This window comes from Haliotis rufescens, unplaced genomic scaffold (genome assembly GCF_023055435.1).
Source record: "Haliotis rufescens isolate VD_foot unplaced genomic scaffold, xgHalRufe1.0.p SCAF_24, whole genome shotgun sequence".
In the NCBI taxonomy this organism is placed as follows: Eukaryota; Metazoa; Mollusca; class Gastropoda; order Lepetellida; family Haliotidae; genus Haliotis; species Haliotis rufescens.
The window spans coordinates 10055699-10127787 of NW_025963935.1; the positions used below are offsets into that span (position 1 = coordinate 10055699).

General features: G+C 42.3%; 1 protein-coding gene across 2 annotated transcripts; it reads right to left on the minus strand.

Moving 5' to 3' along the window:
• Positions 1 to 9074: 9074 nt before the first annotated feature.
• Positions 9075 to 31217, minus strand: LOC124120449. 2 transcript variants are annotated; one of them, XM_046483271.2, is made up of 6 exons: positions 31127 to 31217; positions 19798 to 19881; positions 18000 to 18278; positions 16022 to 16324; positions 14654 to 14956; positions 9075 to 9779 (listed from the first exon to the last, which is right to left on the minus strand). In XM_046483271.2, exons 2-6 carry the CDS (start codon positions 19862 to 19864, stop codon positions 9460 to 9462), a joined length of 1272 nt encoding a protein of 423 aa, XP_046339227.2. In that variant the 5' UTR covers positions 19865 to 19881; positions 31127 to 31217; the 3' UTR covers positions 9075 to 9459. The 2 variants fall into 2 exon arrangements, with proteins under 2 accessions (XP_046339227.2, XP_048258110.1); XM_048402153.1 differs by lacking the exon at positions 18000 to 18278.
• Positions 31218 to 72089: the final 40872 nt, after the last annotated feature.

Below are 72089 nucleotides of genomic sequence, written 5' to 3' on the forward strand. Positions count from 1 at the left end.
GCCAAGTCAGACTACTGAATTCAAAGGACCTTCAGTGACATATTTATTGAATCTGTGCAAAGCGGTAATTACCTTGTATTGAAATTGCACATTACAAAGATCACTTGGTAAGTTTTCAAAACTGACACTAAATCAAATTGGCTAGATGATTACTTTCATACCGTCATTGCATAGGTACACTACTGCCTAGTAGTTCATTCCCCTAACACGCATGGGCAACGCGTTACGCAACCCGTGTTAACCCCGTTGGTCACTCGCGTGGAACCTGTCCGCCACGCGTATGATACCCGTGTGCAAGGCGTTGAACACGGGTGTGCACCCCGTTCGTCACTCGTGTGCGACGCGGCTCACACTCATTAGAGGGGGAACAAACTTTTGACTAAAGGAGGACCCATGTTTAGCTGAACCTGGAGATGGTAACAAGGAGATATCCTTTTGATTTCCTGACGAAAAATGTTAATACACATCTTATTATATGAACTTGCTGATGTCTAATTTTTAGATGTAATTTTGTTGGAAAATATGATTACTGTTATGGCTTCTACATGATGTTTTGCGATAGTGTTAAGAGAATACATGATCCTGTTTAATGTTATTGCTATTCACATGCTTTTTTTGTGATTTGACATTAAACGTCTGTAGTACGACTCGCAGTGATCATGTTTATGAGGTTTGGTGGAGCATTGTTTTTATTGGACCCTAATTACTTTATGACGGTTGGGTCTCTTTGTCTCAGCTCCATAGCCGTGACGCTGGAAAGGGCAGCATTTCATTAGTGAGAGTAGGTTATATCATGGAGGATACACTTTGGGGAGAGGGTTCTACGAATTACCGTACCACAGGAATAAAACCTGTAGACGAGAGCGCGGGGTTGTTGGTAAGATGGCCGTTGCATAATGGCCGCCAGGGGTGGTAAACATTGAGCTAAAGCAGTGTTGTTTTCACGGGCATGTTGAATAAATTCCCATCGCTGCTGACCATATATCTTCTACTTGATCCTAGATACATCATTCTCGCATTTACAATATATATTTTTCAACGTACATTAATGGTTTACCAGTCATATCTTTTTGAGTATTTGTCAATTGGGTTGAGCTTACAAGCAATAATTGTAATTTGTGGTGACATATAAACATAAAACGTCTCATTTAAAACATGAAGTAAGTACGATAGTAAATAATAATATTCAAAGCGCTTTAAAATACAATGATAAAAAGATTCATATGTAACCCTAAAGCCCGTGTTCCACATCCATAGCCAGGAGGAAAGCTGCTGACTAAACAAAAGGAAGAACCCTACCCTTACATATATGTAGAGACATCATCTGAATATGACTATATATGCAAATGTTACGATACTGTACCTATCTTCAAGAATTATCAAATAATAGGCATAAAGTTCACGGAGACGAAAGCTATAGATACAATACTATATTTGATTTTTAGATGATAAAGTGCATCATTTGATAATAAATTCAGTTATTGATATCTAAAAACCGATTTGACATACTAAAAAACATTTCATGATAAAACAAAATCAAATGCGTGATATAAATTCATTCTTTGGTATCCATAAATGAATTATTTATATCATATAACTAATAAATAGTAAAAATGCGCCCTATATCTTGTTCTTTGTGGATTGTATTGAGTAACGCGATTACATCACGGTTATAGTGTTAATTGCTAGTCTTTTTTTCTGCACCATCATTTCTTTCATCTTATGAAAAACTGTTTAAAAAATGGCAACTTATAAATAACCAAGGTAATAATACTTACCCGACCTGCGTTTATTTATATCTCTGTCATTATTATCGTTAACATGTGTCTACTTATAAGTGTATATACTTATGCCATACATCGTACTGATTAAGGAATGACACATCATCGTGATATATATGTACTCCAAACACATGCAGCACAACGGTACTTTGATTCAAAAGCACAGAAAATCGTTACCCCGAGTAACTGTGTAACGGTTCACCCCTAGTTTTCAGACGTGTCATTCAGACAAATAAGTCAGGTGTGACAGTTATCACAATCTCACCGGTAATAAAGATTTGATACATGCCGACTGACACTCTTGATGGGTTAGTGATTCAGACAACAGATCAATGCACACGCTTCCTATTCAGTATGTACGTATGATTACATGGCTGTGTGTATTTATGGTATTTGCAATGTTTCCGTTGGTGAAACAGTTCACACATATCGATTAAGACTTGTTTAAGCTTGGGGACATGTGCATGTCTCCATAACTTAATTGTCATTATGTATTAGGTGCTAATCCCCGTTGTTAATCCTCACCACCATTTCATTGTATACTGACTGTCAGACAACCTGGACTACTATATCACTTCCCGTTAATTACTGTTATTTATAGTATGACATTTATTGCCTTAATTATTCATCCCCTGAGCAATGTCGGTTCATCACCCCCAGAAGTCCCATGTCCAGAGGAACGTCATTGTCTGTCCATTGTTGTTCATTACTATATATGTGTTACCATTACACTGATAGGAAGCTTGATATTCCGAGTGTTGTTGTAGGGGCGACCTCGAGCAGGATGTGCCGCTCGTAGGAAACGTCCTGAGGTAAGCTGGAGCTCCGCTCACCTCATGTATGCCTGAGCTGGAAGGTCCGCTCATCGCTGTGTTTGTGTTGTCAGAGCAGGTATTCCGCTCATTGTGCAATTGTTGTATATTGTTTACATGTTGTGCATAAAGCGTTCGGGAACAGTGATGTCGATTTTGTCCTTGAGAAATCTGAGTCAGTACTCATAAAACACATTCAACATTTATGAAAACAGCCATTGAAGCAACGCCAGATGTGAGTGCTGTGGCTTAGTCTCTTTCAAGTACATACAATGAGACTTCTGACTCGATAACCCTGTTGCCAAGTTACTGTGCATGGTGTCCAATCTCAAGGGGGTCGGTTTGAAAACCTGCAATATCAAATATTTAAGCTGTTCTAGTCGACCTTGTACATATTGTCAGCTTGCTGAAGTACATGGTTTGCTTTAGTTAGTCCCATCATAATAATTTCTTCCCATTATGACAAACGTTTCAAAACGCGGACAGCCTCCGTTGTCCAGTGGAAGAGCGTCGAAGTCCGTATACTGTGTCTGAGTCGGGACATACACACAAGTGCATGCACATCGCTATACATGTTCAATAATCTTGCACGCGACGTTAAACCACATTTCACCTCATGTTTCACAACACATACACATACTTCTTTTACTGGTTATTCTTACACTACTCTATACTGGTTAGACCTGTGAAGAGCCGGGATAGAATAGGGCTTCTGCAACCCATGCTTGCTGTAAAAAGCGAATCTGTCGTCGTAAGAGGCGACCAAAGGGATCGGGTAGTCAGGCTTGCTGACTTGAAGCATGTCATTGATCCCAATTGCATGGATCCATGCTCATGATGTCAATCTCTGGATTATCTGGTCCAGACTTGATTAATTACAATAATGATAGCCGTCATTGAGCTGGAATATTGCTGAGTGCGGCGTGTTTTGAACAAACAGACAAACATACTTCATGGATAAGTGAATGCTCATTACTACATTAGCCGTGTTTGTAATTTGAGTTGGATGCGGATGTCAAAATTGAAAAAAGGGGAAAAAAGACCTTCCTTCAGTATTCATCTGATACATTAATTTATTCACCAGTGTTACTCAGCAAGTTCTGAAGTGTGGCTTCCGGTGAAGGTACTTTTTCCATTTCATGATAAGGGTTAGTTGTTGTTGTTGCTGTTGTTGTTTTAGAGGTTGCCTGCTGTCCGCAGCAATATCGGCTAACCTGACCCTCTTTGGAACTCGTGTTTGAGTTGGGCGTATATATCTATTGGGAAATTATAATATTGATAATATTTTCTTTTTGTATTGAATATGTTTCTAATTTCATATTGACATGATTTGAGTTTTGCTTTTTAAGAAATATAGTCATAATGGAAGTCATCCTATCCAGAATATACACTCTGCCAATAAAAAAGCGCAAAAGGGATTTTAAATGTATACTTTATATCCGGGGACAAAAAAAGTTTCCATGACATTGAATAAGATTCAATGCAAAGTTAAATTCGGTTTTCAAAGGATAAAAGTCTCTTGTGAGTGTTCAAATGGTTTAATTTGCCATACTGACTTCAGAAAATGCGCGATTTCATAAAAAGAAAACATGAACATGCCAAAATGTCAATTTAAAAATCAATAGCGTGTATGTCCACCTCTGGTTGCGATGCAAGCAACACATCTTGGTCTCAAGGAATGGACCAGGCGTCGAACAAAGTCCTGTGGGATATCTGTCCATATCTGCTGGAGCATGTTTCGACGTTCCTGGAGTGTCTGGAACACGTGGTTGACGTCGAAGGCGAGGTTCCATCTTATCCCACATGTGCTCGATTGGTGAGAGATCAGGGGAGCAAACCGGCCAGGGGGTGAAATTCACGTTGTTTTGATGAAGAGAACCCTGAACAAGTCGAGCAATATGAGACCGGGCGTTGTCATGTTGAAAGGTAATGCCTGGGTGATGACGACGCAAAAAACGGTAGAACAACAGGGCCGATTCTCTCGTCGCGGTAGCGCTGTCCATTGAGTTTTCCTTCTACCAGTATCAAACAGGTCGTCTGTCTTGCTGTAATCCCACCCCATACCATAAAGCTGCCGCCCCCGAACCCATCTTCTTCCATGACACAATGATTGACGTAACGTTCACCTCGACGTCGATACACCCGAATCCGTCCATCGTTGTTGCTGAGGTGAAAGCGAGATTCGTCAGTGAATAGAACTTGTCCCCACTGCACGGCCGTCCAGCGTAGACGCTGTCTGCACAACTGTAGGCGTGCTTGCCGGTGGTTTCCTGTCAAAATGGGACGTCTGGCGGGTCTTCAATCCATGCACATCTAAGGCGACGAGGTACGATTTGTGAAGATATTCGTCGAAGGCCAGTCACTGTTGCTGGCTGGAATCGATTTCGTAGATGTGTTGTTCGAATCCAGTTGTCTTGTCGATTAGTGGTTACGCGTGGCCTGCCACTCCGAGGATGGTCTCTGACTGCATTCGTCTATTGCCAACGTTGTCATTAACACCTAATTGTGTTTCTGTGGACGTTAAATTGTCTTGCAACATCACGTTGACTCGATCCTGATTCAAGCATGTCAATGGCTCGCAGACGCTGATTTTCGGACAGGCGTGGCATTTCGTAATGTTGAATAATTGCGTAAATTTGTTGTTTTTCTGAGTGGTTGTTGTCAGCACGATGCTAAACAATGCATATGGAATCCCATTAACGCACATGTTTTTATACCCATTCTTGGGTAGTGAAATGCATGGGGCTTGCATAAAAGTCAACTATTGCATGGAATGCATGCTTTTCTGTAGCAGTTGCGTTTTTGTGACTTGATTCCATACATGTACTACAATATTGAAAACCCAACTCTACTTGTTTGAAAAATACACTAAAATATTGGTATCACAGCGACTTTTGTTGTTGAGTATATATCCTATAAACAATCAACGGATGGTAATCGATTGTTCAAAATTGGCATCATCATTGTCGTTGATCCCGGTCCCATATTACACACATTGAACACCAGATTTTCAAGATGAAGGTAATCTTTTATCATGGGCATCGTCGTCCCATGGAAGCTATCAGATCCCGAACTGTGGCCTGGGCATTGTTCTTCCCCTCTGCCTGCAGTGCTTGTGATAATTGTCGGAGGTTCTGTGGTTGTTGTTGATGTGCTCGCAGTCCTTGATCCAGTGCATTCTATAAATGTTTGATTGGGATTAAATCTGGAGATCTGGAGGGCCATGGCGGGATTCCTTAAAAGGCTGTTGTCAGTCCTGCCGTGTGAGATTGGGCGTAGTGTTGTTGGAAAATGACGTTCGCTTGTTGCATATTGGGAAGGACGTTTGGCGGAAGAATCTCAAAGGTGTAACGTTGTGCCCACGTCTTCACACAACCACCACCTCTGTCAGTCGTGGCATGGTTTCGCTGTTCACTTGCTGTAAAATTGAGATGGCATGTTTTACGAGTTCAACAACAAAAGTTGCAGCGCAGATTCATACAGTTTGCCCATCGGTTTTTCGATTCATACCTCAATGAACCGAAAAAAATACACAGTCAGTCCTTCAAGAACTGTTTTTGGACACATACACATGCTGTAGAGTGGACGCCTTGTACTGCAGAAACATATGTGACATACACATGCTGTAGAGTGGACGCCTTGTACTGCAGAAACATATGTGACATACACATGCTGTAGAGTGGACGCCTTGTACTGAAGAAACATATGTGACATACACATGCTGTAGAGTGGACGCCTTGTATTGAAGAAACATATGTGACATACACATGCTGTAGAGTGGACGCCTTGCACTGAAGAAACATATGTGACATACACATGCTGTAGAGTGGACGCCTTGCACTGAAGAAACATATGTGACATACACATGCTGTAGAGTGGACGCCTTGTACTGAAGAAACATGTGTGACATACACATGCTGTAGAGTGGACGCCTTGTACTGAAGAAACATATGTGACATACACATGCTGTAGAGTGGACTCCTTGTACTGAAGAAACATATGTGACATACACATGCTGTAGAGTGGACTCCTTGTACTGAAGAAACATATGTGACATACACATGCTGTAGAGAGGACGCCTTGTACTGAAGAAACATATGTGACATACACATGCTGTAGAGTGGACGCCTTGTACTGAAGAAACATATGTGACATACACATGCTGTAGAGTGGACGCCTTGTACTGAAGAAACATATGTGACATACACATGCTGTAGAGTGGACGCCTTGTACTGAAGAAACATATGTGACATACACATGCTGTAGAGAGGACGCCTTGTACTGAAGAAACATATGTGACATACACATGCTGTAGAGTGGACGCCTTGTCCTGAAGAAACATATGTGACATACACATGCTGTAGAGTGGACGCCTTGTACTGAAGAAACATATGTGACATACACATGCTGTAGAGTGGACGCCTTGTACTGAAGAAACATATGTGACATACACATGCTGTAGAGTGGACGCCTTGTACTGAAGAAACATATGTGACATACACATGATGTAGAGAGGACGCCTTGTACTGAAGAAACATATGTGACATACACATGCTGTAGAGTGGACTCCTTGTACTGAAGAAACATATGTGACATACACATGCTGTAGAGTGGACGCCTTGTACTGAAGAAACATATGTGACATACACATGCTGTAGAGTGGACGCCTTGTACTGAAGAAATATATGTGACATACAAATGCTGTAGAGTGGACGCCTTGTACTGAAGAAACATATGTGACATACACATGCTGTAGAGTGGACGCCTTGTACTGAAGAAATATATGTGACATACACATGCTGTAGAGTGGACGCCTTGTACTGAAGAAACATATGTGACATACACATGCTGTAGAGTGGACGCCTTGTACTGAAGAAACATATGTGGCATACACATGCTGTAGAGTGGACGCCTTGTACTGAAGAAACAAATGTGACATACACATGCTGTAGAGTGGATGCCTTGTACTGAAGAAATATACAGTAAACCACGGTTAAAACGAACTCAAAGGGACTATTATTTTTAGTTCGTTATAACCATAGTTCATTGTAAGCATATATACAGCATAATTACAGCAAAAAGTCGGGACTTAAAAGTAAGTTCGTTATATCCGTCAGTTCGTTATAAGCGTATTCGTTATAACTGTAGTTTACAGTGTGTGACATACACATGCTGTAGAGTGGACGCCTAACGTGTATACATATCTAGTGCCTTCTGTTGACGGGGGAGATTGTCAGCTTGCTGACGGGGTTAACCTCTTTGGTCATATGGACAAGGCGTCCGACCTCTGATCAGAAGGTCCGTGGTTCGATCAGAAGGTCCGTGGTTCGAATCCCATCACGCGACTCGGAAATGTTATAGCCGCTACAATGGCGTCAAACGTGGGGCTTAGCACGTTCATATAATATTTGAGCAAAATAAACATCAGTAGTACCCTACTATGCGGCCCGGGACGTGCCTTCTGTTGACGGGGGAGTATGTAGCAGGGCGTGGAGTCATCCAAAACATGACATCCTTACCTTGTCAGCATGCTGACGGGGTTAACCTCTGATCAGAATGTCCGTGGTTCAAAACTCATACATTCATAAACATATAGAAAACTCAGTGACTGACAGTACTTTGATGGGGGCCTGATATGTATTCAAAGGCAAAATCAACTGTGACGTAAATTTATTGATGACTAGAAAGTGATGATAAACGCGTTGACATTGTCATCTCAAATTGTTTTCCTTTATCAATCATAACCACATACAACATATCTTCATCTCCGAGCACAGTAAACAGTCATACACTTAAACTCTTCACAAACAAGAGAGACGTTTTTGTTTATGTATTTTGAAAAGACTAAATTATGATCATGAGAATGTGATGACTATTCCACACAGCGATCTAATCGCTACGATTGTCGTAAGTCTGTGTTCAAGTATGGGAAGTACGATGGACTTGGCTGTGAAAGGGATTGGGGTACATACTTAACACACAACATATAAATAGTATCTACAGTATGAAACAAGTATATCGCTGCATATATATAGTATTCAATTATTCCCCTCAGAAGTTTTCTACATCCACAGATGACCAGAAACTACAGTTCTTGTTTTGAAAACTCAAGATTACGATTTGTCTTTCATATCCACCATCCACACATATGCTACAGACAGCGATGATATTACAAGTGTATCATACACACTTACTTTTCCTACCTTTTCTATTGTATTTACATCATCCCCCTATTCTTCAAACAAATCAATCCACCAATCAATCCAATTTGTTTTATTCCTCCCTCTCTCAAAATGTGCAACCTAAACTAAATGTACCTGAACCCTCATTTATGCTCTCTCTCACTTTCTCTCTCTCTCTTTCTCTCTCTCTCTGTCCCTATCTCTCTTTCTCTCTATCTCTCTCTCTCTATCTCTTTCTCTCTATTTCTCTCTCTATCTCTCTCTCTATCTCTCTATCTCTCTCTCTCTATCTCTCTCTTTCTCTATCTCTATCTATCTCTCTCTCTCTCTCTATCTATCTCTCTCTTTCTTTCTCTCTCTCAAACTAACAAAAATACAAACTGACAATTTCTCCCGTATTATAGGTTAGGTTAGGTTAGTTGTTGTTTAAAGCCGAACTCAGCAATATTCCAGCTATATGACGGCGGTCTGTAAATAATCGAGTCTGGACCAGATAATCCAGTGATTGACATCATGAGCATCGATCCACGCAGTATGGGATCGATATGACATGTATCGACCAAGTCAGCGAGCCTGACCACCCGATCCCGTTAGTCGCCTCTTACGACAAGCATTGTCGTCCTTTAAGGCAAGCATGGGTTGCTGAAGACCCTTGTTATAAGAATATGGGAACGTTATGTGTCATCATTCATGTTCGCTGTCTGCAACCTTTTCAACATTGTCTAGCTTGATTTCATCGAAAGCCACATTATCTTTTATGTCAAGGGTTGGTTCACTTGTGGAGCTCTCCAGTCCGTCCTCAAACTGACTATGTTGTGTCTTTCGGGTGACTATGTACTTTCTGGCAACAGCTGTGATTTTCCGGCGGTTCAGTACAACGACGACCACGATGACGACCAGCACAAGCACACCAGCACAGACACCAGCAATGAGGGCTACAGGAACATCAGGGTCTTGGGCAGGGCTTCCAGCTGTTGTGGTTGTGTCGGTTAGGCTGGATGTATCTGATGACAAATAGTACATTTATTGTTTCATCACAGTTAGTATTCAAAGGTGGGAGAGTTTGTTTTAACCCGCTAATGCATTTTTAAAAGGTGTATTGATTTGTATTTGAAAAGTGAGTAGATTGTTTTTGTTTTTGACCAAAATACAAGTTACCCTTCATGAGCAGCCTAATCTCAAGAGTCCCCGAGTTAATGATATCACGCGTTACTTGGGGTAGCCCAGTGGTTAAAGCGTTCGCTCGTCGCACCGAAGACCCGGGTTCTATTCCCCACAATGGTACAATGTGAAGCCCATTTCTGGTGTCCCCCATCGTGATATTGCTGAAATATTGCTAAAAGCGGCGTAAAACAATACTCACTCATGTTACATGTGAGGCAACCATTGTACAATAATCAGACGAAAACATAATTTTACATAGTCCCTTCAATCAACTCTTTCGGGTGCCCGAGTGGCCCAGGCGCCGCGATTCGCTGTGCAGAGTTGCGTCCCTTGGGCACGCCAGAAACCTATGATTGTAGGTTCGAATCCCGGTTCGCCCCCATGTTTCTAGGTTTGTCAGCACCATACCCGTGCTCGTGGGTTTCACCGAAGTGGTAAACGTCTGAGAACTGCATCACTTCGGGCTTTCCTCCCATATTAAGCTGACACGCCGCGATATAACTGGAATACTGTTAAAAGCGGCGTTAAAACCAACTCACTCACTCAATCAAGTCTTCCAACCTGAAAAACTCTCTCACCAACAGAGTCTTTTTACTGTGCGTCATGAGAGATTTTACGAGCGGACTGTGCTCGTGCAGGACGAGACCGAATGGTGTACAGGAACGCAATTCGACGAATAATATTTGTGTGTGACACGATTCATCTTCTGACCACAATTAGACTCTCAGTATGGTACTCAAAGTGCAAACGGGAACATTTGTGACGTAACATCAACATATTGACGTCGTATTGTGTATGGGTATAACGCGACAAAGGACCAATCAGTTTAGGTTTGTTTATTTGTTTGTTTTTTACGCCGCAGTCAGCAATATTCCAGCTACATGACGGCGGTCTGTAACTAATCGTGTCTGGACTAAACAATCCAGTGACTGATATTATGAGCATCAGTACACTGTATATGTAACAACAATGGTGGATTGCCACTGTGCAACTCGTATAGACCGTAGTTTCTTGCTATGCTGTACAACGTAAACAACAAACAAGAGTAAAGAAAGCGAGTGAATGCTGTTTAACGCCTGTAATTGTTCGAGTATGTAAGATTATAAGATATATGTGACAAACAGACCTTATGTTAGGAAAATCACATTTTGATTTTTCATTTTATTTTTAAACAATAGTAAATTCGGAACACAAAGATATAATTCACAAGATTCAATTCATGTTTATCATAGAGATACATGACATTTAAAATCATTTGCCGACTGATAACTGTTTATGGTATAATAACATTTATTAGACATAATGTCTGATGAATAAAAAGTAGACATGTATTACGGTTGGGACGAGTCGAAATTTTCTACACGGGTACCCGACCCCCCTTACCCGACCTTACCCGGGGACCCACTTTCGGTCTCAAGTTAGGTAAGTATTTATATATAGTAAAAAACGATCTGATCGTCCATAAACTGAAGTTGACTGAAGCTTTGTCTTTACAAAAACATATAAAAATCAGAAGCTTAAGGAATGTGTGCACAGTCAGAATGAAAATGCGAACATTAGCAACTTGTCCTTATAAAGTGTAACCATGACATTTTATTGTACACCTGGGTGTCGTTGTACAAAGCGATCGTAGCGCTAAGGCGAGCGTAGGTCCCACCCTTTAACATAGACGTACGACAGTCGTAGCGCTAAGGCGAGCGTAGGTCCCACCCTTTAACATAGACGTACGACAGTCGTAGCGCTAAGGCGAGCGTAGGTCCCACCCTTTAACATAGACGTACGACAGTCGTAGCGCTAAGGCGAGCGTACGTCCCACCCTTTAACATAGACGTACGACAGTCGTAGCGCTAAGGCGAGCGTAAGTCCAATCCTTTAACATAAACGTACGACAGTCGTAGCGCTAAGGCGAGCGTACGGTACACCCTTTAACATAGACGTACGACAGTCGTAGCGCTAAGGCGAGCGTAAGTCCCATCCTTTAACATAGACTTAGGACAGTCGTAGCGCTAAGGCGAGCGTACGTCCCATCCTTTAACATAGACGTAAGACAGTCGTAGCGCTAAGGCGAGCGTAAGTCCCATCCTTTAACATAGACGTACGACAGTCGTAGCGCTAAGGCGAGCGTACGTCCCATCCTTTAAAATAGACGTACGACAGTCGTAGCGCTAAGGCGAGCGTAGGTCCCACCCTTTAACATAGACGTACGACAGTCGTAGCGCTAAGGCGAGCGTAGGTCCCACCCTTTAACATAGACGTACGACAGTCGTAGCGCTAAGGCGAGCGTACGTCCCACCCTTTAACATAGACGTACGACAGTCGTAGCGCTAAGGCGAGCGTAAGTCCCATCCTTTAACATAAACGTACGACAGTCGTAGCGCTAAGGCGAGCGTACGGTACACCCTTTAACATAGACGTACGACAGTCGTAGCGCTAAGGCGAGCGTAAGTCCCATCCTTTAACATAGACTTACGACAGTCGTAGCGCTAAGGCGAGCGTAAGTCCCATCCTTTAACATAGACGTACGACAGTCGTAGCGCTAAGGCGAGCGTACGTCCCATCCTTTAACATCGACGTACGACAGTCGAAGCGCTAAGGCGAGCGTACGTCCCATCCTTTAACATCGACGTACGACATTCGAAGCGCTAAGGCGAGCGTACGTCCCATCCTTTAACATAGACTTACGACAGTCGTAGCGCTAAGGCGAGCGTACGTCCCATCCTTTAACATAGACGTACGACAGTCGTAGCGCTAAGGCGAGCGTAAGTCCCATCCTTTAACATAGCCGTACGACAGTCGTAGCGCTAAGGCGAGCTTACGTCCCATTCTTTAACATAGACGTACGACAGTCGTAGCGCTAAGGCCATCGTAAGTTCCATCCTTTAACATAGACTTACGACAGTCGTAGCGCTAAGGTTTATTTTGGACAACGGCACCCAGGAACATTGTAATCAAATAGTCTCGCTGGAGCACTCATATTACACAGATCCCAAGCAAAACATTTGCAGCCAGAGTCAGCTGATTTTAGCATCTTGTTCGACTGCTGTATGAAAGGATATGTCGTTTATTGTGAGTCTACAGATTCTGAAGGATCGCATCAATTTTGTCTATGCACCACATAAAAATGAGACTTAGAAGACAATTATTTAGACACTGTAATACATAGAAAGAATTGTTATTAGTTTCTGCATTGTGAAATAGACAAAGAAACATTATTGACAACACGCTGAAGTAAGAAGTCCATAATAATAATATTTACAACATGCGGAAACAAGAAGTAAATGAATTATATTATTGACAACATGCTGAAGTAAGAAGTAAATGAATAATAATACTGACAACATGCTGAAGTTGGAAGTAGATGAATGATATTATTGACGACATGCTGAAGTAAGAACTAAATGAACAATGCTATTTACAACATGCTGAAGTAAGAAATGAATGAACAATGCTATTTACAACATGCTGAAGTAAGAAGTAAATGAATAATACTATTGACAGCATGCTGAAGTAAGAAGTAAATGAATAATACTATTGACAGCATGCTGAAGTAAGAAGTAAATGAATAATACTATTGACAGCATGCTGGAGTAAGAAGTAAATGAATAATACTATTTACAACATGCTGTAGTGAGTCAGTAAGACAGAACTTTTTTCAACACATTGAGCCGATGATGAAACACCTCGTTTATCTCCTAGTTGCTACACCACTGAGTTGACCCGTGAAGATCCGGGGTAGAATAGGTCTTCAGCAACCCATGCTTGCCGTAAAAGGCGACTATGCTTGTCGTAAGAGGCGACTAACGGGATCGGGTGGTCAGGCTCGCTGACTTGGTTGATGCATGTCATCGATCCCAAATGTGTGGATCGATGCTCATGATATTAATCACTGGATTGTCTGGTCCAGACTCGATTATTTACAGACCGCCGTCATATAGCTGGACTATTGCTGAGTGTGGCGTTAAACAAACAAACAAACAAACAAAACACCACTGAGTTACGTCCCTACCCAGTCCGCTACGAAACCGGCTGCGCCCCCTTTGCTATCCTGGTTAGTACTGGTCTTCACAAACCGAGGGTCACCGCAAGAGGCGACGAACGGTCGAGTGGTTGAGCTCACTGATGCGGTTGATGCATGTCATCGTGTCCCAGTTGAGTAGATTGGTGCTCAAGGTGTCACTGGACTAATTACAGCCCGCTGTCATAAAGCGTTGAAAACAACAAATAAGCAAACAAACAAACGAAGCTTGATGTAAAGGTTGTTGACAATTGTTAAAGCCACATATCCCATGGATAGGAGTAGCGGAACATTTACACCTTGAGATTGGGATAGTTTCTATAGTTTCAAGGTGAGGTGAAATAGGGTTTAACGAGGCTTCCAAGAATATCGCACTTACATAGCGACGTGCATGCACGTGTGTGTGGCTACTTGTTCTAGCCCGGATTGATGCCGATTTATAGTGCTAGCCCACTGAGACACCGTGCCGCAGTTTAACATGAATACCCCACTCGGACACAGTATACTGACTCCTAACCGAGCAGTCCTTGTTTTAGCCCCTTAATGCCGTGCGTCAGACAGGGTAACAACAAGTACGGTATTTTGACGCGGCCGGGAATCGAACCCCGCACCTTCAGGCTCTCCGGGCGGACGCTCTACCACTAGACCACAGAGGCGGTCTCTTTAGTTTTAAAGGAAATGAGTGTTAGGCGTACTGACTTTTAACAAGTTCCTTGACGCCGCCACAGATCAGGTCCTCGTTGTAGTTATCACAGGAAAACTTGACAAGAACTTTTCCGAATCTCTCATCTGTGGCGTTGAAAGTTGTGTTTGGGAAGGCGCTTGAAATGTCCTCCACGCCATGCCTAGCTAGCAGCACCTCCTTGGCGCTGCCGGTGGTGAGGTTGAACTCCGCCTGGTTGGAGCAGTAGTAGTTCCTGATATCCACTGAGAGGGTCACCTCTGTACCAAGGTCAAGGTCGTCCGTTTCTACATCGCTGCTGATGTTGCATGATGGCGGGCCTGTTGGTAGATTTTATTAAATTTTCTCTTTTTTACATTTGTTTTACATGTCATTGAAAAACTATGTAATCTTCTGATAAGAACAGAAATCTTCCAAACTGGGGTTTGCATGAATTTAGACATCGATCATATATCAATTACCCCATGAAGATCAGGGTTAGACGCGATCTTCAGTAACCCATGCTTGTCATAAGAGGCGACCAACGTGATCCGGTGGACTGGCTCGCTGACTATTATATATAGCAGTCATTGGATTGTCTGGTCCAGACGCAATTATTTTGTTTGTTTGTTATGTCTGTTTGTTCGTTGTTTAACGCCGGGTAAATAATCGTGTCTGGACCAGACAATCCAGTGATTGACAACATGAGCCTCGATCCACGCAATTGAGATCGATGACATGTTTGAAACAAGTCCGCGAGCCTGACCACCCAATCCCGTTCACTGCAAGCATGGATTGCTAAAGACCTATTCTACCCCGGATCTTCGCGGGTTCCAAATAGATGGAGTATTGCTAAGTGTGGCGTTAATTATAAACAAGTAAATGATATATCATATACCACATGACACACGATAGATGCATTGTCATTATACTTCATGGATGTGAAAACACAGCTTTATGATGGCGTCTGTAAACAATCGAATCTTGACCAGACAATCCAGTGACTTACATCATGATCTACGCAAATGGTTGGTTGGTTGGTTGTTTAACGCCTGATTCAGCAATATTTCAGCTATATGACGGCGGTCTGTAAATAATCGAGTCTGGACCAGACAATCCAGTGATTGACATCATGATTCACGCAAATGGTTGGTTGGTTGTTTAACGCCGCACTGAGCAATATTCCAGCTATATGACGGCGATCTGTAAATACTCCAGTCTGGACCAGACAATCCAGTGATTGACATCATGATCTCTACAAATGGTTGGTTGGTTGGTTGCCTTGTTGTTTAACGCCGCACTGAGCAATATTCCAGCTATATGACGGCGATCTGTAAATACTCCAGTCTGGACCAGACAATCCAGTGGCTGACATCATGATCTCTACATATGCCAGAACTACTCACTCTTTAACAACTGTCTTACTCCACCACAGTCAAGCTCCCAGCTGGTGTCGAGGCAGGTGAAGTTGAGCCGGACGTCCCCGAGCCGTGTCAATGTAACGTTCACGGTGCTGTATAGGACCTCATTTGTGTTGAGTGCAGCTTTATCATTTCGCAGCAACGTCTCGGTGACGTCACCAGTGGTAAGGTCAAACCCGGCTTGGTCCGAACAGGAGTAGTTCTTGATGTTCACTGTTATAGAGAGGTCTGTCCCGAGTTCCAGGGAAAGTGGATCCAGATCACTGCTAATGTTGCAAGTAGGCAGATCTGGAATGTTAACCGCTAAATATAGTAATGCATGTACAGTGCCGGACAAAGTAAAGTATACACTTGAAGATTGGATTTGCCTGAGTGAGTATGGTTATTCGAGCAATATCACGGCCAATAACATATGCAGGCATTACTGCATCAACGAACATACATAGATATACAAGCTTTTGAAATATATGGTTTACACAATATTATATTTTATTCAAAACGGATTGGTCAACAGTTGAAATTCCTATTTGAAAACATCTTCAATACAAGAATATTTACTTAAACTATCACAACACACAGTGGATGATAAAATGTTCAACATTAAATGTATTTAGATGCACAATAAATGTCTAATATGCTTTAAAGATTTGCTAAGTGTTTTATGAGGGTAAAAAAGCCATGAGCAGATTCTATTTAGTCTAACATTTCCTTCAGAATGACAGGGTTATATTTTAAAAATAATACCTTTTTAAGATCATAACCTTTAATATAGGTGAGTGAGTGAGAATGGTTTTAACAATATTCCAGCAATATCACGGCGGGGGACACCAGAAATTGGCTTCACACATTGTACACATGTCGGGAATCAAATCCGGGTCTTCGGCGTGACGAGCGAACGCTTTAACCACTAGGCTTCCCGACCGCCCCAGACTGAATTTAACCAAAAATTACAGCCATTATCAGAAGGTTACTTAGTGAAAACAGTCGCCGAAACACTGCAAAACTTAAGGTCCAAATTATAACTAGGATACCCATATCAGTGAGTGAGTGAGTGAGTTGGGTTCAACGCCGCTTTGATCAGTATTCCAGCTTTATGTGGGAGGAAAACCCCAAGTGATGCTGGTCTCAGTGAAACCCACGAGCACGGGTATGGAGCTCACAAACCTAGGAACAATTGCGGCGAACCCGGATTCGAACCCATAATAATAGGTTGCCACTCAGAACAGCGAACTGCGGCACCGTAAACGACTAGGGCCACCGTTTCCCCGATACCCCTATTAAATACATCCTCATTGAATAACCATTTCTTGTTTGTTTCTGTTTAAGTCACAATCAAACATAAGGGTTATAGGCTTAACGGGCGGTCGGGTAGCCTAGTGGTTAAAGCGTTGGCTCATCACGCCGAAGATCCGGGTTCGATTCCGACACGGGTACAGTGTGTGAAGCCCATTTCTGGTGTCCCCCACCGTGATATTGCTGGAATGTTGCTAAAAGCGGCGTAAAATCAAACTCACTCACTCAAGACTTTAGTTTCATTTGCCATGCAGTTTAGAATGATCCTACTTATAGTCATGTGTTGTACGTATTTTCACACCCTGAAGTAAATGCAAGGAGTATATCTATCACAAACACGTACTATGTAACACATAATTAGGGTTTTAATTGATAAATGGAGGTGGAAAAACAGAGTAGACAAAATATTGATGGAAAGGACATTGAAATACCGTTAAAACCAAACGGTACAACTTATATCATTGTTATGCGTGGTATTTAAACACATGTATGTCTACGATCTTCAGTGAGTCTATTATGATTATGCATCTGGTCTAAATAAAACAACATTCTAAACCCAAGCGAGAGAAAACCCACAATAGATAAAAATACCCATTTTTGTAACCAATAAAATAGAAGAACTTGAGATAAAAAGTAACATTTCCCAAATAATGATTAACTTCAAACTCACTTGCTGTCGTCAGATTACATATATCAGTATATATGTTTACATTTGCGTCTTTGATCCGCCAAAACCCGGAATCATACACTGAGATTCTGTCAATAGTCAGGGTAGACTGTGTTTCATTGTAAGTAGCGCTGTAGGTTGAAGTTCCACTACAGACGGGGTTGCATGTCACGACAAATTGGTTGTCTCTGGGATGAACCCATACAAATCCAGATAGATTCTTATGGTATCCAACCATAGAATAATGTGACTCCCAGATAGCCACTTGGGGACATGGAATTGCTGAAAAGTCAAAAGATGCTTCTGATTATTGGTATCATTGTGTTGTTTATAGTGTTCACCTATCCACCATCCATATAATTCGAGTTATCATCTTCATCATCACTATATATCAGAGAGACAGACAGACAGACAGACAGTTTATTCAGTAATTTAGGCATCAAGTTCCATAGTACAATGAAAACAAGCGAAACTTACATGTGGCATGTAGCTCTAGAAGGAATCAAGCTGGACAATCTTGAATAGTGAAAAGGTTGATAATGGTAAACAAGTCTGACGACACAATGTTAATTGTAATTTGAGCGAGAGAGAAAGAGAGAGAGGGGGGGGGGGGGGGGGGGGGAGAAAGAGAGATAGCGGACAAGAGAGAGACAAAGAGAGAGACAAAGAGAGAAATGGGCGAGAGACAGACAAAGAGAGAGGGGCGGGAGAGAGAGACAAAGAGAGAGGGGCGAGGGATAGACAAAGAGAGAGAGGGGCGAGAGAGAGAGAGACAAAGAGAGAGAGGGGCGTGATAGAGACAAAGAGAGAGGGGCGAGAGAGAGACAAAGAGAGATAGAGAGACAGACAAAGAGAGGGGAGAGAGACAGACAAAGAGAGAGGGGCGAGAGAGAGACAAAGAGAGAGCGAGAGAGAGAGAGACAAAGAGAGAGAGGGGCGAGAGAGAGAGGGGCGAGAGAGAGAGAGAGGGGGCGAGAGAGAGACAAAGAGAGGGCGAGAGAGAGAGAGACAAAGAGAGAGAGGGGCGAGAGAGAGACAAAGAGAGAGAGGGGCGAGAGGGAGACAAAGAGAAAGGGCGAGAGAGAGACAAAGAGAGAGAGAGAGAGACAAAGAGAGAGGCGAGAGAGAGACAAAGAGAGAGAGACAGACAGACAAAGGGAGAGGGTAGAGAGACAGACAGAGAGAGAGGGGGGCGAGAGAGAGACAAAGAAAGAGGGCGAGAGAGAGAGACAAAGAGAGAGAGGGGCGAGAGAGAGAGAGAGGGGGGCGAGAGAGAGACAAAGAGAGGGCGAGAGAGAGAGACAAAGAGAGAGAGGCGAGAGAGAGACAAAGAGAGAGAGGAGAGAGAGAGACAAAGAGAGAGAGAGAGACAGACAAAGAGAGAGGGGAGAGAGACAGACAAAGAGAGGGGCGAGAGAGACAAAGAAAGAGGGCGAGAGAGAGACAAAGAGAGAGAGAGACAAAGAGAGAGAGGGGCGAGAGAGAGACAAAGAGAGAGAGACAGACAAAGAGAGAGGGGAGAGAGACAGACAAAGAGAGAGGGGCGAGAGAGAGACAAAGGGAGAGGGCGAGATAGAGACAAAGAGAGAGGGCGAGAGAGAGACAAAGAGTGAGAGGCGAGAGAGAGACAAAGAGAGAGAGAGACAAAGAGAGAGGGCGAGAGAGACAAAGAGAGAGGGCGAGAGAGAGAGACAAAGAGAGAGAGGGGCGAGAGAGAGAGAGGGGCGAGAGAGAGACAGAGAGAGGGCGAGAGAGAGAGAGAGAGAGAGAAAGAGATGGGGGGGGGGGGGCTATCTCTCACCGGTTATACGCTGAACGAAGTAGATGGCAGCGACACTCAGAAGGATGTTAAGGGTTGGGGTCATCATGTTTCTGAGGACAGCAGCTGGGAGACAGTAAAAGGATATCTTAATTATTCGAGTTCATCTTCACTTCGTTTTCTTATCTTAAGTATCTCGTCAATTTGTTTCGAATCGATCTTCGCAACTGGGATATGATGACCTGCATCGTTCAAGTCCGTGAGTCCGACAACCCGATGCCGTTAATCGCCTCTTACGACCAATTTTTTCGGTCCCTCATCAGGAAAATTAATTGCTGGCATCTTAGTGATGGAGCCTCTTCCTCAGGGTGGAAGAATATGACATGTGTGTTCAGGGGTACCTGACCGACCCACCCGGAAAGCATAGTTTCCTTATCATTCAGGAACTAGTTAATTTGTGATCACAGGGCATTGTCGACAAACGGAAAGGCGTTCACAATGTCACAAGGCATTGTCGACAAACGGAAAGGCGTTTTCTTTCTAATCCATTTATTTAGTACCTTGTACACACAATCAATATACTTGAGATCGCTATGTTGAGAAGGAAAGAAAATACCAGGATAACATGTAACATGTTATCAAATGCGGAATAATAAACTTTTGAATCGATGTTCGACTGTGCCAAAAACGATACAATAGGTTTAATTCAATTGAATAAACGTATTTACCTAACTTTTGCAATACTTTAGACACAACGTCGGACACCAAATGTCCCATACTAGAATAAACTGTGGAACCTTTCAAGATTTCTTCCCTGTTTGTTTGTTTGTTGTTTAACGCCGCACTCAGCAATAGTCCATCTGAAGGGCGGCGGTATGTAAATTATCGAGTCTGGACCAGACAATCCAGTGATTGATATCATGAGCACCGATCTACGCAATTAGGATACGATTAAATGCATGAACCATGTCAACGAGCCTGACTACCCGATCCCGTTAGTCGTCTCTTACGACAAGCATAGTCGCCTTTTAGGGCAAGCAGGAGTTGCTGAAGACCTATTCTGACCCGGATCTTTACGGGTATCCAGAAGTCTGGGTAAAGTCCGCCCCCGTTAACCTATGCGAACAGTTGTAAGCGTGTAAATGGATCGAATGGTCAGGTTCAGTGACGTTGTTCATAATATCAATCACTGGTGTTTCTGGTCCAGAATCGATTACTTAAAACAACCGTAATAATGCTGGATTATCACAGATGTTGACGTGAACCCGAAGGTTGGTTGGTTGGTTGTTTTACGCCGCACTCAGCAATATTCCAGTTATATGACGGCGGTCTGTAAACAATCGTGTCTGGGCCAGGCAATCCAGTGATTAATATCATGAGCATGGATCCATGCAATTGGGATCGATGACATGCTTCAAGTCAGCGAGCCTGATCACCCGATCCCGTTGGCCGCCTCTTACGACGACAGAGTCGCTTTTTACAGCAAGCATGGGTTGCAAAAGCCCTATTCTATCCCGGATTTTCACAGGTCTAACCAGTATAGAGTAGTGTAAGAATAACCAGTAAAAGAAGTATGTGTATGTGTTGTGAAAAATGAGGTGAAATGGGGTTTAACGTCGCAATTGGGATCGATGACATGCATCAACCAAGTCAGCGAGCCTGACCACCCGATCCCGTTAGTCGCCTTTTACGACAAGCATAGTCGTCGAACCCGAAGGTAAGGATTCTGGAATCCTCATGATGTGAATCGATGCTAAGATTGTCAATCATTAGATTGTCTTGTTCAGATTTGATTAGTTATGACACGCCGTTATACAGCTTTAATATTGCTGAGTGCGGCGTTAAGCAATAACCACACAGGCAAAACACCCCAAAAGCCTGGAAATCTAAGTGGAATACCACACGATCCTGTTTGTTTCTTTCTGGTTAACGTCGCACTCAGCAATATTCTTTTACGTGAGTCATTATCAAGTGGCGAGGGATGTACCTCATTATTAGATGAGTTCATCATATGTGAGAAATATCATTACAATCTCATCCAGTAAAGTTAATATTCATGACATTGTTCCGTTACTGCTTCGGTATTGTGCGGACATACCAGCAGCTAGCATGGGTATTGTATGGACATACAAACACGGAGCATGGGTATTGTGGGGACATACCAACATGGAGCATGGGTATTGTGTGGACATACCAACATGGAGCATGGGTATAGTGCGGATATACCAACATAGAGCATGGGTATTGTGTGGACATACCAACACGGAGCATGGGTATTGTGTGGACATACCAACATGGAGCATGGGTTTTGTGTGGACATACCAACATGGAGCATGGGTTTTGTGTGGACATACAGACATGGAGCATGAGTATTGGGTGGACATACCAACATGGAGCATGAGTATTGTGTGGACATACTAACATGGAGCATGGACATACCAACAGCTAGCATGGGTATTGCGTGGACATACCAGCAGCTAGCACGGGTATTGTGTGGACATACCAGCATAGAGCATGGGTTTTGTGTGGACATACCAACATGGAGCATGGGTATTGTGTGGACATACCAGCATGGAGCATGAGTATTGTGTGGACATACCAGCATGGAGCATGAGTATTGTGTGGACATACCAACACGGAGCATGAGTATTGGGTGGACATACCAACATGGAGCATGGGTATAGTGCGGATATACCAACATAGAGCATGGGTATTGTGTGGACATACCAACACGGAGCATGGGTATTGTGTGGACATACCAACATGGAGCATGGGTTTTGTGTGGACATACCAACATGGAGCATGGGTTTTGTGTGGACATACCAACATGGAGCATGAGTATTGGGTGGACATACCAACATGGAGCATGAGTATTGTGTGGACATACTAACATGGAGCATGGACATACCAACAGCTAGCATGGGTATTGCGTGGACATACCAGCAGCTAGCACGGGTATTGTGTGGACATACCAGCATAGAGCATGGGTTTTGTGTGGACATACCAACATGGAGCATGGGTATTGTGTGGACATACCAGCATGGAGCATGAGTATTGTGTGGACATACCAGCATGGAGCATGAGTATTGTGTGGACATACCAACACGGAGCATGAGTATTGGGTGGACATACCAACATGGAGCATGGGTATTGTGTGGACATACCAACACGGAGCATGGGTATTGTGTGGACATACCAACATGGAGCATGAGTATTGGGTGGACATACCAACATGGAGCATGGGTTTTGTGTGGACATACGAACATGGAGCATGGGTATTGTGTGGATATACCAACATGGAGCATGAGTATTGTGTGGACATACCAACATGGAGCGTGGACATACCAACATGGAGCATGGGTATTGTGTGGACATACCAACAGCTAGCATGGGTATTGTGTGGACATACCGACAGCTTGCATGGGTATTGTGTGGACATATCAACATGGGACATGAGTATTGTGTGGACATAACAATAGCTAGCATGAGTATTGTGTGGACATACCAACAGCTAGCATGGATAATACGTGGACATACCAACAGCTTGCATGGGTATTGTGTGGATATACCAACATGGAGCATGAGTATTGTGTGGACATACCAACATGGAGCGTGGACATACCAACATGGAGCATGGGTATTGTGTGGACATACCAAGATGGAGCTTGGGTATTGTGTGGACATACCAACAGCTAGCATGGGTATTGTGTGGACATACCAACAGCTTGCATGGGTATTGTGTGGACATATCAACATGGGACATGAGTATTGTGTGGACATAACAATAGCTAGCATGAGTATTGTGTGGACATACCAACAGCTAGCATGGATAATACGTGGACATACCAACAGCTTGCATGGGTATTGTGTGGATATACCAACATGGAGCATGAGTATTGTGTGGACATACCAACATGGAGCGTGGACATACCAACATTGAGCATGGGTATTGTGTGGATATACCAACAGCTAGCATGGGTATTGTGTGGACATACCAACAGCTTGCATGGGTATTGTGTGGACATATCAACATGGGGCATGAGTATTGTGTGGACATAACAATAGCTAGCATGAGTATTGTGTGGACATACCAACAGCTAGCATGGATAATACGTTGACATACCAACAGCTTGCATGGGTATTGTGTGGATATACCAACATGGAGCATGAGTATTGTGTGGACATACCAACATGGAGCGTGGACATACCAACATGGAGCATGGGTATTGTGTGGACATACCAACATGGAGCATTGGTATTGTGTGGACATACCAACAGCTTGCATGGGTATTGTGTGGACATACCAACATGGGGCATGAGTATTGTGTGAACATACCAACATGGGGCATGAGAATTGTGTGGACATACCAACATGGGGCATGAGTATTGTGTGGACATACCAACATGGAGCATGAGTATTGCGTGGACATACCAGCAGCTAGCATCGTTATTGTTTGGACATACGAACATGGAGCATGGGTATTGCGTGGACATACCAACAAGGAGCATGGGTATTGCGTGGACATACCAACATGGAACATGGGTATTGTGTGGACATACCAACATGGAGCATGAGTATTGTGTGGACATACCAACATGGAGCGTGGACATACCAACATGGAGCATGGGTATTGTGTTGACATACCAACAGCTAGCATGGGTATTGTGTGGACATACCAACAGCTTGCATGGGTATTGTGTGGACATATCAACATGGGACATGAGTATTGTGTGGACATAACAATAGCTAGCATGAGTATTGTGTGGACATACCAACAGCTAGCATGGATAATACGTGGACATACCAACAGCTTGCATGGGTATTGTGTGGACATACCAACATGGAGCATGAGTATTGTGTGGACATACCAACATGGAGCGTGGACATACCAACATGGAGCATGGGTATTGTGTGGACATACCAAGATGGAGCTTGGGTATTGTGTGGACATACCAACAGCTTGCATGGGTATTGTGTGGACATACCAACAGCTTGCATGGGTATTGTGTGGACATATCAACATGGGACATGAGTATTGTGTGGACATAACAATAGCTAGCATGAGTATTGTGTGGACATACCAACAGCTAGCATGGATAATACGTGGACATACCAACAGCTTGCATGGGTATTGTGTGGATATACCAACATGGAGCATGAGTATTGTGTGGACATACCAACATGGAGCGTGGACATACCAAGATGGAGCATGGGTATTGTGTGGATATACCAACAGCTAGCATGGGTATTGTGTGGACATACCAACAGCTTGCATGGGTATTGTGGGGACATATCAACATGGGACATGAGTATTGTGTGGACATAACAATAGCTAGCATGAGTATTGTGTGGACATACCAACAGCTAGCATGGATAATACGTGGACATACCAAAAGCTTGCATGGGTATTGTGTGGATATACCAACATGGAGCATGAGTATTGTGTGGACATACCAACATGGAGCGTGGACATACCAACATGGAGCATGGGTAATGTGTGGACATACCAACATGGAGCATTGGTATTGTGTGGACATACCAACAGCTTGCATGGGTATTGTGTGGACATACCAACATGGGGCATGAGTATTGTGTGGACATACCAACATGGGGCATGAGCATTGTGTGGACATACCAACATGGGGCATGAGTATTGTGTGGACATACCAACATGGAGCATGAGTATTGCGTGGACATACCAGCAGCTAGCATCGTTATTGTTTGGACATACGAACATGGAGCATGGGTATTGCGTGGACATACCAACAAGGAGCATGGGTATTGCGTGGACATACCAACATGGAACATGGGTATTGTGTGGACATACCAACATGGTGCATGGGTATTGTGTGGACATACCTACATGGAGCATGGGTATTGTATGGACATACCAACATGGAGCATGGGTATTGTGTGGACATACCAACATGGAGCATGGGTATTGTGTGGACATACTAACATGGAGCATGGGTTTTGTGTGGACATACCAACATGGAGCATGAGTATTGGGTGGACATACCAACATGGAGCATGGGTATTGTGTGGACATACTAACATGGAGCATGAGTATTATGTGGACTTACCAACATGGAGCATGGGTATTGTGTGGACATACTAACATGGAGCATGGGTTTTGTGTGGACATACCAACATGGAGCATGAGTATTGTGTGGACATACCAACATGGAGCATGAGTATTGCGTGGACATACCAACAGCTTGCATGGGTATTGTGTGGACATACTAACATGGAGCATGGGTATTGTGTGGACATACCAACACGGAGCATGGGTATTGTGTGGACATACCAACATGGAGCATGAGTATTGGGTGGACATACCAACATGGAGCATGGGTTTCGTGTGGACATACGAACATGGAGCATGGGTATTGTGTGGATATACCAACATGGAGCATGAGTATTGTGTGGACATACCAACATGGAGCGTGGACATACCAACATGGAGCATGGGTATTGTGTGGACATACCAACAGCTAGCATGGGTATTGTGTGGACATACCGACAGCTTGCATGGGTATTGTGTGGACATATCAACATGGGACATGAGTATTGTGTGGACATAACAATAGCTAGCATGAGTATTGTGTGGACATACCAACAGCTAGCATGGATAATACGTGGACATACCAACAGCTTGCATGGGTATTGTGTGGATATACCAACATGGAGCATGAGTATTGTGTGGACATACCAACATGGAGCGTGGACATACCAACATGGAGCATGGGTATTGTGTGGACATACCAAGATGGAGCTTGGGTATTGTGTGGACATACCAACAGCTAGCATGGGTATTGTGTGGACATACCAACAGCTTGCATGGGTATTGTGTGGACATATCAACATGGGACATGAGTATTGTGTGGACATAACAATAGCTAGCATGAGTATTGTGTGGACATACCAACAGCTAGCATGGATAATACGTGGACATACCAACAGCTTGCATGGGTATTGTGTGGATATACCAACATGGAGCATGAGTATTGTGTGGACATACCAACATGGAGCGTGGACATACCAACATGGAGCATGGGTATTGTGTGGATATACCAACAGCTAGCATGGGTATTGTGTGGACATACCAACAGCTTGCATGGGTATTGTGTGGACATATCAACATGGGGCATGAGTATTGTGTGGACATAACAATAGCTAGCATGAGTATTGTGTGGACATACCAACAGCTAGCATGGATAATACGTTGACATACCAACAGCTTGCATGGGTATTGTGTGGATATACCAACATGGAGCATGAGTATTGTGTGGACATACCAACATGGAGCGTGGACATACCAACATGGAGCATGGGTATTGTGTGGACATACCAACATGGAGCATTGGTATTGTGTGGACATACCAACAGCTTGCATGGGTATTGTGTGGACATACCAACATGGGGCATGAGTATTGTGTGAACATACCAACATGGGGCATGAGCATTGTGTGGACATACCAACATGGGGCATGAGTATTGTGTGGACATACCAACATGGAGCATGAGTATTGCGTGGACATACCAGCAGCTAGCATCGTTATTGTTTGGACATACGAACATGGAGCATGGGTATTGCGTGGACATACCAACAAGGAGCATGGGTATTGCGTGGACATACCAACATGGAACATGGGTATTGTATGGACATACCAACATGGAGCATGAGTATTGTGTGGACATACCAACATGGAGCGTGGACATACCAACATGGAGCATGGGTATTGTGTTGACATACCAACAGCTAGCATGGGTATTGTGTGGACATACCAACAGCTTGCATGGGTATTGTGTGGACATATCAACATGGGACATGAGTATTGTGTGGACATAACAATAGCTAGCATGAGTATTGTGTGGACATACCAACAGCTAGCATGGATAATACGTGGACATACCAACAGCTTGCATGGGTATTGTGTGGATATACCAACATGGAGCATGAGTATTGTGTGGACATACCAACATGGAGCGTGGACATACCAACATGGAGCATGGGTATTGTGTGGACATACCAAGATGGAGCTTGGGTATTGTGTGGACATACCAACAGCTTGCATGGGTATTGTGTGGACATACCAACAGCTTGCATGGGTATTGTGTGGACATATCAACATGGGACATGAGTATTGTGTGGACATAACAATAGCTAGCATGAGTATTGTGTGGACATACCAACAGCTAGCATGGATAATACGTGGACATACCAACAGCTTGCATGGGTATTGTGTGGATATACCAACATGGAGCATGAGTATTGTGTGGACATACCAACATGGAGCGTGGACATACCAACATGGAGCATGGGTATTGTGTGGATATACCAACAGCTAGCATGGGTATTGTGTGGACATACCAACAGCTTGCATGGGTATTGTGTGGACATATCAACATGGGACATGAGTATTGTGTGGACATAACAATAGCTAGCATGAGTATTGTGTGGACATACCAACAGCTAGCATGGATAATACGTTGACATACCAACAGCTTGCATGGGTATTGTGTGGATATACCAACATGGAGCATGAGTATTGTGTGGACATACCAACATGGAGCGTGGACATACCAACATGGAGCATGGGTAATGTGTGGACATACCAACATGGAGCATTGGTATTGTGTGGACATACCAACAGCTTGCATGGGTATTGTGTGGACATACCAACATGGGGCATGAGTATTGTGTGGACATACCAACATGGGGCATGAGCATTGTGTGGACATACCAACATGGGGCATGAGTATTGTGTGGACATACCAACATGGAGCATGAGTATTGCGTGGACATACCAGCAGCTAGCATCGTTATTGTTTGGACATACGAACATGGAGCATGGGTATTGCGTGGACATACCAACAAGGAGCATGGGTATTGCGTGGACATACCAACATGGAACATGGGTATTGTGTGGACATACCAACATGGTGCATGGGTATTGTGTGGACATACCTACATGGAGCATGGGTATTGTATGGACATACCAACATGGAGCATGGGTATTGTGTGGACATACCAACATGGAGCATGGGTATTGTGTGGACATACTAACATGGAGCATGGGTTTTGTGTGGACATACCAACATGGAGCATGAGTATTGGGTGGACATACCAACATGGAGCATGGGTATTGTGTGGACATACTAACATGGAGCATGAGTATTATGTGGACTTACCAACATGGAGCATGGGTATTGTGTGGACATACTAACATGGAGCATGGGTTTTGTGTGGACATACCAACATGGAGCATGAGTATTGTGTGGACATACCAACATGGAGCATGAGTATTGCGTGGACATACCAACAGCTTGCATGGGTATTGTGTGGACATACTAACATGGAGCATGGGTTTTGTGTGGACATACCAACATGGAGCATGAGTATTGTGTGGACATACCAACATGGAGCATGAGTATTGCGTGGACATACCAACAGCTTGCATGGGTATTGTGTGGATATACTAACATGGAGCATGAGTATTGTGTGGAGATACCAACATGGAGCGTGGACATACCAACATGGAGCATGGGTATTGTGTGGACATACCAACAGCTAGCATGGGTATTGTGTGGACATACCAACAGCTTGCATGGGTATTATGTGGACACATCAACATGGGGCATGAGTATTGTGTGGACAAAACAATAGCTAGCATGAGTATTGTGTGGACATACCAACAGCTAGCATGGATAATGCGTGGACATACCAACAGCTTGCATGGGTATTGTGTGGATATACCAACATGGAGCATGAGTATTGTGTGGACATACCAACATGGAGCGTGGACATACCAACATGGAGCATGGGTATTGTGTGGACATACCAACATGGAGCATTGGTATTGTGTGGACATATCAACAGCTTGCATGGGTATTGTGTGGACATATCAACATGGGGCATGAGTATTGTGTGGACATACCAGCAGCTAGCATCGTTATTGTTTGGACATACGAACATGGAGCATGGGTATTGCGTGGACATACGAACATGGAGCATGGGTATTGCGTGGACATACCAACATGGAACATGGGTATTGTGTGGACATACCAACATGGTGCATGGGTATTGTGTGGACATACCAACATGGAGCATGGGTATTGTGTGGACATACCAACATGGTGCATGGGTATTGTGTGGACATACCAGCAGCTAGCATGGGTATTGTGTGAACAATACCAACATGGAGCATGGGTATTGTGTGGACATACCAACATGGTGCATGGGTATTGTGTGGACATACCAGCAGCTAGCATGGGTATTGTGTGAACAATACCAACATGGAGCATGGGTATTGTGTGGACATACCAACATGGAGCATGGGTATTGTGTGGACATACCAACATGGAGCAGACGAGGAAGAAGTATTTAATTACATATTTAGAACATAGTCACGCCAAATATAATTCAGACATCATCCTGTTACTCGTTTAGTTTTTCTTATTCCTAAATGACCTGAACAGCCTCCCCTTCCAACCTTGCATTGTCCGTCACAAGGTCTCCATATCTTTCTTGTGGTTGTTTCCACGCAAGTTACATAAGCAGTTGAATATTCATGCCAAGGAAATAACCAAAAAGTATTTATCTCATCTCCAAGTCAGAATATTGAGATATAATTGGTTCACGTTATGAGCGGGAAAATAAATCCTTCATACCCCGCCATGAAGATAACAGGCTTCAACGCGGGTGAATATATCCCTCATACCCCGCTACGAAGCAGAACGTCGCACATTGTTGACTATCCAATGAACCTCAGTTAACCTCAGCTCACTCAAACAGTTGTTTTCTATCTATTTTCCAAGGGCCCATAATTATACCCCTCGTTATACTGCTAAAACTTATAATTATTGTAATACTTCTTTCAAACAATCCCAAAGTAATGTAGACGTTTATACACTTTGTGTGTTTCTTGTTTAAGACCGCCCTCAGCATTATCAAAGCTTTTCGACGACGGTATATAAATATTCGCATCTGTACCAGACAATCCAGTGATTGTCATCATGAGCATCGGGCAATCGGGATACGATGACAACAACCAAGTCAGCGAGCCAGGCCACTCCATCCCGGTCTAACCCGGATCTTCACGAGTCGTCTATATAGAACATGATCGGGGACGCATCTGAGATGCGAACAAAGATTTTCACATCGTGTACCGTCTATGGACACAAAACTGAAGAGAGAAGTGCGAAGATTCAATTAATTTCAATTAATTAAATAATTCACTCCGAAAGGTTAATATGACAAAACTTTGTCTGTATCTTTTGCTATTGGTCGATTTTAACCAACACTATGTCTGTGCTTTACAATGGGCTCATCCCATCTCTAACACACCTACTAGTATACTCTCTTACCTGAGTGTGTGATGGCGATGTTTCCTCGAAGATGTCACGTACGTGAACTGTGACCAGTGCGAGAAACACGGAACTAACTTCAGGAGGAAAAGTGTGTCTGTCATGTGAACAAAGTCCTACTAGGTGACAGTATATCTATTTGGGTACATAATCGGGACTAAATATAAACTGGGAAAATTGACCATTAGGATTAGTATGACTAATGATAAAATGCGACTAGTAAATACTATTAGAATTATATTAATGAGAGACGGGCCATTTCATATTCCGGGGTGTGGGGTGGGGTGGGGTGAGGGTGGGGTGTGAGGTGAGGGGGTAGTGTGTGTGTGTGTGTGTGTGTGTGCGTGCGTGCGTGCGTGCGTGCGTGCGTGCGCGCGTGCGTGTTGTATGTGTGTCTGGGTGTGTATCTGAGGGCGTATTTTTGTGTTTGTGTGTGTGTATGTGAGTGGTGTGTATGTGAGTGCATGTGTGTCTGGGTGTTTGTGAGTGTATGTATGTGAGTGGGTGGGTGTGCGTGTGTGTGTATGTGTGAGTGCGTGTGCGTGTGTGTGTGAGTGCGTGTATGTGTGTGTATATGTGAGTGCTTGTGCGTGCGTGTGTGTGTATGAGAGCGCGCGCGTGTGTGTGTGTTCGCGAATCCGAATCTGTTATCTGTATTTGTGTGTAAGAGAGAATGTGAGTGCGTATGTGTGTGAGTGTGTGTGTAAATCTGAATCTGTGCATCTGTGGGTAAGAGAGTGTGAGTGCATGTGGTGTATATATGTGTGTGAGTGTGTGTATGAGTGCGTGTGCTCGTGTGTGTGTTCGCAAACCTGAATATGTGTGTAAGAGAGTGTGAGTGCGTGTGTGAGTGCATGTATGTGTATGTGTGAGAGAGTGTGAGTATTTGTGTGTGAGTGTGTGTATGTGTATGTGTGAGAGAGTGTGAGTGTGTGTGTGTGAGTGTGTGTGTGTGTGTGTGTGTGTGTGTGTGTGTGTGTGTGTGTGTGTGTGTGTGTGTGTGTGTGTGTGTGTGTGTGTATGTGTGTGTGTGTGTGTGTGTGTCTGTGTGTGTGTGTGTGTGTGTGTGTGTGAGTGCGTGTATGTGTCTGTGGGTGTGGGTGTGGGTGTGTTGCTCACTAACCTAACTCTCTGAAAGCAGGAACCACACAATTACTTTCCCATATTATTTCCAGAACACCCAGTACCAGACACAGAGAGAGAGAGAGAGAGAGAGAGAGAGAGAGAGAGAGAGAGAGAGAGAGACAAACAGAGAGAGAGAGAGAGAGAGACAGAGAGAGATCCGGGGTAGAATAGGTCTTCAGCTACCCATGCTTGCCGTAAAAGGCGACTATGCTTGCCGTACGAGGCGACTAACGGGATAAGGTGGTCAGGCTCGCTGACTTGGTTGATGCATGTCATCGATCCCAATGTCAATCACTGGATTGTCTGCTCGACACTCAATTATTTACAGACCGCCGTCATATAGCTGGAATAATTCTAAGTGCGGAGTTAAACAGCAAACAAACAAACAAACAAAGTGATGACATTCTGTATGCGCATTGCCTACTATGATAACATATTGATTTGCTTGTTAGTAAAATTAATAATGGGTTACATGTGGTGTTTGGGACTACTGAGGCAGGCACCCCCACTCCCACCAACTGTAGTAACAGATGGTCCGAGTGGAGCCCGGTTTTTAAAAATGCTGGATCCACCACGTGTTCCCCGTGCATCACACGAGCACGACCTACGCAGTATACATACACGCCACAAGGAGATCGGGGTCACTTTTCAAATATTTTCCAGATGAGAACGCCATTACCCGTAGGCTCATTAATACACTTCCTGACATCTCTACAAGTTTATACAGAGCGGTATAGGGTGATTCCTCATACACGACCATACGTATATGTATATATAGACATCATGGCCAAGTGACAGGGTTGGGTTTAACGCTGCGTATCTCAATTGTATTAGGACACGAAATCTTAGTGTGGGAGGGAAGTCGAAAGTGCGCAGGTGGTCGCTCTCGACGAACGCTCTTGTGAATCTCAAGGGCGTGGCGCTGTTCTTTGTTGTATGTGGCTCTCTACACGCCCCAGTGAGCAATGTCGAGAAAATAAAATATCTAGACCAAAAAGACAAATGATTCACAGCAGAGGAAAGTCAACGACAGATCAGTCATTAATCACGTCATCGAGCCTGACCACCCGATCCAATGATTATCAATCGTGCCTTGCGACAAGAATGTAGTGGGGACTTATTCTAACCCTGACCGGGTGTTGTACGCACAGAATCGGGATCAGAGAAATGGAGTAGGCCAGTGGTTTAAGAGTTCGCAAACAGACTGGATTAACAATAGTAAATTAAAATTATCTACACAGTACAGTAAACGGTTATAACGAACTCAAAGGGACCACTGATTTTAGTTCGATATAACCGTAGTTCGTTATAAGCATATATACAGCATATAAACAGCAAATGACCGGGACAAAAACAATTCGTTATATTCGTCAGTTCTTTATAAGCGTGTTCGTTATAAACGTAGTTTACTGTTTATCAACCGTCATCACAAGCATGCAATTAATGCACATGCACATATATACAGGTCGGGTGGAGACCCGTGATGATCCGCCTTCATATAGGTGGAATATTGATGAGTGCGGCGTTAAACAACAAACCAACCAACCCGTGAAGATCCGGGTTAGAATTGGTCTTCAGCAATCCATGCTTGTCTTAAGAGGCGACTAACGGGATCGTGTGGTCAGGCTCGCTGATTTGGTTGCATGTCACCATATCCCAATTGCGTGGATCGGTGCCCATGATATCAATCACTGGATTGTCTGGTAAGTTAGTGAGTGAGTGAGTTGGGTTTAACACGTCTTTTATTCCAGTTATATCACGGCGTGTCAGCTTACTGTGGGAGGAAAGCCCGAAGTGATGCAGATCTCAGACGTTTACCACTTCGGTGAAACACACGAGCACAGGTATGGTGCTGACAAAGCCAGAAACATAATCGGGGCGAACCGGGATTCGAACCCACGCCATGCAGGATACCCGTGTATATTGAGTGAAGGGTATCTCGATGTACACCATGGCCAAACAGCTGAACTATTACTTATAAAGGCGTAATCCTGAGATTCGAACACGTGACCAGCGGATCCTGACACAGCTACACCTCGAACTGCACCACCAAAACATTTCCACAAATATTTCGAATACGAGAGACGTTTATGCATGACTAAAGTATTATGTGCAGGTTATACAGGTAAGAGGGGGCACGGGTGGCCCAGTCGTCTAAGGCGCCGCGATTCGCTGTGCAGAATTGCGTCCCCTAGGCACTCCAGAAACCTATGATTGTGGGTTCGAATCCCAGTTCGCCACGATTATGTTTCTAGGTTTGTCAGCACCATACCCGTGCTCGTGGGTTTCACCCAAGTGGTAAACGTCTGAGACCTGCATCACTTTTTTCCTCCCACTTTATGCTGACACGCCGTGATATGACTGGGATAATGTTAAAAGTGGCGTTAAACCAAACTCACTCACTCACTATACAGGTAAGAAAGACGGGATTCTCGACGAACATGGCTAGTCACGAAATTAGGCATGTGTAATGTGTGACGGGGCTAAGCCAATAGTGACCTGCAATGACAACTAATCCCTGATGACCACTGGTCAATTCTCCTCTGGCATCGCAGTTCGCAGTTCAGATTATGCATACGTAACGTATTATGTCCAGGTAATCAAACACGTATATCCTGCACATTAGAATCAGAAACAAGGAAAGTATATAAATAATCAAATCGAACTCACGTTTTCCTAGCAGTTTTTCGGGGAATGTATCATTTCCTACTCATTAATCAACAGTTGGTTATAAATACATACTGTTCAACCATAATTGTAAGAAATATCAATCATGAACACGTGGTGAAGTGTTAGCCGGAAAAACGCCTACTTCATGTGAAAGCAATTTACGACTGAAGTGAAACACGTTGGCGGCATGTCAAAGAATATTTATATGAAGGCGTTACGTCTCTACATTCGTTCATACATGTATAGTAGCGGAAGAAAGTTACTAAGCCGAATGCCAAGTTCAATAAAACTAAATTGTTCTGAAATGAAATAATTCATTTTTCAATACTTTTACATGTACAGTAAACTTTGGTTATAACGAACTCAAAGGGACCACTAATTTTAGTTGATTATAACCGTAGTTCGTTATAAGCACATATACAGCATATTTACAACAAATGGTCGGGACTACAAAATAAGTTCGTCATATCGGTCAGTTCGTTATAAGCGTGTTCGTTATAACTGTAGTTTACTATATACATCATTCTCCTCAAGTTTAAGGTCGTGATTCACAATTTGCACTGCACATTTTCCTGCACGCCGCACAAGGTGGATGTTTGTTGGGAACATGATACTATCGGGAGTTTGTTAATGTAACCAGCACACGCTGATTGTTTATCTAAAAGTTGCTCATAAAATATCCTTGTTTAACCGTAAATAACGCTTACGCAATGCCTTGGCTTGCTGACAATGACGTCTAGGTGTCGTGGGTATGCTGCAAACTGGAAAAGCGCAACACGAAGTTACCAGACATTTTAATGCTCATCGAAACACAAAAGCATCACTCTGTAGACGTTATCTAAAGCAGGGCTCCACTCATGACTTGTCCGCGTGTGACGTCACGACAACAAAACCACCATATTCGGTTGGTTCATTTACGGAATCAATACCAAATTATCACATTACTATCTCGAGCAATACGTGGGTTGAGACCGTGTGCACGAGTTAATATAACTGTCACCTGTTTCACCTGTGATATGAGATAAACTTGTCCATACTCAGACAACGAAACAGTGTTGACATAATGGGAAACACGTGTGAAATGAAATACAACCATAACACATAATGAAAGTAACGGATATATAATATTTATAATATAACACAGAAGAAAAATATAACACTAGTTTAGGCAATATTTTACATTCAATCAATTAACCACAGGCAAATCGTAGAAAGGTATTGTCCAAATTAGATAAGGTGGCTAGCGGCGTCTAGGAACTACATGGGTGTCTTTCTTTCCGGAGTCGAAATGGTGCTTCTGTCTCATTAACCTGTTGTCCTGTCCCCGGTACACACGTTGGAATACGAGGACCATTCTCAGGTTAGTGTGAAAGTTATCAAACCAATAGAAACCAATATACTGTAGTCAGTTGATATAAATCCTATACTAAATCTTTACTAGCAGGGATTTCACAAGGTTCGGTGCTGAGGCCACTTCTTTTTATTAATGATATTAATTTATTGATAGAGATGAAGACATACCAAGTTGTATTAAATTATTTGCTGATGATAATTCTTTATACGTGTGTTATTGATGGCCCAGTGTTAGATGTTTAGATGTACATACATTTGCTTCAGGTGAGGGGATGTTCACACATTGTACGCGAATGTAGAATCAAACCCGGGGCTTCGGCGTGACGAGAGAAAGCTATAACCACCATGCTACCACGTCTCTGTGCTTGACAAGCCGCTGAAGTTTCAATAAAATCCCAACAAAATCTTGTTCGTTTTGTGTCTTCAAGACGTGTACTACCATCGGTTTACCGGGAGACTTCCAATGACATCACATCAGGTGACGATATTGTACAACTGGTCATTTATAGGAAGAAGAGCAAATCAATTGTAAGCGTTTCAGAAAGATATGTTTCAGATCAAATTTGTAATGAAACTGTGAAGATAGAGCATTTCAGTGATGGAATTTAAGTTACTAAATCATACATTCAAACATCATTATTTTGCCTTAATCACACTATGGATCTGTTTCATCAGACATTCAAAACTGAACAGCCTTTTCAATTTTGAAGGAACAACGTATCCTGTCCCACATATTTTAACAAGCTGAAGGAAAATAAGTAAAAGGTGTTTCAGTATTTTTTGTTCGTTTGATGCTTAACGCCACACGCAGCAATGTGACGGCAAACACAGGTTCTTGTATTTGATCATTGCAATTTGCATATTTGTATTAGTTCATTAATAGTGATTTACAGACTTTCCATTGCGTTTTGTATATAATTGAGTCTGGACCAGACAAACCAGTGATTGACATCATGAGCATCGAATCACGCAATTGGGATACGATGACATGCATCAACCATCACTGGCACTTATTCTGGCCTTTATCTTTCCTCCACAGATTCCGATGTTCACAGTGATCTTGAATGGTCTGCACATGACGATCTCTGTGGAAGTGATATCTTCCCTACTGCCCTAAAACCTGTAAAACCGGATGATGAACCGCCTTTGTTACAGGACTGCCTCCGTTGTCTAGTTGTAGAGCGTCCGTCTGAAGAGCGATAGGTGCGGGTTCGATCCCCGACCGCGTCATACCAAAAGACGTTAAAAGATGGTACTTGTTGTTACCCTGTCTGGAGCTTGGCATTTAGGTGCGAAAACAAGGACTGGCTGCCTCGGAGTCAGAAAACTGTGTCTGAGTGGGGTATTCATGTTAAACTGCGGCATGGTATCACAGTGAGCTAGCACTATAAATCGGCATCAGTCCGGACTAGTACAAGCACACACACACACACACACACACGTGCATGCACGTCGCTATATAAGAGTCAGTACACTGGGTCTGAGTTGGGTATTCGGTGAGAAAATAATTACTGAGAAATCTGACATTGCAAATAACCTTGGCGAAACTTCAGCACAAAATTATTGATCTTCAAAAAATGTCCAGAGATTCAGAGATATCAGAAAAGAAAAAAAAAGTTTGGTTTGACATAACGCTGAAGATAAAGTATTTTCATTCCATAAGCTACATACAAGCTCAGTTTACTGCAGGAGGCGACGATGATATCTACTATCAGCTACTGAAGTATTTGCCTGAATCATGTCTTGAGACACTATGAGATACATTTGATCAAATATAGACGTCAGGGAATTTTTCTCCTTTGTTTCATAAGGCCATTGCAGTCCCCATACCAAAACCTGGCCGGAAATACCGCCAAATACATATTTTTAACCAGTGACGTTTGCAATGCCATGGAAGGAATTGTAAACCAGTTTGGAATTTGGAAACCAATAATCTTATAACAAATATTCAATGTGGTTTCCGAAATAATAGAAGTGATATTGATCATTATGTACGATTGCAATCCTTTGTTTAAAATACTCAACACAATATCACTTTTCGTACATCTTGAGAAATCATACCATACTTCCTGGGAGTATGGCATTTTAAAGGATTTACATGATTTTGGCTTGAGAGGTTGTTTACCTCATTTTATATCACAGTTTTTTTAACAGACAGGCAATTTCAAGCCCGACTTGCTTCAACCCTTTCTGATAATGAACTCAGATTGTCCCACAAAGAAGTATTTACTCTGTCACATTATTTCGTTTTAACATAAATATTCTTTTAGGGGTTTAAAGTGTGTCAGTGGATGGATTCTGTTTTGTTGAGAACTATAGTGGAGCATATAAGTGTAATTTATTAAAACTAGATACTATCTAGTTTTAAAAACTTACCAGATTCCATTTCATCTGCGAATATTAACCTTCACGATATAATCCTTATTCAGCTTTGTTATCGCCTCCATGGCATCTGGTTAGGCCACATTTCGACCTGACATTAACTATTAACCAACTAATTTTACATCAAGAATACAATTAAATAGGAAATAAATATGACACTTATTAATCAATATTTACAGATGGTTGAGCAGTATAAAACAAGTATGAATTCTCGTTTAAGTGTGTGTCTTTTCAGGGAAATATAATTGTTTGAAATATTGGATTAATGTGTTTTTTAAAAGAATAATGTCGTTAAAATTGATAGATTGAATTAGCAACTGATTTTTTTTGTAGGTGTATCCTTAAGAGGGCCAAAATGCTGTAAAACTGTTGTCCCCTGAGAGGGTACATATGTTCAACATCCTTCAAATTAATTTTTTTATCGTAGTATATTTTCTTAGTTTTAATTGGTGGCTAAATTGACTACAATCGCAAGCGCCTGACTGAATGGTGTAACTCTGCTGGGGACACGTGAAGGTAGCAGAAGTATCGTATGTCCCCACTGCCTATAGTATCATGGCCTAATTAAGCTGCTTGCGATCTATAGCCCGTTTTTATATTGTGTTGTTGAAAGAATAATTATGTATTCTTTTAAATGGCCTCAAACTAGTTTTAAGTAGAATATGTAATTATCTAGGTGACAGTTTGTTTTTATACATGTAAAATCTAAATATATTTATTATCAATGTATACTTTTTTCTCGTCACGATATGCCTGATATCTTGCCGATGAGACGTTACACTCACTCACTCACCCATCCACTGTTTTGGAGATACTTAACTAAGCCAATTATCTTAATTGGCTTCAGATTACTTATTCAAGATGTGACTAAGAACACATTTGCTAAGAATCTCTGGGTCAATATCATATATATACATCTCTCCTCACACAGCTTGCTTTCACTTCGCTGGTTGTGTTAAGCTGCACCTGATTACAACAAACTTTCTGGTTTTGTTTCAGTGTGGGAAAATTGATTTTGCTTTGCTGACATTGTTTCCCCGATTATCAATTCTGTTTGAATTTATACTGAACCCATTCGCTTCGTTTTGACTTCGAATGTGACTCAAACAACACAAAGTCAAAGCAGCCCAATAAATCAAATTAGACTAACGTGCTAGAGAAATGTTGTGGGATGCTACCCACAAAGCTATGGTCAGCAACATTGTGGTTGTTGTTCAACGCCGATCAGTAACATTCAAGCTACATGATTTGATTTGATTATTTGTTTTTTAACGCCGCACTCAGCAATATTGCAGCTATTTGACGAGATGTCTGTAAATAATCGAGTCTGGACCAGACAATCCGGTGATTGACCCGTGTGAGCATCGATCAAAGCAATTGGGATACGATGCCACGTTGCAGCAGGATAATGCCCGTCCACATCTTAAACGTGTTCATATATATTTTTAAGGCAGTTTAGCATTGCTGTCCTACCATGGCCGTCTATTCGGGAGGTCAGGCTCGCTGACTTGGTGGAAGCATGTCATCAATCCCAATTGCGTGGATCGATGCTCATGATATCAGACACTGGGGTGTCTGGTCCAGACTCGATTATTTACAGACCGGCGTCATAAAGGTGGCATATTGCTGAGTGTGACGTAAAACAACCTATCAACCAACCGTCTATTCCTCCAGACTTCTTCCTCACAGAACAGACCCGTGAAGATTCCGGGGTAGAATAGGTCTTCAGCAACCCATGCTTGCCGTAAAAGGCGACTAAGCTTGTCGTAAAAGGCGACTAATGGGAAAGGGTGGTCCGGCTCGCTGACTTGGTTGATTCATGTCATCGATCCCAATTGCGTGGATCGATGCTCATGATGTCAGTCACTGGATTGTCTGGTCCAGACGCGATTACGTACAGACCGCCGTCATATAGCTGGACTATTGCTGAGTGCGGCGTAAAACAACCAACCAACCAACCTCACAGAACATGTCTGGGATGTGATGGGCCAGAACCAGCAGGTAACGCTAGCTCAGTTAGACCAATCCTTGGTTGACATTGAAAACAACACCTTCAGGCTGTTTTCAATCAGTAGGTGTCTTCAGTGTGCCTCCGCTGACTCGCCTGTATCAACGCGGTGACACATCCGACATTGACACTGCTAACAGAGTAGTTACACCACTCCTCCTTTAGGGCGTGGCTCTCTGTCTCAGGTGTCCGGACACTGGTGTTGTACAGGAATCTGTTGTGATAAAATACTGATCAGACGAATGACCAAATATTATATAACATATTTTCAGCAACAGAATATTTACAGCAGTTTATATGAAGCAGTTAATCTTCTTCTATATAGGGGGCGGTCGGGTAGCCTAGTGGTTAAAGCTTCGCTCGACACGCCGAAGACCTGGGTTCGATTCCCGACATGGTAACAATGTGTAAAGCCCATTTGTGGTGTCCCCCGCCGTGATATTGCTGGAATATTGCTAAAAGCGGCGTTATACCATACTTACTCACTACTACTCTTCTATATAGTAGAGATATAGTAATCAGCTTTTCTGTCAGCCCGTTCGTCCGCATGTCCGTGTGTAATAAGTGCATGTCCGGGTCATATCTGTGAAACTAATAAGTATTCTTTCATAACACTTTGCTGTCGACTGGTGCCTTGGGGGATTTCTAGAATTTACATTTTAATCCGTTTCCGTGGCAACAAGATTCACTTTGACTCTGTTCACAGTGGTGTGTTTGTCCGTACCTTATCTCTTGAAACTAATCTGCATTCTTTCATGAAACTTTCCATATACAAAGACCAGTTTGGGAACTTGTACATTAGCTACTTAGGTAATGTTATTCTTTATTTTCCACACACTGCTGTTTAGAATTGCGCCCTTTAGCCGTGTCAGGATCCCCTATATAAGCACCAAAGCCATGCCCGTGCGTTTTATCAAAGTGATGAAAGTCTTTTATCGTGACCTTTGTTAAAACAGAATTACCTGCCAGATTGTAATTAACATACCGTCATACAACTGAACTGCTGTTTGAAAGGACACATTATTCACTCACTCGCCGACGAGAACCAAGACCTCTATCTCCAGAACGTTATCATTGATTGTACTATTATATTATGGTCTGTGTATCACAAGGTAACAAGCTGGTTAATCGTCGGAAGTCAGTTCTGGACCTTGTGTCATGGTCAAAATCCAGTCAACACAGTTTGCATTTCTGTACTGAATTGTCTCAAGGATTGATAATCTTCAGTTTGTGACTGATAATAAGGACACAAAAACCTATTTTCCATGTTTTTCTAAAGCCTTTCTAATGGCGTAATAATTGTACCGTCGATCAGCCATTAAGATCTCATGTTTAATCACACACAAATGTGATGCTGTCATATTGATCAAGTTCAAAATGAATAACTCGGCGATGCTTCCTAATGATACCTTATTGTCACAGAGCGCCAACTGTTAAACTGACAAAGCTGCTGAAGACGTGGCATAAGTCGTGGTCAATGTGCTTGCAATAACGAAAAATGATATGGTCTTGTCTCACACACATACAGCTGAATCACAAGTCGTATTTAAACGTTCATGGACACACACACCTCAGCCTTCACACCCACATACGCATACACATACACACATACGCACATACACCAGCCTTCCCTCAAACACACACACACGTCACTCGCTCTCACACAAGCACACACGGAAACACACACTCACATATACAGAAACACACACAGGGATAGAAAAACACACACAGAGGTAGAAACATTTTGTATATTTATTTCTTGTTTAACGCCTCACTCAGCAATATTCCAGCTATATGACGACAGTCTGTAAATAATCGAGTCTGGACCAACGAATCCAGTGATAGATAACATGAGTATCGATCTCCGCTATGGGATACGATTGCATGCATCAACCAAGTCAGCGAGCCTGACCAGCCGATCCCGTTAGACGCCTTTTACGGCAAGCATGGGTTTGCTGAAGACCTGTTCTACCCTATCACTCACATACACTCATTCACAAACACATTCACGCACACACACGCACACGCACACGCATGCACACGCACACACGCACACACACACACACACACACACACACACACACACACACACACACACACACACGCACGCACACGCACGCACACGCACGCACACGCACATACACACACACACACACCACCTCCATCACTGGATAACCAATATCCAGTCTACATGACAACTGGTCTGAAGCGTCGTTCATTGAGGCGCTGAGTAACGTCAAGCATACTACATACAGGATCACACACGGTGTGTTCCACGATAAGATATTCACTACCGTCATGGCACAAACCAAACCCACTCACGCACGTATTCACAAACACATTCACGGACGCGCACAGACACGCACACACACTCGTCCCACCCCTTTGTGGCCTTATGCGACATGACAATGAACAGTTGTCAATGCATTTGTACAACGACATCAAATGACTATTGACCTCCAAAATGTCATATTTGTATCTATGATATTCAATTAAATATATCGACTTTATTAGGTACAATAAACTTACTAAAAATGTACCTGTGCATTTCCTTTTTTGAAGAGTGTATGTTCCACGATAAGATGTGTGACGGTCATGGCACACCAAACCCAGCTTCCTCCAGGTTCATAAACGAATCTGCGTCACATTGCAGCGTTTTCCGTCACAGGGCTGTCACGCTTTTCAATAATTAAAATGCCAATTAGCGTCCTCTTTGTCCATGTGTTCATTGTCTACCAGAAACTTAATCATGTTGGCATGACTGAGGTGAATCCGTTTCATTTGCTTTGTAAACAATCTTCTTGTTTTTTTAGACGAAATGATTCGAGTCCATCGTTCAGTGTCACATTTGCTGTGTACTTTTGGAATTTGAAATCTGGCCTTGACTGAGTGATTGATCACTGTTGACAGTCATACCATGACAGCTGAAAAGGGATCTCTCCTGCGTTGCTTGCGACCCCGAAATTCACATGACCCCGAATGTGGTCAAAACCCTGTTATAGTTTGGTCGAATCATCGACCCACCCTCGTCATAACCTTAATTGGTGCTAGCACCTATTTCAGCCATATTCCAGCTATATGACGGCTGTACATAAATAGATGGCCCTGGTCTTCGGCGTGACGAGCGATCGCTTTGTACAATAGAAGAAGATTGTTTCTTTGTTTGTTTGCTGTTTAACGCCGCACTCAGCAATATACCAGGTATGCGACCACGGGTTTATATAATCGAGTCTAGACCAGACAATCCAGTGGTTGACGTCATGAGCATCGATCCGCGCAGTTGGGATACGGTGACATGCAATCCACCAGGTAACCCAGCTTGACCAGCCAACCCACTGAGGTTTTTTTTACAACGATTGTATGTTGCCGGGTACCTATATGCTGACCGGTATCCCTACGGGTGTCCTCTTGTATTGAGCTATGACCCTAAAAGCTGAAATATTATTCAAAGCAGAATGAAATCCAACTCTGTGTAATCTAGGTTGGACCAGGCACTTAAAGTTTGAGGTTTCTTGCCGTAAGCTAGGTAACAAAAACTCAAAGAGGGACATTGACTCAATCAGCCTAATTATGCATCCTCTCATTAAGCTTGCAACATTGTGCTCATTGAAGTCCGACGGACGGAGCCAGAAACTATATCCCGTATATCCTGCATGAATTAGTTGAAGGTGATGTTCATGATATATTTCTGAGTCTTGAAGCAGTGATACATAATTTGACCCGTGAAGATCCTGGTTAGAATAGGTCTCAGCAAACCATGCTTGTAAGAGGCGAATAAGTTGTTATCATATCCCAATTCCGTGGATCGATGCTCATGATATCAATCACTGGATTTTTCTGGGCCATGCTCGATTACATGTACTTTCAGACCGCCGTCATTCAGCTGGAATGTTGGTGAGTGAGGCGTTAAACAACAAACAAACAAACAAACAAAGACATATTAATAATCTCACCATGCTGAGGAGGATATTTTTTCATTCAAACAAATGATTTTATTGATTTTTAGTTTATTTTGTCATACTTACTACATTTTTTTTATCTCTAAAGGATCCACTAAATGTCAAATTTCCTCACAAATACGACCAAATCTATTATGAAACTCAATACTTTTTTTGTCACACGTTATCAAACCTCGATAACATAATAACCGGCAATATACGACTTTGTGTTGAACTTCATTATAGATGGGGGCACGAGGGGTCCAGTCGTCTAAGTCGCCGCGATTCGCTGCGCAGGGTTGCGTCTCTTGAGCACGCCAGAAACCTATGACCGTGGGTTTAAATCCCGGTTCGCCCCGATTATGTTTCTAGGTTTGTCAGCACCATACACGTGATCGTGGGTTTCACCGAAATGGTAAACGTCTGAGACCTGCATCACTTCGGGATCTCCTCCCACATTAAGCTGACACGCCGTGATAGAACTAAAATAGTATTAAAAGCGACTTTAAACCCAACTCACTCACTCATAAAAGCTGATATGGAGAGAATTATCATTAAACCATCTACGTGTTATCAGAAATGAGCGGGCCACTAGTACTGTAACTTAATAGTGCCCTCATATTGCTTGACAACGGGACATTATCACGCCTTTGTTAGGTGACATCATAGGGATAGGTAAAGGTGACGTCACGTTTAATAGTGACGTCATCGCGACGTCATCTGATTTGTTCTCTGTCGTTTCCATATTTCTTAAAGTGGGGCCATGAAATTCGTGTTGACTGCAGTAATTGTTTTAAAACCGTTGTTCATTTTATTTGATAACAATTTTTTATCCATTTTTGCTATAATAACGGTAATGCTATTTTTTAAGGCATTAGGATTTGTAGAAGCCCTCGGTCTTTCCAACTGACATCTTTTTCCCGGCAGTTAATGGAAGACCTCGGGCTTCTGCAAATGATAATGCCCCAAAATAATACCGTTACCCTTACAGTAAACAGTTTAACCGAAGTGCAACGAATCGGTATTCCCTTTGTGTCTCTGCAAGCGTGTTTGCTTATATCAAAACACCAGCCGCAGCGAACATTGGCAAATAGCTTATGTTATACAGGTAACACACTCTATTGATTCAGTTTGTTGATACCTTATAAAAGTATAATTCAAAAAGGGACATTATTGGAAATCTATACTGGTTGATTATTTTTATAGGAGTCTCTTCGTGCGTACTTTCTTGGCATTGTGGCAAGCTACAGCCTCAGTTCAGAACATGTACAATGATACGTTCATTTTCAAAGGGCGTTAAAAATCAACAACAGACGACACGACATGATGAGAATTGATTTCTGTGTTGTTCTCGTTGTATCTACATACTGCTGCTTGTTTTTCGACAATATTCCAGCTATTTGACGGAGGCCAGTAAATAATTGAGTCTGAACCTGACTGATTGTTTTTATCGAGCATCGATTTTCATGTGCACGCCGACGGGGAGCTGTGTCGGCATCAGTGAGCAGCTTCTCCTTAGAAACCACAAGAGCAGTGACGCTGAAACTTCACATGCTTTACAAAGAAAGTGCTATCCCAAATATAACACTTGTTACATTTGACCACTTTCTAAATGGTATTGTGGGTTCATAGTCTTCGGCCATTGAAGCCGTGCCAATTTACACTTGTCAGAGGGGTACACAAAGTACGTGATCTAGGCTACCAGTTGTCGGACTTTCATTTTGTGGAAGCTTCGGTGGCTGAGTGGGTTTGATCTCTGACATTGTGTGCTGGCGATTAGGTGCCTCAGACTGGACTCAACGGGACTCAAGTACTAGAATCTGTACTTTACAAAGAAAGTGTTATCCCAAATATAAAACCTGTTACACTTCACATGGTTGTTTCTGCAAATGGTGACACTCGACTTTGTTCAATGTGTTCGAATCCGATTGGTTTTTTTCGACATTAGTCCGCCATTTATTGTGTCATGTAATGATATATTGTGGAGTGAGTAGTTGATCACGACACATCTGTTTCCTTTTTGCCATATATTTAATTCCTACCTTGATACAAATCTTTGCAGTTTGAATAGATTTAGTGTTGGTTGTGTTATTTGAATCTGAATGCAAACGGCAACTTCTGTAGAGTAGCATCTTAATGTTACTACGTTATTAATTATACAGTCAGGTGCGCTACAGTGATGGGGCACTATCTTTAAAGAGATATGTATATAGGATCCAGTGATATATAATACCAAAATGGTAATATTACTGTAGCGGCCATAAAATTTCCGAGTCCCGTGATGGGATTCGAAACACGGACCTTCTGACCAGAAGTCGGACGCCTTGTCCATATGACTAAAGAGGTTAACCCCGTCAGTAAGCTGACAAGGTATAGGATGTCATCTGTGGGATGACTCCACGACCTGCTACATTACTTTGTATTATGTATATAGGATCCAGTGATATATAATACCAAAATGGGAATATTACTTTTGTATTAATGTATCTGGATGTTCTACTGTGGTGTTCATGTTAAATTGTTTCCACAATACCAGATCTAGTCTTTGAAAGGCAGGTAAGAGAATTCATGGATGTCGACTTCTCTATATTGATGACACAACGTTTCGGAGTATATGCTTACTCCTTCGTCAGATGAATGAATTCTATGAGACAGATAGCACATATATGTACATGTAAGGGCAACAAAAGTAATAGGATAACGAAAGGTTGGAAACTTAACAAGGGAAACCAACAGATAACTGGAGATGATAGGTGATCAGCAATAGACAATGGTAGCCAACACGTTACAGTAATGAGCGCTGATGGTTATGGACCACTGGAAGCAAGGACTTACATTATCACTGACTACTAATTGACAAAGGACAATGGGCAACCGGGAAGCTGGGGTTAATTAGCACTGATAGGTAAAAGAATAGAAATAGCAATGGACAAATGGAAGCCAGCTGGATAATTAGCAAGACAAAGATCACAGCAATAAGGGACGCGAGGATGTATAAACCAGATCCCCTGCAATAGTGGCCACCAGTACATTGGTGAAACCCCCAGACCCCCCAACACCCGACTCAAAGAACACCAAACCTCTGTCAAGAAACAAGAACACATATCTCAGGAACCAAGACACCATGTGGGAAGCCACCAACGGCATGTCTACCAACAACAACTGGCGACAAAAAAAACTATAAGAAGCCATTGACATCAGGAGACACCAGCCAGCCATGAACCGTGACCAGGGAACCTATCTGCCTAGTGCTTGGGACTTATTGCTTTGAATCTTGTCGGTGCTACTTTTCTCTGACTTTTGTTGCTCTTACATTTATGCTCTCTGCCTCATAGCATTCATTCATGAAGGAGAAAGCATATACTCCGAAACGTTGTGTTCCTCATAATAAAGATGTCGACATCCCTGAATTCTCTTCCATAATAACAGATCTGTCACACAATTTAACACATATGGAACACATTACCGAACGATTTATACCGTTTTAAAATATGAGGTGATATTTTTTTTATCAAAAGTCACCAGGATTAAAGTTTGGTCTCAGAATGCAGGATTTGTACGGCAATTAATCTTGTGTGGGTAAAACTGGAACTTGATTAGGCATTCAGCGTTATTATTGATATACAAAAAGTACAACGGTAGATCGTTACTGATCACACCACCGTGTCTAATTGATTCCAGGAGTACTGCTAAAATGATACAAAGTTCAAACAACATCCGTCAGGACTTGAGAAAAGCTGATGCTGATTGTAATTCGCATTTAACGACTGTAACACATTTTTGATAAGTGCACAGTTATTTTCCATCTTCTTCATTTAGCGATTTTGTCTGAGATGTTGGCTTTGCGAAATGATACTGCGACGTTGCTGTGTTGGATGTTAATAATAACGTAGCTGTAGCTACGAAGGATAATCCAGTAATTAAACACTAACAGAACAATTCCAACTTTAATGTCAATGACATAGTGTAAGCTATTTCTCATGCCACTTCCAATACATTGTAATTTGTATGTGTATCATGTTTGGGAGAGGCATTGAGATAAGCAAACCTTGTGTTTTTGCCAATCCCTCAACTGTATAGAAATAACTATGTTTATATCAAGCTTTCCGCGCACCTGATGTATAGTTATCTACAGCAGTCAGACAAGAACAATTATTATGCAGAGTGCCCGCTTCTTTATACGGGTATAATCAATAACTAATCATTAACCTGTACATACTCAGATCTCACGCAACTACCCGTTTGTTTGGGTTTCCATAAACTCCGCCCAGTCATGCAACACAAACATCTTTGGTGATTCGTGGCACTCTTTCCCACTCTCACTAGTGTCTTCATCTTGGACGTCAAGACACAGTTGTAATAACAGATATATCACAACGATTGTTGCTTCAGCTTCAACTTCAGAGACACGTTAATAACAGATACATCACATAACTAGTGTCTTCATCTTGGGCGTAAGACGCAGTGGTGATAACAGATATATCACAACGATTGTCGCTTCATTTTGGGCGTAAGAGACACAGTGGTGATAACAGATATATCACAACGATTGTTGCTTCATATTGGACGTCAGAGACACAGTGGTGATAACAGATATATCACAACGATTGTTGCTTTATATTGGACGTCAGAGACACAGTGGTGATAACAGATATATCACAACGTTTGTCGCTTCATCTTGGATGTCAGAGACACAGTGGCAATAACAGATATATCACAACGTTTGTCGCTTCGTCTTGGATGTCAGAGACACAGTGGTAATAACAGATATATCACAACGTTTGTCGCTTCATCTTGGACGTCAGAGACAAAGTGGTAATAACAGATATATCACAACGTTTGTCGCTTCATCTTGGATGTCAGAGACACAGTGGTAATAACAGATATATCACAACGTTTGTCGCTTCATCTTGGATGTCAGAGACACAGTGGCAATAACAGATATATCACAACGTTTGTCGCTTCATCTTGGACGTCAGAGACAAAGTGGTAATAACAGATATATCACAACGTTTGTCGCTTCATCTTGGATGTCAGAGACACAGTGGTAATAACAGATATATCACAACGTTTGTCGCTTCATCTTGGATGTCAGAGACACAGTGGCAATAACAGATATATCACAACGTTTGTCGCTTCATCTTGGATGTCAGAGACACAGTGGTAATAACAGATATATCACAACGTTTGTCGCTTCATCTTGGACGTCAGAGACAAAGTGGTAATAACAGATATATCACAACGTTTGTCGCTTCATCTTGGATGTCAGAGACAAAGTGGTAATAACAGATAAATCACAACGTTTGTCGCTTCATCTTGGACGTCAGAGACAAAGTGGTAATAACAGATATATCACAACGTTTGTCGCTTCATCTTGGATGTCAGAGACAAAGTGGTAATAACAGATATATCACAACGTTTGTCGCTTCATCTTGGACGTCAGAGACAAAGTGGTAATAACAGATATATCACAACGTTTGTCGCTTCATCTTGGATGTCAGAGACACAGTGGTAATAACAGATATATCACAACGTTTGTCGCTTCATCTTGGACGTCAGAGACAAAGTGGTAATAACAGATATATCACAACGTTTGTCGCTTCATCTTGGACGTCAGAGACAAAGTGGTAATAACAGATATATCACAACGTTTGTCGCTTCATCTTGGACGTCAGAGACAAAGTGGTAATAACAGATATATCACAACGTTTGTCGCTTCATCTTGGATGTCAGAGACACAGTGGTAATAACAGATATATCACAACGTTTGTCGCTTCATCTTGGACGTCAGAGACAAAGTGGTAATAACAGATATATCACAACGTTTGTCGCTTCATCTTGGATGTCAGAGACACAGTGGTAATAACAGATATATCACAGAAATTATTGCTTCATCTTGGACGTCAGATACACCGTACACAACAGACATATATCACACAAATGAGACACACCACTTAGGACGATGGCGGTGTTACTTCTCCCCCTTTTCATGACGGCTGTATTTGCTGGCAGTACTTGTTACCGGCATACTTTTCAACGGTTTATCACACAGGACGACCTGGCAGCCAATGAGGTCGCATTCGACGTATTCCCAACTCAACATCTGACATCCTGTGCTAAACGTTGTGCCGAGGATGAGAAGTGTGTTGCTTTGACTTATCATGGGGACCAGTGTTCCATCTACAGATCATCTTTGTTGTCATCTGGCATCCCAGGATCCAGATCCTACATCAAGCAAGGAGGTGAGACACTGTTCAGACATGTTTCTTTCCCACAATGTGAATGGCCTCTTATGTGTCTTTAAGTTGTTACAGAATGTACTTGTTTGAATTCCGTCAGTTAGAATATTATGTTTTGTTTGTTGTTTGACATCACAATACTCTAGATATGCAACGGTGGTCTGTAAATAATCGAATTTGGACCAGACAATCCGTTGATTAACACCATGAGCATCGATCTACGCAATTACGACGATATGTATCAACCAAGTCAGCAAGCCATTAGACATTTGGGGTGGATATTTTTACGTAAATGGTGTAATGATGTAGCCATTAAAACACTTGAGTCACTTTGAGAGGGCATGGGCTACCTGAAGCACTGCAGTTAGCTTTGTATAGTTACACGACGTTAGAATGACCGGATCCGATGATCGATGGTACCGAATATCTTATTAGTATCTTATCTTTGCTCGCGGTGTAACTGAATTATGGTATGAACTAGACATAAACGAAACGAGTGAGACCGCCGCATCTATTTCCAAGTTAGATCTATGCATAAAGATCCAGAGTGACAAAACACTCTCCACAAGTCAGTATGACAAAAGGAATGACTTTAACTTCCAAGAGTCAACTTTCCTGTTATGTAGAACAGTATTTCAGCAGCTCCAAAACGTTTGAGGTACAATCGAGCATGCTTTCAGAAGCGTCATAAGACTACTGTTCAGGAGTTGTTTGATCAAGGTTACAACATTCAAGGACTCAGTAAAGACATCAAAACGTTTTATGGTAGACACGTGATGGACAGTTCCAAACTTGACGCGTCCGAAGTAGTTCCCTATTTTGACTTTTTTTTCAGGTTAACAATTGACTTCCCTTTGCATGTGTTTGTGACGGGTGCCACCGATGGGGCAAGATACGCTCACCTTTTCTCGAACACGTGGTATCGTCACTATTTGATAGTGATTCATAATCGCGTGCTCATGATACATTCGGCATCGCACAATCGACTCGATTTCCTTTGAGTATGATTTAATTTAGACAAAATTCTCAAAGCCATAATCAGTCTCGATACCAAACCGAAGCAGATTGCATTGGGCGTGATAGGCAATAGAGCAATGGTTTCTGTGGATGGGTCACTGAAAGAACGTTGAAACCAGGTGTGCACGAAAAGGGTTAACATGTCCTTCTCTACCCTTAACATCCGGCTCTCACTGACTTGTCTATTTGCGACCTGACGCCGCACAGCTGTACTCGAGTCAATTACTTAAATTGCATATCTAAATAGCTTCCAAACCATGGCTAAATTTTCACAATCATATTATTACTCTTGAAAAACGAAAACGTATTTTCCAGTATATGGTCATTAGACGAGAAAAAAACGACGTTTGTTGGACGCTTTCTAACCATCGGTTTTCCGTCCATATCACGTCGTTATTAGACAGCGGAATTTTCTGCGAGGGAACGATGTTATCAAGCTCCTCCCTTTTCTTGACTGACATTGTCAATCAAGCAACAGCGTGTACATATATTTCTGTTTCTCAACATTCATTCATTCAATTTTGGAGCTCGATAGTCCTATGTTGTCGTTGTACGAAGGCATTGAAAACTGTTCATTGTAATGTCAAATAAGGCCAAAAGGTTGCGCTGAACTCAGTATCTCGTGGTGACCGCCCCGGGCAGCAATCACGGCACTGACTGGATATGTGTACAAATTTTGTCCTGCGGAATTCTGCGCCATACTGCTTGTAACGCGTTGGCCAGTTGTGGTAGTTCCTGTGGCGTATTCTGACGTTGACGTACACATCGATCGAGTTCATTCCAGAAGTGTTCGATTGGGTTGAGATCTGGAGATCTCGACGGCACGGGTAAGCCGTTGATGTTGGCATTATGAAGATAGACTGCCGTGACACGAGCTGTCTGTGATGCGGCGTTGTCCTGCTGAAACACCTCCGTCTGGCGGTCAATGGTTGGTTTGGTAGCTCTTGGTCGGCCTGTTCTCGGACGGTCTGCAGTGGAATTGAACTGGAATTGAAGTGTATCGGTCACAAAGGCGGACAATGGTGGAGGTTGAAGTGGCGTACAACAGAAGACTGTGATTCCCCTCTTTGGATACGTCCTATGGCGATGCTCCGATCGGCAGCGCTGAGTCTTGGTAGTTTCGAGATTGAAAAATGTTGACACTTGAATGACAAATTATTGGCTTATGCTTGTCTTTTTTATAGCCACTACCACGAGTTACGAATGCCATAACTTGCACGTGCACTTTGCTTAACTGTTTTGCTCCATGATATTTTTGAACAAGTGTGAAAAGAATGCCGTTTAAGACTTTGCAAATCGACAATGCCTGCGTACGAATATCAGACCACCAACATTTTCCAATAACATATACCCAATTTAGATACCGGATTTTTTGTGTAGTCAGGTTCAATGGACTACATACTACCTGTGCGTCTCTTTTTTTTTTGAAGAGTCGAGATGTTAGGAGTCTTATGTTTTGCCATAAACTCTTATTGACTTTGGTTCAGTGGCTGACTTTGCTAACATATTTAACTGATGACGTCATAAAAAGGCATGCCACAGTGATAAGACACTACTTTTCATATCATTCTTTGTAAATAACTTGTGTCATTATTGTGGATGTGTGTTTAGCTCTCCCGAAAGCAGACCCGTGCCCCGTGTCTCAAGGCTACACATCGGTCCTCTACCCACGCTTCTGTTTCAAGCTGTACAACACCAACCCTTGGAAGAACTGGGCAGACAGCCAGGCCCGATGTCAGAGTGAAAACGGACGCCTGATCATCTTGAACACGACAGAGAAACACGACTACATCACTGCGTTCATGACGAAGGCATCTTCTACGAATGGTAGGTAACACCTAACATGTTCCTTTACAATTGGGGGCACGGGTGGCCCAGTCGACTAAGGCGCAGCGACTCCCTGTTCAGAGTTGCGTCCCTTGGGCACACCAGAAACCTATGATTGTGGGTTCGAATCCCCGATTATGTTTCTAGGTTTGTCAGAACCATACCCGTGCTCGTGGGTTTCACCGAAATGGTAAACGTCTGAGACCTGCATCGCTTCAGGCTTACTTCCCACATTAAGGTGACACGCTGCGCTATAACTGGAATACTGTTAAAAGCGGCGTTAAACCCAACTCACTCACTCCTTAACAATTTTTTAGTTAATCTGAATGGAAAATATACTTGATAATAGTGGTGATACGAGTAACATAGACTTAAGCCTACAGTAGAGATGTGAATTATTGGCCCACAACGTCTTCTTCACAGAACCGCCTCCGTGGTCTAGTGGTAGAGCGTCCGCCCGGAGAGCGGAAGGTCCGGAGTTCGATTCCCGGGCGCGTCATACCAAAAGACGTTAAAAGATGGTACTTGCTCTTACTCTGGCACACACTAAGGGGATAAAACAAGGACTGGTCGGCTCGGAGTCAGTATACTGTGTCTGAGTGGGTATTCATGTTAAACTGCGGCATGGTATCTCAGTGAGCTGGCACTATATATCGGCATCAGTCCGGACTAGTACAAGCAGTCATACAAACACACACACGTACATGCACGTCGCTATATCAGCGCACTAATCTTGGACGCTACGTTAAACCCCATTTCACCTTACCTCTTCTTCACAGATACACGTACGTGAGATTAACGTCTCAACTGTTTTTGTTCACAGGGGCATTGATTGGACTGCAGGTGACCAGTTTAACCGACTTTGCCTGGACGGACGGATCAACCTTTCTCCGGGCAGGATCAAACGGATATGGTGGCTTTAGCAGTGGATGTGCATACCTGGTTGAAGAGAAAGTAAAAACCACCTCTTGCTCAACTGCAGGATGGTCCTTGTGTGAGATAGTCTGACGCTTGATCAAAAGGGGAGACAGAAACATCTTTGCTTTGGATTCAATAAACTACACCGTCACATTGATTCCCTTTATGGCCTGTATACTCGAATATCCTGGGTAGTATTATCTATTTTATTATTATAACTTCGTGTTGAGCCTATCCACATTGCACGAGGGGCGCTAGGGTAGCCTGGTGATTAAAGCGTTCGCTCGTCAAGCAGAAGACCCGAGTTCGATTCCCCCCATGGTTATAATGTGTTAAACCCATTTCTAGTGTCCCCAACAGTGATGTTGCCGGATTATTGCTAAAAGCGTGGTACAACCATACTCACTCACTCCCATGAGTTGACATTTTGTCTGTGAAATTTTGATAAGAGAAACTCACTAATTATTTAGCTACATTAATAACAATGTTATAAGCATCCCAGTTTACTAACACCACTAGTCTGGATACATACTCACGGCCTATGCAGTATATCTTTGAAACAAAAGTTTGTACGCCCTTAGCTACGTTAATAACGGTTATAAACACTCCCTGTTTGAGTGGATAGTGCCCACGTCAGTACAACTTTGAAACAAAAAAAACATCGATTTTCCTTAACAACATCAGTTTTACATCAGTTTTTCTAACATCACTTTTTAGCAAACACGTCCAATATAAAGTACAAATTTCTATCCCTCAAGCTACCTTAATAACACAGTTAGTAGCACTTTCGGTTTAATGGCCTTGAAGTCCAGTCTCATCCATGAGCTGCCTAGTGATCATGTAAAAACTGCTAAATGTCGATTGTAACTGCGCAAGATATTGTGTATACACATTTCTATGGTGACGCCTACGTCCGCCTGAGTGACCTTCACTTTCATCGTCATCCGGGCACATGCGAGAATTATGGATGTTACAATTAAGAAGTAACTACACAATACCAACAATACTCCCTGGATGAAACTATTTAGAAGTCAGTTTGTGAGTAAATGAACTTCAAGACGATCTTAACATTTCATATCATGGTATATAATCGTGTCCAAGGTATCTTTAAGATGTTAACGACGGTAAATTAGAGTGAGTGAGTGAGTGAGTTGGGTTTTACGCCGCTTTTAACAATATTCCAGTTATATCGCGGCGTGTCAGCTTAATGTGGGAGGAAAGCCCGAAGTGATGCAGGTCTTAGACGTTTACCACTTCGGTGAAACCCACGAGCACGGGTATGGTGCTAACAAACCTAGAAACATAATCGGGGATTCGAACCCACAATCATAGGTTTCTGGCGTGCCCAAGGGACGCAACTCTGCACAGCGAATCGCGGCGCCTTAGACGACTGGGCCACCCGTGCCCCCCGGTAAATTGGAAGGTAGCAATTCTTGTTCCTCTTCACCTCAACTACGGCAATTCTGTCGTACGTCCTGCTGTGACATACATCATTCCTCCCTTGTTTGTCTGACCTACCAGTTTCTGTGGTGGAGTGTATTTATTCCACCAGGCTGTAGCCGCCTTCCACCCAGTGTTCCCCTCTAGTTGTCTGACTGTATATTAATCTTTGTGTATGACTGGATTGATAATTGCTGTAATTTCAGGCCTAATGTCATGCCGATGGTCACAGTTGTTCAGTGGGCTACTTTGAGTTCATTAATTCCCTAGCAAAGCTGTGGGCGTGATGAAAGACATCTTTTTGTTCTAAGTTCAATAAATTCCATTTATCAATTATCAAGTTACAGTGTACACAAACTGTTATGCCAAGTTATAATATTACTAGTGACCTTGAGACCCGTGAAGATTCCGGGGTACAATAGGTCTTCAGCAACCCATGCTTGGCGTAAAAGGTGACTATGCTTGTCGTAAAAGGCGACTAACGGGATCGGGTGGTCAGGCTTGCTGACTTGGTTGATCCATGTCATCGATTCCAATGGCGTGGATCGATGCTCATGACATTAATCACTGGAATGTCTGGTCCAGACTCGATTATTTACAGACAGCCGTCATATAGCTGGAATATTGCTAAGTGCGGCATAAAACTACATACCAAGCAACCAACCAACTAGTGACCTTGATCGCATCCTATCATACGTCAGAATAATTCCCCAGGCGTGTATGGGAGGTATAGGAGGTACGAAGTGTCTGACATCAGTCAAGTTACAGTGTACACAAACTGTTCTGTCACGTTATATTATTACTAGCTTATAGTGACCTTGATCGCATCCTATCATAATAGAATAATTCCCTAGGCGTGTATAGGAGGTATAGGAGGTACGAGGTGTCTGGCATCAGTCAGACGCACGTGGTTGCGAAAACCAATTGTGGCGGCGAAGCTCAAATTCGAGCAAACATTAAAGAGCCCGTCTGGCAAATCGTCACGTTAATACTTAGATATATCCTTACGAAAACATGTGATATTTACCTGATGCACTTTAGGTTATATATAACCTGTGATATCGAGCACCTGTCCATTGAGCCAATTATCCACGTCTTTGAGAGGTATTTAGAAGTGATACACATGAGGAGGAGAATGCATTGATGTTAACTTTTTAATGAGGAACACAACGTTTCGCAGTATATACCATTTGTCATCGACATACACGTAGACAGGGCCTGCGTCTCTTGGTCAGTGCGACGTAAAACCCAACTCGCACGCACGCACGCACGCACGCACGCACGCACGCACGCACGCACTCACTCACTCACTCACTCACTCACTCACTCACTCACTCACTCACTCACTCACTCACTCTTGTCCTCCTCCGATTGTGATAATTGACATTGATTGGTCTATCTCTTCTACATGAAAATTATAAGCTCTAGACATGCTATATAAGGCTTAGGGTGGTTATACTCAAGGAATCTATTGCACAACCAAGATTTTATGTGGACTTGAAGTCTATTAAAAACATGATTTTGTCAATGATATAAAAAACTGAGATATATTTTTTCCCGTCACTGTTGTGATCAGAATGCATAGACATGTCTAGACAATGCTTATTTTATGAACCAATAATTTTTTTAATCGTTTGCTTGCAGAATTGTAAATAAAATGGAGATGCATTAAAAACTACCTTCGTGGGTTTTTTTATCACACAAGTTACAGTGAACTGTATTGTAGGTGAGGTGAGGTGAGGTGAGGTGAGGTGAAATGGGGCTTAACGTCGCATCCAAGATTATTGCGTGTGTGTGTGTGTGTGTGTGTGTGTGTGTGTGTGTGTGTGTGTGTGTGTGTGTGTGGCTGCTTGTACTAGTTTCGGACTGATGCCGATTTATAGTGCTAGCACACTGAGATACCATGCCGCAGTTTAACATGGATTTCGCTGACTGACTCCGAGCCGACCACTCCTTGTTTTAGCCCCTTAATGCCGAGCGCCAGAGCAGTTGTATGAGGTTTCTAGGTTTGTCAGCACCATACCTGTGCTCGTTGGTTTCATCGAAGTAGTAAACGTCTGAGACCTGCATCACTCCTGGCGTTCCTCCAACATTAAGCTGACACGCCGTGATATGACTGGAATACTCTTAAAAGCGGCGTTAAACCCAACTCACCCACTCCAGTGATGAACTGCGTGGACCCGAGCGAGGGTTAAATATGTTTGCTTGGGTATGCATTGTAGCCATTAGGACCAAACATCTACCTGTCCAGTATTAAGTAAAGCTTTTATATTAGTATTCAATAATTACTTCGCGCACTGTAAAATAGTAAGTCAAATACACTAGCATCTTTTCAATGAATAACAGTCCTCCTTCGCGACAACCATGTTTAAAATCTTTACTGGCTTGGACCTCACGGTGGGGTGGTGGTTTGTGCAATGTACACCTCAAGCCTGGTTTTAACAAATTGCTTTGACAGATGTTCTTGACCTAAGTTACATTATGCGACATGGTACTTTCATAATTCATCATTACATTTTGTTTCACGTGAACTGCCGATATGTAATAGGATGTAGTTTATAATGCACAGGGGATACAATTTATCCATGCCACGTTGTACTGTTATATGCCCTCATGTCGTAATCCTAGTTTTGAAACCACCATACAAAAGCACTTGGGTGTATCCGGAGAGGTAAAACCATAAGGCTTTCAAACACAGATGAAGCTTTAACTTAAGTGACCTAAATACTCACCCACCATAATTTATTATGTCTATTGCATCAATCTTCTTTAAGATATTTTCAAAAAATAGACAGTACATGAGAAATGTATTACCATGATGTTACCAACTTCAATTTGTTTTTTTTAAACAATGTGGCTTCTTGTCTGTAATATTGGCTTCTCAAAACTCAATATGAACATTTAAAAAAACACCAAAACAATAGCCTTGTTGCGCAATACATGCATAATGATTGAGAAAAATCGTTATTGTTAATTTGAATACTGTGTTAAGTAAATACCTATTTTATTTGGACACAGAAACACACTTTGTGTAAATCATCAATAACATCGCTCATCGCTAAAGCAAGTAAACGTTAGATATAACAAAGTGGTAGTATAGCCGAAGACACAACAATTGATTTCCTATGTCGATTCTTACTTATGACACGACAACGCTTTCCTTGTTATCGATTCAAAAGGTTTTGCCCGCTATTGAATTCATTCATTGTCCATGTAATTAGTATTGCATTCTTACCTTCTCGAGGCATTTAAAAAGTGAATTTAACATTGTTGTTCACTGGAGTATGGACGCTTTGAATCCTTACACAGTTCAAACGAAGGCGTTTACACAGGGCTTTAACTTCAAGTTTCTAATTCGGTAATTCTTACTACGATACCCTAGATTTACGATGTACCTTATTTTCAGAGGTCCTTCTCAGTAATTGTCCTTTGCCTGAAATGAGATTGGATTGGACACATTTCACCTCACATCCACGACCAGTGTCACGTTTACTTCACATGTATGATCTGCATCACGTTTACTTCACATCCACGACCTGTGTCACGTTTACCTCCCATCTACGACCTGCATCGCGTTTACCTCACATCCATGACCTGCGTAACGTTTACCTCACATGTATGACCTGCGTCGCGTTTATTTCACATCTACGACCTGTGTCACGTTTACCAACACATCTACGACCTGTTTTACGTTCCACCTCACACCTACGCCATGCATCATGTTTACCTCTCATCAACGACCAGTGTCCCGTTTACCTCACATCTACGACCTGTGTCACGTTCCACCTCACACCTACGACCTGCGTCACGTTTACCTCCCATCTACGACCTGTGTCACGTTTACCTCATATCCACGACCTGCAGCACTATTCCAGCTCTAAGACGGCGGTCTGTAAATAATCGAATCAAACCAGGCAATTTAGTGATTGACATCATGATCATGAGCATCGATCCACGCAAATCACATCGATGACATGCATCAACGAGCCTGACCACTGGACCCCGTTAGTCGCCTCTTACAACAAGCATAATCACCTTTTACGGCAAGAATGGGTTCTACACCGGATCTTCACGGGCCAGTTATATGGTCTTAATTAACCTTGGCCCTTACATTGCAGTGCGTATTAACAACATACTTTATTACTTTGTTTGTTTGTTTTGTTTGTTGTTTGACGCTACACTCAGGTATATGATGGTGGTCTGGACCAGACAATCCAGTGATTGACATCATGAGCATCGATCCACGCAATTGGGATACACATGTTACTCATCAACGAGCTTTGATGAGGACAAAAAGTTTGAAATTGTGTCACAAAACTTTGAGTTTTAAAAGTATACATTTTGTGTCTGTGTGGCAACCTCATACATCGATCTGTGGGAACACTTGTTTCGCATTAATGCATATAAACTAGAGATATAGGGGTGTTGACCTTTGCATTAAGTTTGTCTTTCTTCACTGATATGGACTGATGGGCAGATTCTTCGGTAAATATACCAATTATTCAGACCAACCCTCAATTTTGCGCTTTCCCAAGACCATCTTAAACTCGTGTTGGCCATTGGCCGCACTCTCAAAAGGACGTACTCCAAGTTGGTTGGTTGGTTGGTTTGTTGTTTAACGCCGCACTCAGCAATATTCCAGCTATATTACGGCGGTCTGTAAATAATCCAGTCTGGACCAGACAATGCAGTGATTAATATCATGAGCAGCGATCCACGCAATTGGGATCGATGACATGCATGAACCAAGTCAGCGAGCCTGACCACCCGATCCCGTTAGTCGCCTTTTACGACAAGCATAGTCGCCTTTTACGGCAAGCATGGGTTGCTGAAGACCTATTCTACCCCGGATCTCCACGGGTCCGTACTCCAAGTACTTCACTCAGATCAACATGAACAGAGTCACAAAACTGAATAGGCTTTCTGCCTTCTCTTGTTGGTTGATCACATTGTAGTGGTTTGCAGTGTTTTATTCATTTGTAGTGATTGAATGAATTTTAAGTCACATCGGCAATATTTCAGCCATATCGTGACTATCAAGGGTTAAACATAATAAATATATTGAAACTTAAAATAATAAGACTTGTCACAGTAAAAGATATAAAACTAGTATGGAATCATAAAAAAGGCTAGCACTATACAGAACAATACAAGATGAAATCGGGAAGCTAGACCGCCATACATGGGACCATGGAGACTTACAGTACCTGTGCGAACTGCTTGGGCCCCAGCAGGATGAATCATTTGTAAGACAGGTTTGAGTACACTTGTGATATTGTGTGTATATCTCTTTATGCTTGGCTTTGCTTGGTTGGTTGGTTTGTTGTTTAACGCCGCACTCAGCAATATTCCAGCTATATGACGGCGGTCTGTAAATAATCCAGTCTGGACCAGACCATCCAGTGATTAATATCATGAGCGTCGATCCACGCAATTGGGATCGATGACATGCATCAACCAAGTCAGCGAGCCTGACCACCCGATCCCGTTAGTGGCCTTTTACGACAAGCATAGTCACCTTTTACGGCAAGTATGGGTTGCTGAAGACCTATTCTAACCCGGAATCTTCACGGGTCTTATGCTTGGCAGCAGAGGAAGTGTTCCCAAGGAAGTAGGGAGAGGGTGTGGCTGTTCTCTTATCTGCTGATTTTAGTCTTTTTACAAAGACTGGGACTAGAAGAGCTCGGGTTCCGTAGATTAGTGGTGCCTGGGCTTACCACGTTGTCAACAACAAATCGTCCTGCATACCAGTTTTAAGGCAAGTGCAGAAATAGCATTTGCAATGGCAGACTCGACCATTTTGCGCTTGGAACAAAGCAAATTATCTTCCATCACATTTATGAAATTTTACTTCGTCATACAGCTTTATATTCACCAAGGTGGATGAAATACAGACAGCATCCATGTCGGAAAAGGGTTAAGCTCCAGGTATATCGATGATCTGGGGCGCGTTGCATGCCACGAATCGCTTAGTGTAAGCGAATTAATCGCTCCTCCCGGGGTCTGCGACAGTTCGAAACGCTTGCACATTCTTCCAAAATGGCGGCGCAACTGCTGCTTGGTGGCCTTGACGTAATGAAGAACGTAATAGAAGAGGCTCGATGACGGGTGATGAAATTTATAACTACTTTATAGATATGGTGCAGACTGAGGATGATGAGGTGATCCAGTAAGAATTTCTTGTTCCGCTGTCAAAGTCAGCCGCCATTTTGGTTTGAGAACGAAGTGACCTCAGCCAGCGACTGTTTTGCTTGCAAGTGCACTGTGGTAAGGCGAATCACTGTACATCGCTTGCAAGCGATTCGCGTTTTTCAACGCACCCCTGATATCGTTCAATAACAATCAAATAGAAATAAATGAGACCAGTGAGCCTGCCTCATCTGTTTCATATTTAGATCTATGCATAAAGATTCGGAGGGACAAAACACTCTCAACAAGAGTGTATGATAAGAGGGGTGACTTCAACTTTTCAATTGTCGACTATCTCTTCATGTCGAGCAATAATCCAGCAGCTCCTGCCTTTGGTGTTGACATTTCACAACTTTTGAGATACAATCGAGCATGCTCTTTCTACCAAGATTTCAAAGGGTGGCATACGACCCTTGCTCCGAAGTTGCTTGATCAAGGTTACTACATTCAAGGCCTCAGTAAAGCTTTCAAAAAGTTTTATGGTACACATTTCAAAATTTGACGCATCTGTGACGAAAATGATGTCTGATGCAATTCCCTATTTCGACTTATACCATATGTTCCCATATTTTTCTGGTGAACAATTGACTTGCATGTGTTTGTGATGAGTGCCCCTAGCGGGGCAGAATACTCTCACCTTTTCGTGAACGCCTGGTATCTTTACTATTTGATATTGATTCACAAACGTATGCTCATGATATATTCGGAATTGTACAATCGACTCTTCTTGGAAAGGGTTTTGTCGCTTTATTTGCATACAAACATTTTCTGTACATGGCAACATGGTTGTAAGTACATAAGTATTTCCAGAAGGAGCAACTCTGAATGGTTCGGAGGGGGAAATTAATGATGGTATTTCTTCTTCTGTATGATTCTGTATAATCTCACTGCTCTGACAAGCATTACAGAAGTTGACACTGCTGTTCACTCATCCCCTGTTCTCTCATGCGGTGTCCTTCATACCAGCAGGCCCAACTATAGAGGAGTCATGATAGCGTTCTATAACAGTTTTCTGAAATTTGTTATGTATGCTAAGTTGGCACTCTTGTACATTTTGGGTCTTCTATTGTTTATTTTATTCGTACTCTTGAGTTGAACAAGACCTCGCTGATTTAGGCATGTCTAAAGGTAATAACTTTGGGGTAGAAACTCAGAATCCTTACACTGCAGTTCAAGTACAGTCCCATTAGCAACGTCGCCTTTCTAGCCTTCTCAAACACATCTGGGGTGGTCCGGTAGCCTAGTGGTTAAAGCGTTCGCTCATCACGCCGAAGGCCCGGGTTCGATTCCTGAGATGGGTACAATGTGTGAAGCCCATTTCTGGTGTAATCCGCCGTGATATTGCTGGACTATTGCTAAAAGCGGCGTAAAACCATACTCACTCACTCACTCACTCACTCGAACAGGTCCATGTGGGCTTCAGCATTCACACCATCGGAAGATTTGCATGCAAGATCTTCAACGTCTGTCTGAGAACACATGGTAGACATGGTCAGATTATCAATGGTTTCAATAATGATGTCGGCAAATTCTTGATCTGTTTGAGGTATTGCTGATGAAGGATAGTCGCACACTGTCAACATCGGAGTCACAGCAGATGGTTTCATCTGTCAGCTGTTACACTTTTGAAACATGTGTCTCAGGACCTTCCTATTATCATGTTTACTTGTAGGACGGAGAAGACAATCAGGTTCAGTACCTGCATTATATTCAACTTCCTTCGAGGTTCTGATTACAATATTTCATGTGATTCACTTGTACATAAATGCAATAACGAGAATTAAGCGATCCATTCCATTTGGAAGAATTTCATTTACGAGTGTCTTCCACAAGGGAAGAGTCGAGGTCATCTTGACCAGGACAAGGAGATGTCTTTAAATGAGTGAGTTGGGTTTAACGTCCTTTTTAACAGTATTCCAGTTATATCGCGGCGTGTCAGCTTAATGTGGGAGGAAAGCCCGCATTGATGCAGGTCTCAGACGTCTACCACTTTGGTAAAACCCAGGTCTTCAGCAACCCATGCTTGCTGTAAAAGGCGTAATTTTTCATACCTATTTCGGATAATGTTAACAACTGAATATAACACGCTACCTAGCCTCTTTTCCATAAGTCGTAGGCCTCCGTCATGACAACCAGAAGTTTAAAATGGTTACTTGCCTTGGCCGCAAGGTAGTGATTAAAGTTGGTCGTAAGATACGCCTCAGTCACATGTCTCAATACTTTGCTCTGACAGTCGATATGGGCCAAAGTTGCATTATGCCGCGTAATCATAATGAAGTTTACATCTTCTTTGACGTGGACTGCCGTCATCCAATACCATGTAATGCATGTTGCATCTATCAATATTCGATTTCTGTATGAAGCAATTCAAGTTATCGGAGATCTGCTTATATGTGTTCATGCCAGGTTTAAAAATGGCTTGTTATCTTAATAACCAGTTCATGTCCCTTCCGCTGTTACCAAGAATGTAGTTAAGTACAAAAGCTCATTCACAATACTTTGAAAGATCATCACGTCCATCAAAACAGCAGAACGTGAGAAACGTATCTATAGTATATTTTTAACTTAATAATATTGATGTGTTGTTGTTAATCAAAGGTGTTGTGTCAGCAATATGGGTTTTCTCAATATTCAATATTGACATTTGCAGATAAAATGCTCCTGTCGTGTGGCACAATTATAGATGATAACGTAATTGTTAATATGAATATTATGTTCAATAAATCCTTCATATCTCGAACACCGAAAAGCACTCTATTTAAGTGAATCACCAGACACACAGCTAATTGCTGAAGCTACTAACGTGTGAGACAACTGGGGATTAGCATTCCTTGGGGTACGGGTGGTCTAGTCGTCTAAGGCGCCGCGATTCGCTGTCCTTTGGCACGTCAGAAACGTATGATTGTGGGTTCAAATCCCAGATCGCCCTGAATTTGTTTCCAGGTTTGTCAGCATCATACCCGTGCTCGTGATTTTATGCATCGAATCACATAACTGTCTTTAAACATATTAACCAAGCATATGATTCGTCAACTTGTCAAAATGCAATTAAATTAAAACACAAATTTTCCGAATATTTGACATGATAGTTTTGTTATTATCGTCACTATAATTACAGTGGAGTGCAATAAATCAGCTGTTAATAGTATGGGCAATGATGTAATCTAGATAGAGTTTTTCTCAAAAACCGAGACAACACATTATACCACCTTGATTGTCATATGAGAGAGTGTTAAACAACACACAAGCACACCCCAGAATTCCAAAGGGATTATAGCCTAGAAGAACTTAACATACAGCTATGATAATAGATTATCTGTAACGAATTGACAGGTTTTTTATCTACTTTCTGCATTGCAAATTTTAAGCTTGTTAATTCAAAACACGTGCCACACGGAAGTATTGGCCACAACGATCAAGGGGGCACAGGTGGCCCAGTCGTCTAAGGCGCCGCGATTGGCCGTGCAGAGTTGCGTCCCTTGGGCACGCCAGAAATCTATGATTGTGGGTTCGAATCCCGGTTCGCCCCGATAATGTTTCTAGGTTTGTCAGCACGATACCCGTGCTCGTGGGTTTCACCGAAGTAGTAAACGTCTAAGACCTGCATCACTTCGGGCTTTCCTCCCACATTAAGCTGACACACCGTGATATAACTGGAATACTGTTAAAAGCGGCGTTAAACCCAACTCACTCACTCACAACGATCAAATAGCACGTGTGCACGTGAAGTATACGAATATATTCGAAGAATGATTCTGATCTATAACAAATTAGTGCATAACATTTCCATGCAACATTTGTATTCATTTACTGATTGACTTCAACTTTGAGGCCGTATTTGAACATGTGCCATTAACTTGACTAGGTAACGCTACCCCCAACCCAATCTGTTTGTCAAAGAAGTTATAGAAATGTCATAACAAGGCTTCAGCTATTATTTCCTATCTCTTCACAAGAAATCAATACCTAAGTTCTGTACAGCAAATAATGTAGAGATCCTTAGTTATAATTGAATATCGATTTCAATATGAATGCAGTTTACACAAATTCCTCTAATAATAAGCGACTATTCGGTAGTGTCTGTAAAGAACTGAATTTAGCGATCGAGTTACTGCATAATTAAGGCACATGAAGACTCGTTTGTAAAGAAAACATCAATATCTGTAATCTTCCACACACATTGCATTCCCGTGCTTTATCATATATTCACACGAGTCGGTGCTGTAATAAAGGGAAGACATATGAATACCAACGCGGAGAAATGTCTTTATCATATATTCACACGAGTCGGTGCTGTAATAAAGGCAAGACATATGAATACCAACGCGGAGAAATGTCTTTATCATATATTCACACGAGTCGGTGCTGTAATAAAGGCAGGACATATGAATACCAACGCGGAGAAATGTCTTTATCATCTATTCACACGAGTCGGTGCTGTAATAAAGGGAAGACATATGAATACCAACGCGGAGAAATGTCTTTATCATATATTCACACGAGTCGGTGCTGTAATAAAGGCAAGACATATGAATACCAACGCGGAGAAATGTCTTTATCATCTATTCACACGAGTCGGTGCTGTAATAAAGGGAAGACATATGAATACCAACGCGGAGAAATGTCTTTATCATCTATTCACACGAGTCGGTGCTGTAATAAAGGCAAGACATATGAATACCAACGCGGAGAAATGTCTTTATCATCTATTCACACGAGTCGGTGCTGTAATAAAGGCAAGACATATGAATACCAACGCGGAGAAATGTCTTTATCATCTATTCACACGAGTCGGTGCTGTAATAAAGGCAAGACATATGAATACCAACGCGGAGAAATGTCTTTATCATCTATTCACACGAGTCGGTGCTGTAATAAAGGCAGGATATATGAATACCAACGCGGAGAAATGTCTTTATCATCTATTCACACGAGTCGGTGCTGTAATAAAGGCAGGACATATGAATACCAACGTGGAGAAATGTCTTTATCATCTATTCACACGAGTCGGTGCTGTAATAATGGCAGGACATATGAATACCAACGTGGAGAAATGTCTTTATCATATATTCACACGAGTCGGTGCTGTAATAAAGGCAAGACATATGAATACCAACGCGGAGAAATGTCTTTATCATCTATTCACACGAGTCGGTGCTGTAATAAAGGCAAGACATATGAATACCAACGCGGAGAAATGTCTTTATCATATATTCACACGAGTCGGTGCTGTAATAAAGGCAGGACATATGAATACCAACGCGGAGAAATGTCTTTATCATCTATTCACACGAGTCGGTGCTGTAATAAAGGCAGGACATATGAATACCAACGCGGAGAAATGTCTTTATCATCTATTCACACGCGTCGGTGCTGTAATAAAGGCAAGACATATGAATACCAATGCGGAGAAATGTCTTTATCATCTATTCACACGAGTCGGTGCTGTAATAAAGGCAGGACATATGAATACCAACGCGGAGAAATGTCTTTATCGTACATGATTCTATAGGGTATGCCGCTATTCTTCAACTAATTGTTACGTGGTTTTTGCTTATGGATTTGTAGGTTCTGTCATAAAGAGATTAAAAAACATCAGCCTCTTTGAATTTCCAGTGCCTTTCAGAAGTTGACAAATGCGAAATATGTCCTATTTCGAATTACACTTTCTTCGTAAAGTACAAATTCGATTTTCTCTTTGGGGTTGAGTCCCATGTGGTAGTCTAGATCACGTACTTTGCATCTCCAGCCTTTTGTCTCTACACATTTCTCAACGCTTGAGCTATCAGTTATCATGCTCCTCCTACGAAGATCACAAAGAGCTTCAAACGACTCTTGCACAAAAGTTTTTGATCAGAGTGACAACATTCAAGGCCTTAGAAAAAACATTCACAAGATTAATCGTAGAGGTGGTCTTATCGAGGACATTCCAAATTTGACCCATCAGCGACAAAAAAAATGTCCAATGCATTTCCCTATTTTGACTCGTACCATAAGTTTAGAGCTGTTTTAGGTGAACAATTGACTTGCTGTTGTATACTGAACAACAAAAATTACTGTGACATTGAAAAAGGTTTAATGCAAATCTGAAACAATTTCTGTTTGCAACAGATAAAAGACTCATGTAAGTGTTCAAATGGTTTAATTTGCCATACTGACTTCAGAAAATGCGTGATTTCATACAAAAAAAACACGAACATGCTAAAATGTCAATCTACAAATCAATTGCGTGTGTCCACCTCTGGTTACGATGGAAGCAACACATCTTCGTCTCATGGAATGGACCAGGCGTCGCACAAAGTCAGCTGGAGAATGTTTCGAAGTTCCTTGAGTGTCTGTGGAACACGTAGTTGACGTCGAAGGCGCAGATCCATCTCATCCCACATGTGCTCTATTGGTGAGAGATCAGGGGAGCGAGCAGGCCAGGGGACGACATTCACGTTGTTTTGTTGAAGGGAATCCTGAACAAGTTGAGCAATACGAGGCCGGGAGTTGTCATGTTGAAAGGTAATGCCTGGGCCATGACGACGCAAAAACCGTAGAACAACAGGGCCGATGATCTCGTCGCGGTAGCGCTGTCCATTGAAATTTCCCGCTACCACCATCAAACGGCTCCTCTGTCTTGCTGTAATCCCACCCCTTACCATAACTGGGCCGCCCCGGAACCGATCTTCTTCCATAACACAATGATTGACCTAACGTCTACCTTGACGTCGGTACGGTCGAATCCGCCAATCGCTGTGGCTGAGGTGAAAACGAGACTTCCTCAATCCCAAGTCCGTGGGTTAGAATCCCATTGACTCCTAAATGGACTATTGGGTTCAGCATAGTTTGCAATTGTAGACCCTACTTTTCTGTATTTACTTGGGCTAATTTTCACATCTCTTAAGAATGAGTCATATATGGTAGTCATATGGTAGTCAGCGCTGACATATTTTATGAAGATTGTAAATAATCCAGTCTTGACCAGACAATCCAGTGATTGACATCATGAGCATCGACACGACTGGGATACGATGACATGCATCAACCATGTGAGCGAGCCTGACCACCCGATCCCCTTAGTCGCCTCTTACGACAAGCATAGTCGCCTTTTACGGCAAGCATGGGTTGCTGAAGACCTGTTCTACCCCGAATATTCACGGATCGAAGGAGAAGCGTGCTGGTAATTGTAATCTGGAGGAATAGATTGAAACAACACTTGTGATAGCGTTATGGTGAGGTACGATGTTAAAAATTTCGATAGATAAAATTGGTTCTTCTCTTGCATTGACATTTTATATTTACCTGAACTGGGTCGATGTTTCTGCATGAGGACTGAAGCTCAGTGGATGTTTAGGCCGGGGCTTTAAAATGTCGCTCACTGTGGTGCAAAACGAATATAATTTCTTAACGTTTTTCTTTACTTGTAATCAGCAAAGTCTCTGCACTGGTACACAGCAGACGTTTTACAAAAATTAACATACCTTTTTTATACAATAAAAGCAGTAATGGTACTCTCGTGTGACTGGACTTTCTGTTTCATCGATCACTTGATTGTCTGGTTTGTTTACAGACTGACGTCGCATGGCAGGAGTACTGCTGTGCTGTATCAGGCAATAAATACTTAGTTTATTATGCAAATTGTATGAATGGCGGGTGCTACCGGTAGGGCAGGACATGCTTACCCTTCTCGCGAACACCTGGTGTCATCGCTGCTTCATCACAGTGGTCCATTCATAGAATTTCCACAGCTATTTATTTGCCCTTTATGCCAATTGGAATCTGTTTCGGCAGAAAATTTAGTCTGGTTGTTCTTTAGACGCTCGAGAGAATGAAAACTATAGGCTTCTTATAGTATTCAACTGAAAATGAAGACTGATGACGCACGCAAGCACACACACACTCACACACACACACACAAATTGTGAAAGTCCTTTTCATTATTTTTCAACATGTTCTCACTGCTTTTCAAAATTCTTATATCGATAGTAAAGTTTTTTTCTGAAGCTTCCCTGAAAAGAAAACAATCACGTCAGCGTTAAGGTCATCGTTGTCGTCATACCGCTTTCCACGAAGGTGTTGTTTTTCAGTTTAGGCAACGGGTAGAAATCACTTGGTGCCAGGTCTGGCGAGTATGGAGGTCGAGGAAACTCTTCCAACCCACATTGTTGCCTTGAAGCCTTTGCAAGGGTGAGAAGAGGCATTGTCATGAAAAAGTAGAACTCCAGCAGTCAGCATTCCTGCCTTTTTTTTTATCATAGTAAGCACCGATTATCGTCTAAGTAATCAACAAGCATGATACCCTTTGCATACTAGAATACAGTGGTCATAACTTCCGTCAGTGATCTTGAAGACTACCGGAGGAGTAGAAGGGTGCCGTTCCATGAATTGCCGTTTTGACTTGGTATTATGAATGGACCCATGAATTATAACTCGTTACTAATCTCTTTTTAAATTTAACGAAATCTAACTCAAGAAGCTCTAAATTTTCTCTAAAAATGTCAGTTTTTATACCCCTTAAGATCAGAATTTAGAAATTTTGGCACCCAACGAGCAGATATCGTATTCATGTTCAGGAATAATAGTTTCAAAGGGTACATGGCTTAGACATGTGTCTTCCTCAAATTCAGTAATGGTAAAATGTCTGACAGTATAAGCTTTAATATCTCCTTGATAGAATCGTCATTGATGGAAGTTGAGGGTCCTCCAACCTAGGGCGTTCATCAAGGCTTGTTCACCCAGCCTTAAACATAGCTGCGAAACGTTTAACAGTGGACTAGCTAAGGCACTTATCACCATACACTTGTGACATGCGACCATGGATTTCTTGGGGAGTACTTTTCTCTAAAGTAATTAAGAGTCATCAGAAAGATGGCATATCCCCCCGGCAGCTGTCTGTATAGTAACTACAAGTGAATGTGCAATTCTGTGCGTAATGAGTCAAGAGTTGAATGTTCTTCCAAACAAATGGCACCAGTTCAGTATTTACTTTATATATATACATGCAATGTTTAGCAAGAAAATATTTAACAGTTTATTTGTTATACTCCATAAGTGAACCCACCCTATATGAAAACTTGTTACCATGGAAACATAAAAAAATAAAAACTTATAATACTCATAAATAGCAAAAGGCACCAGTTCAGTATGTGCCTGGTAGACGTGCACAGTCTTGTACGAAAGTATTTATTGGTTTTTGAGTTACACCCGAAAACGAACACCACCCTTATAGAACCCACGAAAACGAACACCACCCTTATAGAACAAGTCCAACTTGTTACCATGGAAACATAAAAAAAGAAAATCTTATTATACTCCTAAATAGCAAAAGGCACCAGTTCAGTATGTGCCTGGTAGACATGCAAAGTTGTGTAAGAAAGTATTTAACGTTTTTTGAAACGAACACCACCCTTATCGAACCTAAGTCAAACTTGCTACCATGGAAACGTGAAAAATAAAAAATTCTGAAATTCCTAAATAGCAAAAGGCACAACTTGAGTATGTGACTGATAGACATGCCAAGTTTCGATCAAATACACTGAATTGTTTTCGAGTTCTGCCCCGGAAAGGGAAATGATTACGGACGGACAGACGGGCAGACAGACAAACTGGCTGATCACTTTATCCCCCCGCATTGTATGCCGGGGGGATAAAAACGTGACAACCCTCTCTGTACTCGTTCTTTTCAATTTCTGCGTCTTGACCTCTATCACAACTGGCTGTCACTAATAGACAAACAGCCTCAACGGATCGAATACACTTGCAATGAACAAGCCACACACTAGATCACTTTGTTATAGCCCATAGTTGAAAGTTAGTCAGGCTTAGAACATTTTTACCAAGCCTCATATCAACATTAAGCTTGCATATTATTG

Bases quoted from the DNA above. Each gene is read 5' to 3' on its own strand.
- LOC124120449 (XM_046483271.2), bottom strand. From the start codon at position 19,864: ATGATGACCCCAACCCTTAACATCCTTCTGAGTGTCGCTGCCATCTAC. The intron at 18,279-19,797 runs GTGAGAGATAGC...TTGACTTTTCAG, and splicing joins CTTCGTTCAGCGTATAACCG to CAATTCCATGTCCCCAAGTG. The intron at 9,780-14,653 runs GTCAGTACGCCT...ATTTGTCATCAG, and splicing joins CGTCAAGGAACTTGTTAAAA to ATACATCCAGCCTAACCGAC.